This window comes from Herpailurus yagouaroundi, unplaced genomic scaffold (genome assembly GCF_014898765.1).
Source record: "Herpailurus yagouaroundi ecotype Mexico unplaced genomic scaffold, PumYag 216, whole genome shotgun sequence".
NCBI classification, from domain to species: domain Eukaryota; kingdom Metazoa; phylum Chordata; class Mammalia; order Carnivora; family Felidae; genus Herpailurus; species Herpailurus yagouaroundi.
The window spans coordinates 9,325,431-9,395,551 of record NW_024412447.1 but is presented as its reverse complement, the minus strand read 5'-3'; the positions used below and the strand labels follow the sequence as shown (position 1 = coordinate 9,395,551).

Sequence of the window (70,121 nt, the reverse complement as noted above, 5' to 3'; positions counted from 1 at the left end):
GGGTTCTCAAGCAAAGGCAAAGGGGGCGAGGGAGAAACCTCACAAACTTTCCAGGCAAATAAGTTATTCCAACTTCCCTGAACCAGAATTAAGTGAACAGACAGAGGAAAGTCAGGAGGGCCATGCTAAAAAGCTCCCACCGCTTGGAAAAAAACAAGAGCAGTGGGGAAAAAACCCTTGGGGAGTAGGCATCTTTCAGATGAGGAAACTGAGCCCAGGGAAGACCAGTCACTCGCCCAAGTCCCAAGTGGGCAGCCGAATGCTCCCCAAGTCCAGGGAAGTAGGGATAGATTTCACTTAAGAGACATTACGGGGTGCTTCGGGAAGAGGAATTTGTGATTTGGGCGAAAAGCTTAAGACCGGAGGAGTATTTTCTATGTGCCTCTATGTACTCACATTTGTAGCTGCTGACTTCATAAAAGTCTTCTCTTTGTTACTGCCATGGACCCTTGCCCCTATTCCCACTCCCCAGGGAGGCCATTTTCAGGAAACCACAGAATCTGTAAAAATGGGTTGACGGGCTTATTGGGCCTCTTTTACAGGCGAGGAAGAAGATGGCAGCCCAGGCCCATGAGATTGGAGGATCCCGGGCCAGTGCCAGAGGGGTCCACGCAGCCCCTTCCCCGCCCCTCCCCCCCCCGCTCCCCCCGCCCCCCCTTTGCCTTTCACAGGAATGTGATTCCTTCCTGGTAGCAAAGTCGAAAGACAGAAGAGGCCGGCGTCACCGACGTGCGATTCCAGGATTTTCGGCCAGCTGCGTAGCCTGGAGGCGGGTCTCCAGCACAAACCCTTCCCCCAGTTCTCCCCCCCGCACCCCCCTCCCCCGCAAATCCGTAGGGAAGCGGGAGAAAAGGGGCAGGCGCCCCAGTGTCGATCCCCTAGGACTCCGGTGGGTGGGGCGCGGCGGGGGCGGAGTCTGTTGCCAGGGCAACCCGGGGTGGCGGGCCCTGGGTCCCTCTTTTCTTTTTTTTCCGCTTCGCTCTGTGTGCTCGGCTTTCCTCACTCCAGTTGCCAGGAGAATGCACACACCACGTCATCGTTCTGCTTCCTCTTCTCTCCTTAGTTGGCTTGTTTCTCCAAGGTCTGAATCTCTCCCTACGCGATCAGATTGACCTCTGTCATTTCCCCGGCTTACTCACATCCCGGATGCCTCCAGCCAGTCTTGATGCCTTGGCCTGTGTGATAGGCAGTCTCTCGGATTTCTCCTTTAGGTCCACACTTCCCAAGCGAGGAGTTTGTACTTCCCTTTCCTGCCGATGAGCGGCCACAGCTGGATTCTGAGCCCAACCCGTTTTTTGGAGAGATTGATCTGGCACCAGTGGGGTGGGTGGGGTGGGGTCAGTAATAATAGCTATAATTTATTGCTCGCTTGTCTTGCCAGGTGCCTTACACACATTGCTTGTAATGTTTTGAGGGGAGCCTTACTGTGCACATTCTACAGCTGAGAACATTAAAGCTAAAAGGATTAAGCCAAATCCCCAGCTGTGGATTCAAGCCATCACGGACTTGGCTCCAATGTCTGTGTCCTTCCTGTTCCCTTCCAGGGAACAGCCAAAGGCAGGGAGGCCACTTGGGGAGCCCCTAGAGATAACGGTGGCCCAAATGAAGACAACGCAGTGGGAATTGCTGGGGCGGGGATGCCAGGAAGAGGCAGAGAGAAGCCTAGGGAATGCAGAGTCTGGGATGGCTCGTGGTCCTGAGGAGGGACACACAGAGGTAGGAAGTAATTATAGTCAATTATTTTTGTATACTACTTTACACAACTTCCACAAATATTAACTTGTTTGTTCCTCTTCACAGATTTGGGAGTTAAATCTCATTATCCCCTTGAATTCAGGTATTCTGACTCAAAAGCTGATGCACTCCACCCCCCCTCCCCCACTGTTCCATCACAAACTCTAGGAATAAACTCCTATGAAGGACGTCTGACTGTTAGCCGTGGTGTAATTTAGCTATAACAGAGTAGGTGGGATCTTTTCCATCCTCCAGACACACCCTCCACCCTTCTCCATCATTCTCTGTGGAGTAGGCTGACCTTTATGCACTGAATCAGGAGTCTCTCTGGTCAGGGCGCCTGGGTGGCTGAGTAGGTTAGGTGTCGGACTTGGGCTCAGGTCATGATCTCACCCTTCATGGGTTTGACCCCACATTGGGCTCCGTGCTGACAGCTCGGAGCCTGGAGCCTGCTCCGGATTCTGTGTCTCCCTCTTTCTGCCCTTTCCCTGCTCACGCTCTGTCTCTCTCCCTCAAAAAATAAATGAACATTAAGAAAAAATGAAAAAAAAGAAAGGAGTCTCCCTGGTCCTTTCTACCCGGGACTCCTCTACCAGACAGCTGCTGTCATCTGGCCTTTCTTTCTTTCTTTCTTTTTTTAATATTTATTCATTTTTTTGAGAGACAGAGCGCGAGTGTGGGAGGGCCAGAGAGAGAGAGAGGGAGACACAGAATCTGAAGCAGGCTCCAGGTTTTGAGCTGTCAGCAAAGAGCCCGATGTGGGGCTCGAATTCATGAACCATGAGATCATAACCTGAGCCAAAGTCGGACCTGAGGCAACAGAGCCATGCAGGCGCCCCTAGAATATTTTTACCATCCCCCCAAAAGACACCATACCCATCAGCACTCCTTCCCCATTCCCCTTTCCCCCCACAACTTGGTGGCCACTAATGTATTTTCTATCTCTATGGATTTGCTTACACTGGGCGTTTCATACAAATAGAACCATGTGATCTGTGGTCCTGTTGGACTGGTTTCTTTCAGTGCACATGTTTTCGAGGTTCGTCTGTGTTGTAGCATGTGTCAGTACATCATTCTTTTTTTTTCTTAATGTCTACCTGTTTTCGAGAGAGAGAGCGCGAGCAGGGGAGGGGCAGAGAGAGAGCGAGACATAGAATCTGAAGCAGGCTCTGAGCTGTCAGCACAGAGCCCAATGCCGGAAGTCAGTCACTTAACCAACTGAGTCACCCAAGTGGCCCAGCACATCATTCTTTTTTACAGCCAAATATTTCTCTGTATGTACATACCACATTTTATCTGTCCATTCATCAGTTGATGGATATTTGGGTTGTTTCCCCTTGGGGGCTAATTATGAGGCGGTCCTCATATTCCTGCGTACGCATATTCCTGCGTACGCATATTCCTGCGTACATTTTTGTTTGAACCGCTACCTTCTCTTCCCTTGGGCATATTCATAGGATTCGAATTGCTGAACCATCTGATAACTCTATGAATAACTTTTTGAAAAACTGCCATTGTTTTATAGTAATGTCACCATTTTACATTCTCCACAGCAGTGTATGAGGGTTCTAGCTTCTTCACACCCTCACTAACTGTCATTTTTTCCTTGCTTCCTTCCTCCCTTCTTCCCTTCCTCTCCCCCTCCCTGCCTCCTTTCAATTTAGAAATCCTACTGAGTCTGAAGAGGTATCTCAATACAGTTTTTTTTTAATTTTTTTCAACGTTTTTATTTATTTTTGGGACAGAGAGAGACAGAGCATGAACGGGGGAGGGGCAGAGAGAGAGGGAGACACAGAATCGGAAACAGGCTCCAGGCTCCGAGCCATCAGCCCAGAGCCTGACGCGGGGCTCGAACTCACGGACCGCGAGATCGTGACCTGGCTGAAGTCGGACGCTTAACCGACTGCGCCACCCAGGCGCCCCTCAATACAGTTTTGATTTGTATTTCCTAAATGATTAATAATGTTGAGCCTGCGTTTATTCTGGAGAAGTGTTCAGTCAAATCCCTTGCCCAGTTTTTCAGTTGGGTTGCCCTTTTGTTGTTGAATGATGACAGTTCTTTATATATTCTGGATCCTAGACCCTTACCAGATTTGTGATTTACAAACATTTCTACCATTGTATCATTTCACTTTCTGGATGATGTCCTCTGACACACAAATGTTCTTAATTTCAGTGATGTTCGCCTTGTCTATATTTTTCTTTGGTTGTTTGTACTTTTGGTGTCAAAACTAAGAAACCCATATCTAATCAAAAGTCACAAAGATTTACACGTGTATTTTCTTCAAAGAGTTTTCTCCCGTTCCATCCTCTTCGTAGGGTCCTTTGATGCACAAGTTTTTCATCTTGATGAAGTTCAGTGTATCTCTTTTTTATTTTATTGCCTGTGCTTTTGGTGTCACATCCAAGAAATCATTGCCAAATTCAAAGTCATAAAGATTCCCCCCCTGCCATGTTTTTCTCTAAGAGTTTTATAGTTTTAGGGTTTTGATCCATTTTGAGTTCATTTTTGTATATCTTTTTTTTTTTTTTTTTTTTTTTGTACAAGATGAGGATCTGACGTCACTCTTCTGCGTGTGGATATCCAGTTTTCCCAGCACTGTTTGTCAAAAAGATTATCCTTCCATCAGGGAAAGTTGCCCATGGGTCTTGGCACCCTTGTTGAAAATCCACTGGCCACGTATGTGAGGGTTTATTTCTGGGCTCTCTATTCTATTCCATCATCCATATGCCTGTCCTTGGGCCAGTACCACACCGTTTCGATTACTATAACTTTGTCCAGACTCGTTCTTCACCCATCCTGCCCCCTTACCCCCAACGCCTTCCCTGCCCTTTCAGGGTCTCCTGATCCCTCCTCTCCTCCAGAATGATTTCTACCACTCCCCTCATGTTGCTTTTCCCTTCCTTGTCCCCAGATCTTCAAGGGGCACCTTGAAGGATTCTCCCCCTTGATCTCTCCCTTTCTCTCACTCTGCAAACCCACTCTGTCAATCATCTCATGGGCTCTGCCTCCACACTATACTCCAAACCCATCCTCCTCTCTCTGTCTCCACTGCTACCACATGTGTCTGACCATTGTCATCTTTCTCTAGAACACTGCGCTACCTACTGATGGGACCCCCTATTTTTACCCTTGTCCCTGCCACACAGTAACCAAAGTCATCTCCTTTTTTCCCGTTTTTATTGTTTTAAGTTTCTTTACTTTGGGGGAGAGAGAGAATTCCAAGCAGGCTCCACACTGTCAGCGCAGAGACTGATGTGGGGCTCAAACTCACTAACCACGAGATCATGACCTGAGTCAAGATGACAAGTCGGACACTCAACCCACTGAGCCACCCAGGAGTCCCTCCCCCCTCCCATTTTAAATATTTTATGTGTATTCAAGCATTCCACAGAATGGCCAACAAGCTCTTGAGAAGATGCTCACTGCCCCCAGTCATCGTGGAGAGATAAATTAACACTAAAATGAATGCACACCCACGTTGACAAAGACGGGAAGCAGTTGGAACTCTTAGTTACTGCTGGCAGGAGTATCAAATAAGAGAGCCACGGTGGAAAACTGGTGACCTCCAGTAAAATTCAATTGGTGCTGTTACAGGTTTGGGCTCTCCAGGAAGCACATTCTGAGCTAAAGATTAATACTTATCGGCAGAGTGCTCTTGGGATCAGCGCTTAGGAAAAGGAAGGAAGCACGATTGTGGAGGAAAACTAGGGTGTCATGCTGTCTCAGTGGGGGCCTCAGCCAACCCTGGGGGGTTTGAAACCGCCGTGATGATTTAGCATTGAAAAAAATGAATTTTTATACCCCAGCATCTTTATGGTAGCACACTATCTCCAATCATTAACCTTGCTCCTCCCACACTGCAAAATATTTTAGATATCATTCCATATTGATATATAGCTTCCTCGGTTTTTTGTTACATTTTGTTTTTAGGACTGTATGGAGTATTCCTTTGAAGGGCCAGACCATAATTTATTTATTTTTTTAATGTTTATTTATTTTTGAGACAGAGAGAGACAGAGCATGAACAGGGGAGGGGCAGAGAGAGAGGGAGACACAGAATCCAAAGCGGGCTCCAGGCTCTGAGCTGTCAGCACAGGGCTCGACGCAGGGCTCGAACCCACAGAGTGTGAGATCATGACCTGAGCTGAAGTCCGACGCTCAACCGACTGAGCCACCCAGGCGCCCCCCCCCCCAAAATTTTTTTAATTAAAATCTCTGATAACTTAAAATTTAAAAAAAATTAAATGTTTTGTTTTTATTTATTTTTGAGAGAGAGAAACAGAGCGCAAGTGGGGGAGGGGCAGAGAGAGAGGGAGACACAGAATCTGACATCTAGTCTCCAGGCTCCGAGCTGTCAGCACAGAGCCCGATGCGGGGCTCCAACTCACAGACCATGAGATCATGACCTGAGCCAAAGTCGTTGGAAGCTCAACCGACTGAGCCACCCAGGAGCCCCCAGACCGTAATTTATTAATAATTCCTATGGCAACGTACATCAGGATGTCTCCAGTCATTTTGTCATTGCAGCCAACACCACAACGCATAAGACATTTTCCACTTTCCATCTGTGGCTCAAAATACTAGAGGTGGAATTGCTGCTTCAAAGATGTGCCCGTTCGTCATTTTGCAAAATATTGTGAAATTTCCTTCCCCAGAAATTGTACCAATTTTCAATCCTCTCAGCAATGTGAACAGTGCTCATTTCCCAACCTTTCTAAAGCATGAATGGGTCATGACTGCCCCAGTTTAATAACCCTGTAAACTGCAGGGGTCACAAGATAACATCTCACCACCACCCCCCCCCCCCACCCCCCGCAGCCTGGGAGGGCTTCCACAATTTGGCTCCTGCCGACCTCACATTCCATGACGCACTGAAGCCCAGTGCTGGGGGAGATCCTGAAGATCACTGTAGAAACCCGGATGCCATCCAGAAGGGGGTGGGAGGGAACTGGGTTTCCGTCCTCAGTGGGGGGGGGGGGGGGGGGGCGGGTGGAGGGGAGATGGCGTGTTCAGGCACCAGGCTTGCTGCTGGGCGCCCCCAACCTGTGAATGTGGAACAAGAGAACTGGAGAGAGATGGTGTGGCAAATGAGTGCCACGGAAGGCTGCAGTTACCTTACCTTGGGGTGTTGCCATCCAAGATTTGGGTCCTAAATAGGACTACTCAACTGTTACGGGATTAGTCTGGATGAGGACCGCTTCCCGGGACAGCCAGCAGGTGGCAGCATTCTGCTTTGGGACCGGGCCTTTTCTCCATCATAGAGGAGCCCTGCACGGAGCTGTCCACCAGAGGGCAGTAAGGACGTGGCTCGGAGGCCCCAGGGCGGCGAAAAGAAGCTCAAGTCTGGAACTGGCCGCCCACGTCGTTCTGCCCTTCGGCCATCCTCCAGCAACCGACGACGCAAGAGAGGCAAGTGCGGGGCAACAAGGAGCTGCGCTACTCAGTGCGCTCGAGCTGAGAGGCTGGGACCCCTTGGGAGGTCCCCCCAGGGACCTGATGTCCCGCGCCCCTGGTGCAGCTCCCCAGCCTCCCGCCCCACCCCCAGCCCTAGGGAGCCCTGCAAATCATTCTGTGCCTTTTGCAGACGTGCCCAGAGCTGTCTCAGCTGTGCAAAGTGAGGCATCTGGTCCTTGTTTCTCAGCTCCTCAAACAACCTTTTCTTCCCCACCCAAGGACACCAGCTGTGCAGAGGAGGGACTAACAAGTGTGTATGAGCACCCACTATGTCCCAGGATCTACTCCAGGTACCAGGCCATAGAGCAGGTCTCTGCCTTCAGGGACCTCACAGTCTAGTGACAGTCAGAGGAGGAAAGATGAGAATAGGCAAGATAGTTTGGGACAGCAGCAAGCACACCAAACAAAGAAGTAACCGGGAGAATCTGGGACCTGGGGAAGGCCCTTCCGAAGGAGCATCCGAGCTGGAGACTTGACGGCTAGCAAGGAAACCACCATACCAGGAGCCAGGAGAAGAACGTTTCAGCAGTGGAAGAGCAGGTGCAAAGGCCCTGAGGTGAGAAAGGCCTTGGCCTCTTTGAAAAACAGAAGGAAAACCAGTGTAGTGAGTGAGGGAATGCATTCATTTCCTGTTGCCGCTATAAGAGGAAATTGCTACATTACTGAATTACTACAAACTCAGGGTCTTAAAAGCAACACAAATGACCACATCACACCCCTTAGGATGGCTACTCTCAAAACAAAACAAAACAGACAAAGCAAAACAAAACAAAACACCAAAAAAAAAAAAAACCCCCAGAAAATAGCAAGCATTGACGAGGATGCAGAGAAAGTGGAACCAGCCCCTGCTCTTCGTTAGTCGGCATGTAAACTGGCGCTTTTGCTGCGGAAAACAATATGGCAGTTCCTCAAAAAATTAAGAAGAGAACTGGTATGTGATCTAGCAGTTTTACTTCCAGGTATCTATGCGAAAGAATTAAAAGCTAAGTCTCAAAGAGGGATGTGTACGCCCCGGTTCTTAGCTGCATTACTCACGATAGCCACAAGGTGGAAGCAAACCCAAGTGTCCGTCCTCTTGGACCCGGAGAAAACGTAGTATATACAGAGAATGGAATTATCATGTACCCTTAAAAAAGGAAGGACATTCTAACACCTGCTACAACATGGATGGGCCTCGAGGACATGAGGCTCAGTGAAATAAGCAAATCACAAAACACACGCACACTGTATGATTCCACTTCTATGAGGTCCCTAGAGTAGTCAAAATCAAGGAGACAGAAGGTAGAGGGTGGTTATCAGGGGCTGCATGGAGCCGGGGAACGGGGGCTTAGTGCTCCATTGAATACAGACTTTCAGGTCTGGAGACGGAGGGTGGTGAGGGCTGCACAACAGTGTGAATGTTTTTAACACCCTCCAAACTGTCCACTTAAAAATGGCCGAGATGGTAAGGGTTAAGCGTATTTTACCACAATTTTAAGACTGGAGTGAAACCCCACAGATTTATAGTCTTGACAGTTCTGGGGTTCAGAGTTCGAAATGGACTTTACAGGACTGAAAGCAGGGTGTGGGCGGACCTGTGTTCCTTCTGGAGACTCTCGGGGAGAATCCGTTTCCTTGCTTTTTCCAGCTTCCAGAGATTGACTCATTCCTTGGCCCGCAGCCCCTGCCTCAACCTTCAAAGCCCATAGCTTTGACCCCTGCTTCTGTCTCCTTACCCTCTCTTCCTCTTGCCCTCCTGCCTCCTGAAAAGGACCCTCCTGATTCCATGGGCTCAGGATAACCTCGACTCCTAACTTCATCACATCTGCAAACTGGCTTTTGCTGCATGAGATAGCGTATCGATAGGATATGGATATCCGGAGGTTAGGACACAGACACCCTTGGGGGCCATTATTCTGGCTCCCCCAGGGTATATAAACTGGCAGAAAGATAAGCTGAGAAAGATTCGCAGGGAACAGGACACAGATGCACCTAGGCTCTTATGAGTTGTAGCATAGCAGCAACACCTTCTGATTTACTTTTGTAAAAAACCACCCAGTAGCACTTGCTCATGGATTTGATCTAGAAACTCCGTGTGTGTGTGTGTGTGTGTGTGTGTGTGTGTGTGTGTGTGTGTGTTTTCTGTCTCCCAGCCTCAAAGTCTGGCACCTGGAGAACCAGACACTCTCCAGGCAGGAAGAGAATGCCTGGGAGGACCGCAAACAGAGGCATCCCTGGGGAGCACACTTGAGCCCCGGAAGTCTCTCTGTAGACCAAGGGCAAAGTGGGTAGAACAAAAATGATTCATAGTCCCTCGGGGCCCCCATCCTCAAGGCTGGCAAAAGCTCTTCTTGGCTCATGCCGGTTCTCTACCCCCTGAGCTTAAGAGAAGGTCTTGGGGTCTTCTGGAGGCATAATTGGGAGAAAAGGAGGAGGAGGCAGAGTCAGAGAGACAGGAGGCTGTTGGAGGCTCCCTTGACTGTAAGATATGTGACATCACTACAGCTCTCGTTCTGCCAGGAGACCAAATGCACTTATCGTGGACCCCCCGCTAAGTGGTAAATGCATCAACCCTCCATATGTGTTTGCGTTTGTGGAGACTCAGAACCGGAGTATCCAAAGGGATTTTAAAAGCCATCGACTTCTACTTCCAAGTGGATGCTTGAATGTCTTCAATATTCTCATCAAGTCACCACATGGCCTCTGCTTGCACACTACTAGTGACGGGGAGCTCACTACCGATCAAGGCAGTTCATTTCATGGGTGGACAACCCAAACCGTCAGAAAGGGCTTCCTTGTGTCCCGTGGTCTCGCTGCCATTTCCACCTTTCTATCTCAATCCTTCTCTCTGGAGTGATACAGGATAAACCTACTCCCTCACCTTCAGGAAAAGCCTCCAGATAGTTAAGCCAGTGGTCAGGACCCCTGACGCTTTTCCAGAGAAATCTCTCTGGTTCCTTTAATTGTTCCTTGTCAGATATGATTTGAAGTCCGCCCGCCCCTCCTGCTTCCTTCCCAATCCTGGTCCCTCTGGTTAGACAAGGTCTCATTTCCTACATTCTCTTTCAGGGTGGGTGCCTAGAAGTAAACTCAGAACTCCTCGGGCTGCCTGACTGGCACAGAGGAGCTGGGACCACCACCCCCTTCCTCTTCTCAGGGCCTGGACCTGGTTCTAGCAGCCCAAGTTCCCACACTCCTGATTCATATTTCGCTTCCTGTCAAGTAAACCTTAATTAATTTTTATGCCCACTGCTGCACCATGAGAAGCATGAGTTAAATATACCCAGTGTTCATTTAAATGTGTCCCATTGATGGGGTGCCTGGGTGAGTCGGTCAGTTAAGCGTCTGACTTCGGCTCAGGTCATGATCTCATAGCTTGTGAGTTCGAGCCCCGCGTCGGGCTCTGTACTGACAGCTCAGAGTCTGGAGCCTGCTTCGGATTCTGTGTCTCCCTCTCTCTCTCCGCCTCTCCCCCGCTCATGCTTTATCTCACTCTCTCTCTCTCAAAAATAAACATTTAAAAAAATTTAAATGTGTCCCATTGCTACATGTGTGTATGTGTGTATATACACACACGCAAACGCACATCTGTACATATATATGTATCTATAGAAAATCTCTGGAAAATTGTACGGTTATATTTTAGTACTGAACACAAAGGACAAAAACAATCTCAGGTTCTCTTCCTGAGGCCCATGGGAACACAGACAGGGCCAGAACTATAGAGAGGGCAGAGTAGGGCCAGAGAATGGACATGAATGTTCAGCACAAAGAGCGAAGCATTGTTTCTTTTTCAGTAGCCCGGGTGGCTTCGAGTCAAATTTACATACAGGTAGCAGTAGGCGGGACAGGAGGGGGTAATAATGAAAAGCGCAGAAGATTGGAGCTTGGTAAACCAGAGTCAAATCCTAATCCTACCACTTCCTGCTTGTGACCTCGGGCAGGTTGCCTCACCTTCTTGGGCATCTGGAATCAGGGAAACACATTCTAGTTGTCTACCTAAAATAGCTGTACTCTGGAGAAGCCGCTTGTCAGATCTGAAGAGTTGAAATAGACCTGAAGGTTAAGGTGTTTACATTACATTCTAACGCTTCCAACGTCATCTCCTGCCCCTTCCTCTCCAATCCAGCTACTGAAAGCCGCCCCGGCTGTACTCCCAGCCAATTATGGGCCTAGTAGTGGGAGGATCTGAGTTCGAATTCTGTCGGCTGCTCAACTGAATTGCTCAGGACCCTCCTTAGACCTCAGTTTCCTCATCGGTATAATGAGGATAAGCACAGATAAGGCAGGTGCATGTGTGTGCGTGTGTGCGTGTGAGTGAAAGAGCTCTGTAAACCGCAAGACACTGTAATCATTAAGTCTCTGGAGACGAGGCGATGGAATTCAAACCCGCGTCCCCCAATTGGTCCCGGCAGTGCACCTGCGCGGGGCCCCAGGGTTGCAAGCCAGAGGGCGCTGCTCCGACTCTCGGCGGCCAGCGCGCGCGGGAGGCTGGCGGCGCGAGCGGATTGGACAGCTGGACGCGGGGCGGGGCCGTGAGGAGGCGGGGCTTCCGGCCACCGCCGCCGCTGTTGCCAGGGGAGACAGCCGCAGGGAGGCGGAAGGAGCCCAGGACCAGCCGGCGCCGAGGCGTGGCGCAGGCACGATGGCGGCCATGGTGGTCTCGGAGCCCGGGTCTCGGAGCTGGTCCTTGTGTCCCGAGGTGCCATCCGCCACCTTCTTCACCGCGCTGCTCTCGCTGCTGGTGTCCGGGCCCCGCCTGTTCCTGCTGCAACCGCCCCTGGCGCCCTCGGGCCTCTCGCTGCGGTCCGAGGCCCTGCGCAACTGGCAAGGTGAGCAAGCAGGGGCGGGGCCGGGCCGCGGGGCCAGCCCTCTTCCTCCCACCGCACCCGGCGCTCCCAGTGCCCGAGCCGCGGGCTACACCTCCGGCCACTCCATCCGCAGCGTCATTCTCCCCATCCTGAGAACCAGTCCCGTATCCCGCGTCGTTGTCCCTCCAGAGTCCCATCTTCCCATTACTCCATCTGTAGTCCTAACCTACCCGAATTTGTTCCCTACCCTGGCGCCACCGGCCTGGTGAAGGCCCCACACCCATTCGCTAGCAAACCGGCTTCGTTCACCCATTGCTCGCTCTCCGAGGAGAAGGATTGTTTCCTCTCCCTGTCCCGTCGCATACACACCTCCTAACCTCCCCACTGGCAAAAAATGTCTCTGTCGCCTTCATCAGGACACTTAAGCATCCGCTGTGGCCACCCTCTATAAGCGTCCTGGCCTCTTTGGGGTTTAGAATGTCTTCTGCTTACTTGCGTGTATCTTAATCCTGACTCCCTACTCCCAGCTCATGGGAGGGGGGGAGGCATCTTATGCCTTGGGAAAGGTGTTTGTTTTCTCTAGGTGATTGAATATAAACATCCGCTCATGAGAGACATTGGTAGTCTTTGTCTCTTCCCCGTTCTTTTCTGGGGAGGAAAATGGGAAATTTGTATAGCTTTTGTTGTTTTGCAAAGCACACACTCATGAGCTTTAATCTCCATCCTGTGACGTAGGCTTTATTATTCCCCATTATTTAGGTGAAACAGGCGTCAGTAGGGAACCGCAGAGCTATTAAGTCTTGCAATTGAGACAGGAACACGGGTTTTTTATTGTATGATGTTTGGGAACTGGAGCCTTGGGCGTGTATTATGATACCCAAATCATATAGAGTAACTTCTAGAATCTTCACATTTATACTTGGAATTTCAGTTTATACTTGGAATGGTTTCAACAAATCATAAAGTACTCATCAGATCATGAGATTTTATAGAGATGGCCTGAGGTATATGGTTGCCTCCCTGTTCAAATCAAAAACTGTTCCCCACCACCACCCTGGATACACAGAGCGCATCCTCAGAGATATTTAAGAGGTCAGTGTAAACCGAGCTCCCCCTTTTTCCCTTTAGCTCACAGCTTCTCTGAGTGTGGGGTTCATGGGCATGTGAGTATCTGACAGATAAGAGACCTTTGAAGTCCTCAGATGTAATGCTATCATTTTATTTTTTATTTAAAAAAAAAATTTTTTTTTTTTAACATTTTGTTTATTTTTGAGACAGAGAGAGACAGAGCATGAAGGGGGGAGGGGCAGAGAGAGAGGGAGACACAGAATCGGAAGCAGGCTCCAGGCCCTGGGCCATCAGCCCAGAGCCCGACATGGGGCTGGAACTTACGGACCGCGAGATCGTGACCCGAGCTGAAGTTGGACGCTTAACCGACTGAGCCACCCAGGCGCCCCTGTAATGCTATCATTTTAAATGAAGAAACCGAAGCTCGCAGGGCCCATGACTTGACTGAGTTTCAGCCAGCCTGGACATGACCGAGCCAAGATTCCACTTCAAGCCTTTAGGCCTCCAAGGTTCAGTATTACTACTACCTCACCAGTTCCCTCCTTCACTTTAGTGTGGGGGGACTGGGGGGACATAAAAGTACATAAGAAGTGACTGCTTTTAGAAAAATAGGAGTAGTATTCTTTGCTGTCTTACTGCCATAAAGCATTGCTCTACCTGTAAGGTTGGGTACGCACTTTGAAGAAAGATGTCTGAGTTCTATATTTTATTAGTGATAGTTTTATAATCGTTGCAGGTGCAAAATAATTCATGGTCCCTTTTTTCTTCTCTGAACAGCCACTATGGAAGGAGAGGTCAGGATTACAGCCGAGGAGACTGGCACACAGAGTGTTAAGTGATACCCACTCAATCCACCCTGAAGCTGTTACAATTAATTAACCCTCAAACTGCCCGGTGAGATAGGTCAGTATTAAAGCCTAAAATAAAAAATTAAAAAGGATTATGAAGCACGTTAACAAATTCCAAGACCATCCCATGCTAAAAAGTGTCATTTTTTTCCCCCCACTTGGAAGCCAGTCACAGACTTGCTCCAGGTCTGGGGAAGAGCAAGGGCTGGATGTCACACTTCTGCTTTGAGTCTTGGGTCCTTCAGTGCTGTCTCCCACTGCCTTTCATGGCTCCTGGCTGATTTGCTCTGGTGCTGACAGCCTGCCACTCCCCCTTCCCGAGGTGGGTTGTAGCCTGGCTTTCCCTCCGGTAGAGCCCCTCGCGGTCAAGCCTCTAACCCTGTCTGTCCCCTCTGCAGTTTACAGGCTGGTGACGTACATCTTTGTCTACGAGAATCCAATCTCCCTGCTCTGCGGTGCTATCATCATCTGGCGCTTTGCTGGCAATTTCGAGAGAACCGTGGGCACCGTCCGCCATTGCTTCTTCACCGTGATCTTCGCCATCTTCTCTGCTATCATCTTCCTGTCGTTTGAAGCCGTGTCATCGCTTTCGAAGCTGGGGGAGGTGGAGGATGCCAGAGGCTTCACCCCAGTGGCTTTTGCCATGCTGGGCGTCAACTCTGTCCGCTCTCGGATGAGGAGGGCCCTGGTCTTCGGCATGGTTGTGCCCTCGATGCTGGTGCCGTGGCTCCTGCTCTGTGCCTCCTGGCTCATTCCCCAGACCTCCTTCCTCAGTAATGTCTGCGGACTTGGGATTGGGCTGACCTGTATCCTTCGTGGAAGGGAACTGTAGGGTGGTGACGTGGCAAGCGGTGAACCACGGTGGAGGGTCTGGGCGGAGGGCGGAGGTAGAGCCGTGGGCTCAGGTGTAGGTAATCCAGGTTTGAACTTCAGCTTTGAAACCCATGTGGTCTTGGGGCGGTCACTTCCCTTCTCTGGGTCAGAATTTTGCCGCCTGGGAAGTGTCAACATAGCTAGCTTTCTTTTCATGCCAGCATAGCATTGCCAGTTAGTGAAATATTCTGACTTGAGGTTTTTTCTTCCTTGTAAATGGAGGCATAAACCCTACGTTTGGCTAGTTATGACATGAGTTTTCATGGGAAGAATCTGAGATACCCATGAGCTGGAGATGTTCCATGAAAGGAATAGGAAATAGGTTTGTTTGGGTTGGGTTGGGTTGGGTTTAGTCTTTTTGTCAGAAGAAACAGTGTTTAAAATTTATTTTTAATGTTCATTTTTGAGAGGGAGAGAGCTCTTTCTCTCTGCATGCATGTCAGGGAGGGGCAGAGAGAAAGACACACACACACACACACACACACACACACACACACACACACAGAATCCAAAGCAGGCTCCAGGCTCCAAGCTGTCAGCACAGAGTTTGACACGGGGCTCGAACTTGTGAACCATGAGATCATGACCTGAGCCGAAGTCGGACGCTTAACTGACTGAGCCATCCAGGCGCCCCCAGTAGAAAATTTTTTTTAAAGACAGCCAGGGTCCTATGGGTGGTTAAAAACTTAGGATAAGCCTTACAACCCTTGTATAAATATTCTGGCCGTTGCAGGGGTGGGGGGGGGGGCATTCTAAAATACAATGTGGGTTACCTTTCTTTATTATTTAAAAAAACATTTTTTGGGGTGCCTGGGTGGCTCGGTCAGTTAAGCGTCCGACGTCGGCTCAGGTCACGATCTCACAGTTCGTGAGTTTGAGCCCCGCGTCGGGCTCTGTGCTGACAGCTCAGAGCCTGGAGCCTGTTTCCGATTCTGTGTCTCCCTCTCTCTGACCCTCCCCTGTTCATGCTCTGTCTCTCTCTGTCTCAAAAATAAACAAACATTAAAAAAAAAAAATTAAACAAAACAAAACATTTTTTTAAGTGATCTGTATGCCCAACCTGAGGCTTGAACTCACAGTCCCGAGATCAAGAGTCTCATGCTCTACCAGCTGAGGCGCCAGGTGCCTCCAGGGGGTTACTTTCTTCAACATTAGAAATGGTTAGTGTTGGAGGTTGAATAAGGTACATTCTTAAAATATTTTTCTTTTCTTTCAGTTTATTTTAAGAGCAAGAGAGTGCTTGAGCAGGGGAGGGACAGAGAGAGAGGGAGAGAGAATCCCAAGCAGCACAGAGCCTGACACGGGGCTCGAACTCATGAACTGTGAGATCATGACCTGAGCCAAAATCAAGGGTGGTTTGCTTAACCCCCTAAGCCACCCAGGCACCCTCTAAAATCTCTTTCAATGCGTGATTCTATAAGCTATTAAGGTAGGTAAATATACATTGATCACATAGTTCTTATTTATCTTATTTTAAAAATTTAATTCATTTATTTTGAACCTTTTTTTAATTAAAAAAATGTTTTTAATGTTTGTTTATTTTTGAGAGAGAGAGAGAACGCAAGCAGGGGAGGGGCAGGAGAGAGGGAGACACAGGATCCAAAGCAGGCTCCAGGCTCTAAGCTGTCAGCACAGAGCCTGACATGGGGCTCGAACCCATGAACCATGAGATATGACCCGAGCTGAAGTCGGAGGTTTAACCAACTGAGCTACCAGGCGCCCCAGACCTTTTTTTCTAATATGCAAATTTAAAGCTATAAACTCTTCTGTAAGCACTGCTTTAGCTGCATCCCACGAATTTTGATGTTGTCTTTTCATTTTTAATGGGTTAAAAGTATTTTCTAATTTTCCTTAGGATTTTTTCGTAGACCCAAGGGTTATCTACAAGTGAGTTGCTTAATTTCTACATTTTTGGTGCTTTTTCACATTTCTTTTTGTTGATGATTTCTAATTTCCTTTCAAAAGGTCAGAGCGCATTCTTTTGCAGATTGTAGTCCTTTTAAATTATTTTCTGGCTCAGCATTTGATATATCTTGGTGAACGTTCTGTGTGTGAGAAGAATGTGCATTCTGTGGTTGGTGTAGTGTTCCATTTATGTCCGTTAGGTCAAGGTGTTGGTCTTATTCTAGCCTTCTATACACTTGCACTTGTTCTGTCAGTTACTGAAAGGGGACTGTTGAAATCTCCAACTAAAGTTGTGGATTTATCTATTTTTTCCTTGGAATTCTTGTCAGTTTTTGCTTCAAGTGTATCGAAGGTCTTATTGGATGCATACATATCTAGGATTGTTATGTCATCTTCATGAATTCACCCTTTATCATTGTGAAATGGACGATTTTAGTCTCTGGTAATATTCTTTGTTCCAGAGTCTTTGTTAGCTGATATTACTATGTAATTCTACCTTTCTTTCTTAAAATTAGGACTTATAGGGTATATATATATTTCCATCTTTATAGACCTTTTTATTCTCATTATTTTTTTTTTAACGTTTTTATTTATTTTTGAGACAGAGAGAGACAGAGCATGAAGGGGGGAGGGGCAGAGAGAGAAGGAGACACAGAATCAGAAGCAGGCTCCAGGCCCTGAGCCATCAGCCCAGAGCCTGACGCGGGGCTTGAACTCACGGACCGTGAGATCGTGACCTGAGCTGAAGTCGGACGCTTAACCGACTGCGCCACCCAGGCGCCCCTTTATAGATCTTTTTTAATGTTTATGTATTTTCAAGAAAGAGAGCAAGAGCACGAGTGGGGGAGGGGCAAAGAGCGAGGGAGACCGGATCTGAAGTGAGCTCCACACTGTCAGTGCAGAGCCAATGTGGGACTCGAACTCACGACCTGAACCAAAACCAAAAGTTGGACATTTCACTGACTGAGCCACCCAGGCACCCCTCCATCTTTATAGTTTTAATATGTTTGTGTCTTTAATTTTTTTTTTAATGTTTATTTACCTATTTTAGGAAATAGAGATAATGAGCGGGAGGGGGGAGTAGAGAGAGAGGGAGGAGAGAGAGGGAGACAGAATTTCAAGCAGGTTCCACGCTGTCAGCACAGAGCCCAACGCGGGGCTCAAACCACACACCGTGAGATCATGACGTGAGCCAAAACCAAGAGTTGGGCGCTTAACCAACTGAGCCACCCAGGTGCCCCTGTGTCTTTAAATTTAACACATATTTCTTGGGGTGCCTGGGTGGCTCAGTTGGTTAAGCACCCAACTGTTTAAAAAAAACTCTTTTTTTTAAGTTTATTTATTTTGAGAGAGACAGTACAAGCAGGAGAGGAGCAAAGAAAGAGGAAGACAGAATCCCAAGCAGGCTCTGTATTGTCAGCACAGAGCCCATGCAGTGCTCAAACTCAACCAACTGTGAGATCATGACCTGAGCTGAAATCAAGAGTTGGATGCTTGACTGACTGAGCCATCCAGGTGCCCCATATACCCAACTCTTGATTTTGATTCAGGTTATGATCTCATGCTGCTCATGGTTCATGGGATCCAGCCCATGTTGGGCTCTGTGCTGATAGCACAGAGACTGCTCGGGATTCTCTCTTTCTCTCTCTCTCTCTCTCTCTCTCTCTCTCTCTCTCTCTCTCTCTCCCCACCCCTCATGCTCTCTTTCAAAATAAATAAACATTAAAAAAATAAAAATAAAACATGTTTCTTGTAGATAGCATGTAGTTGGTTCTCCAGTCTATCTCTGCCTTTTAAATGGTACATTTAGCTCATGTGCATTTAGTATAATTATTGATATGGTTGTGGTTAAGTCTGCCTGCTTGCTTTTTGTTTTTTCTTTGTCCCAAATGTTCTTCGTGCCTTTTTTTCCCTCTTTTCTTAACTTCAACAGAATATTTTTTTTGGTATCTCATATTTAAAGATAGACTCTTATGGGTTTGCTGTGTTTGCTATTAACTATACCTCTTCGTCTTATTTTTTAGTGGTTGCTGTAGAGTTTACAATATACATTTTTAATTTATCACAGACTACTTACAGATTATATACCACGTTGTATGTAACTGGAGAATCTCACGGAATTGTGTTTCTGTTTTCCTTCTTTTCATTCTTTGTGTTGTTATTGTCCTACATTTTATTTCTACTGTTGTCATATGTGTTATAAACTTCACAATACACTGCTATTACTTTAAAAAAATTTTTTTATTTTAAGATGTGCATTTTTTAATGTTTGTTTATTTTTGAGAGAGATAGAGTGCAAACGGGAGGGGCAGAGAGAGAGGGAGACACAAAATCTGAAGCAGCCTCCAGCTCTGAGCTGTCAACACAGAGCCCAACGCAGGTCTTGAACTCATGAACCATGAGATCATGACCTGAGCTAAAGTTGGACGCTTAACCAACTGAGCCACCCAGATACCCCTACATTGCTATTACTTTTGTTTCAAACAGTTATATATTTTTTAATTTAAAAAAGCAGCGTTTACCCACATACTTGCCATTTCTAATTCTCTTCATTCTTTTGTGTGGATCCAAGTTTCCATCTGGTATCATTTTTCTTTTGCCTGAAGAACCTCCCTTCATACCCGTACCCCCCAGTAGGTACACTGGTGACAAATTCTCTCAGCTTTCAGTGCTCTGAAAATGCCTTTATTTCACCACATACAGAATTCTGGCCTTCTCTGATCTTCTTTCACTTTTAAAGATGTCATTGCATTACTCCTGGCTTATATTCTTTTATCATGAGGAGGCAGTAATCATTTTTATTGTTTTCCCTATATAATTCATTGTTTTCCTCTGGCTTCTTTCACAGTTTTTTATCATTGGTTTTCAGCTGTTTAATTATCATGTACCTTTGGAGTGATTTTCTTTGTTTCCCTTGCTTGTAGTTGGTCATTGGATCTTGGATCTGTGAGTTTACAGTTTTCATACAAGTCTAAAAAAATTATCCTCATTATGTCTCCAAGTATTTTTTTCTCTTCTACTTTCCCCACTTCTTCCAGGGTGCCAATTAAACATATGTTAGACTACTTGGTATTGTTCAGTGGGTCCCTGAGGCTCTGTTTATTTTGTATTTTTTTTTTTTTAGCTTTCTTCCCCCTCTCCATTTCAGTTTGGATAATTTCTATTCCATTGCCTTCCAGCTGGGTGATCTCTTTTTCTTCAGTGTGTGCCCAGCTGTTAAACCCATCTGCTTGGGTTTTTTCCCCCTCATGTTGTATATTTCAGCTCAGGAGGTTCTTTTATATATATACATATATAGTTTTCATTTCCATATTGGGATTCTTCATCTGTTCCTTCATTGTGTTTTCCTTTAAACCCTTCATATACTTCCATATAGAAGCTGTTTGTAAAATAGCTATTTATAGTAGCTATTTTAAAACATTTTGTCTGGGGCGCCTGGGTGGCGCAGTCGGTTGGGCGTCCGACTTCAGCCAGGTCACGATCTCGTGGTCCGTGAGTTTGAGCCCCGCGTCGGGCTCTGGGCTGATGGCTCAGAGCCTGGAGCCTGTTTCCGATTCTGTGTCTCCCTCTCTCTCTGCCCCTCCCCCGTTCATGCTCTGTCTCTCTCTGTCCCAAAAATAAATAAACGTTGAAAAAAAAAAATTAAAAAAAAAAAAAACAAAAACATTTTGTCTGTTAACACCATCATGTCTGTCATTTCTGGATCTGTTTTTGACAGATTTTCCTGCTGATAATGGACCCACTTTCTTGCTTCTTCATGCGTCTCATAATCTTTTAGCTTATACTAGACACTGCGAATGCTGTGGTATCCGGGGCCGTTGTGGTTTTTTTTCTTTTTTTTAACAAGTGTTGATTTTTTTCCTGATAGGCAGTTCATTTATTTGGCAAGGCATTACCTTTTTGGAAGTCTCGTCTGAATGCCCTGGTGTCAGCGAGGTCTCTTTCCCCTGTGTGGTTAGAACTCCAGCATGTCCCTGCCCCCTGTGAGCTCCCTGTTGTTAAGCGAACAGCTCCCGGAGAGTTGTTCCCTCAGTAGCTCAGTAGCTGTTCTTTGCCTGGCTTGAGGCGTCTTGGCCTGTGGGTGTGCACATGGGCATTCAGCTAAAGACTCGGGGAACCCCATGCATGTTTCTGGAGCTCCTTCCCAGAGCACCTCCCTTCTCTCCATTACTCTGATCTGGAAATCCCAGGCCCTTTTTCCTCTCCGAATTCTTTATCTATCTCTTCAATTCAGAAAAAAAGAAAAAAAAAAGCTCTTCTCTGCTTGGATTCCCCTTCGGATGCTGTAGTTTGGAAAGTGCCTCCAGGCTGAAAGCCAGTTCCATCTTGAGGCTCACTTAATTGTTTCCCTTTTCGTAGGTATCACAGTCTGGCAGTGTTTGCCGCTCAAAGTCTGAAGGCAAGTGTGTAAAATGTTGTATCCTGGCTCACAGTTATCTATGGTGGGAGGACCAGTCTGGCATTGGGGCTTCAGCAGAGTCAGAGGCAGAACAGACCTTTGAGGTCGTTCTGAAGTCATCAGCCGCGACAGCTTTGAACTCCTTCACAGCATCGGTTAATGCTGGAACTCAGCATTTGGAGATGTACTCCTCCCTGAAAGAATTTAGTAACACGCAGGGGGCATTTTTGGTCGTCACAAACACTGGGTGCTACTGCCCCTTAGTCGCCGGTGGCCGGAGCTGCCGAGGGAAACAGTCGAGCCCCACAAAGAACTGTCTTGCTCACATTCCAGCGAGGAGCGCTGGCTTGAAGAACATTCTCGGTGCTTCCTTACAGCCTTCCCTCCATCCCCACCCTCTCCCAGCTACTGCTGCTCCCCACTCAGGGTTCAGCATGCATGTCCCTTCCTAGAGAAAGTCGTCTTGATCTCCCTAGACTAGCTTAGGGTCCCCAGCCTGGTCTTCCGGATAATCCCTTTCTTATCCCTACTGACCCTACCCTAGTGACTTACCCCTTGCCTGGCACTCCTCATTTCTTAGTTCCTGGAAGTAACAGATGTTCAGTAAACATTTGCCAAAAAGATGGATGGGTGGACAGACGGACAAAAGCTGAATCTTTATGACTGCCTAGGCGGTGGTGGGTTGACGCGGGCCAGACGGCCAGAGTGCCGTCACACCACTTGTTTGGGGCGGTGACAGTGTGGGGGAAATTGCTGCCGAAGAGGCCCACGTGAAGCTCACTTGGTCACGTTGAGGCAAGGTGCCTTCTGTTTGGGGACAAAGTACAAGATGTCAGTCCTCCCAGAGGGTGCTGGGACAGCCTCCTGCCTCATCCCACTGCAGGCACTGAGGCGTGTGCCAGCTTGACGGGTTGCAGGGATGACAGGGCTCAAGGGATGGGCTGGGTGAGGCGTCGGCACCGATCGGCCCCCCCCACCCCCACCCCCTGCCTCCCCCGACGGTTGGTTCATGTTCCCTCTGAGGTGCAGGGAATAGAAACTCAACTCTTGGTTTCCCCGGAGCTCAGGCTGGTGGCAGAATGAGCGCTAATCCCCCTGCAGAATAAACGTGGGAACCTGTACCCTGTGAGGAGTGTCCGGCCCGCCTCCCTCGAGCTGTCTCCCATTTCACTTAATATGTCGACCTCAGATGGCCTCACCTACTGCTACTCCATCGACCTCTCAGAGCGAGTAGCCCTGAAGCTCGACCAGAAGTTCCCCTTCAGCCTGATGAGGAGGATTTCGGTGTTCAAGTACATCTCGGGCTCTTCGGCCGAAAGAAGGGCAGCCCACAGCCGGAAGTAAGTTACAGAATTCTTGGAGCTTATTCTTCAAGCAATTCCAGGGCTTGTAGAGAGAGTGTGGCTGGCTCAGTATCATGGGAGAAAGGACCAGGGTGTGGGCAGGTCCGGGCCCAGAACACGCATGCACAAATGTCGTCCGAGCACTCGGGACTCTGGCCAGCCAGAATGGGAAAGCCTTCATACGTCATCCTGACTGACTTGTGACAGACTGTGGGAGGGAGTGGCCCCATCTAGCGTTGTCACCAGCCCTCCGCGCCGACGAGCACCCTGCACAGGTCCAGCCGGGCCCTGGCAGGGAGCCCTGGTAAGAAGCAGACAGTCCACACACAGCTGATGAGGTGGCTTGGACGTGAAACAGCACAGGGCCTGAGAGGCAGAGTTTTCTTGGCCACCCGGCAGGAGGTGAGGTTTCCAGTCTTCTGGTCCAGGCTCACTCCACGGAAGGTGCCAGGCAAGCCGCCCAGGCCCATGTAGTCTCACTCCTTCCTACCAGAGAAGAGGACCAAGGAGTTTGAGAGTCTTTCTCTAGGTGTCAGGGGGATAGGAGAGCCCAGTCTCAAACTAAGGTCGCTTCTTCCGGGCCCAATTCACCCTCTTTCCACTGTTCCCCACTTCTGGCTTGTGGCTGCCTCCATGCTTAGACTTTACCACGTAGGAAGTTTTCTTTTCTTCAGTGGCCTCCCCAAAGGAAACGACTCACTGTGAAGTTCAGATGCTTTGCCAACGGCCCTTTTCTACCTTCAACCAGCTGTGGAATAGATTCTGCGCTCTGGGCCGACCTAGATGCAGGGTTTCGGTTGACTTGGAAGCTGCTCTTTGTAGCTGATTTCAGGAGGTGGATGCCCCCTGGCCTTCACCAGCTCAGGGCCCTTTGACCATTTCCTAAAAAAAGGGGACATTGGCAGGGGAGGGCGCTGCTGGGGAGTACTGGGAAAACTAGAAATGCGCATGCACCCAGGCAGGTGCATGCTTCAGGCAGGTGATCCCTGGGGTCTAAATGTGGGGGAGAGTGTTGAAATTTAGGTGTATTGTGCCTTGTAGGCTTTTCATTGTTCTCATAAACTCGAGAGGGGACTTAAGGGGCCTTTGGGTGCAGACTTGCACCCTGTGAGGGAACCCTCCTTTCAGACAGCTGAGGGCGGTCACCTGGCATGAACTTATACCCCCCTCCCGGCTGGGAGCTCATCATGAATGAGAAAGTTCTCCCATGCTGAAGCGCAGCTGCCTCTCTGTAACTGGGACACTTGGGTGGTACATCTAATTCTGTTTCATCATGGCAGACAGATCCGGGTCAGGGAGGTGATGATCCCCCAGTTCTTTCCGCATTCCTCACATGGCATGGCATACGGTTCCTTGTTATCCTGGCCTGGCACAGGCACCCGGGACAGAAAGTGATGTTTCAGATGGCCTGACGGGGACACTGGCATGACAACATGTGTGTTTGTCTTGGCAGTTACGTGGTCTGGACAACTTTGCGTCCTTGGAGGCTCTTGCAGAACTTCTGGTGGCCCAAATCCTCTGTTCTTTTTTTTTTTTTTTTTTAACGTTTTATTTATTTTTGAGACAGTGAGAGAGCATGAACAGGGGAGGGTCAGAGAGAGGGAGACACAGAATCTGAAACAGGCTCCAGGCTCTGAGCTGTCAGCACAGGGCCCGACGCGGGGCTCGAACTCACAGACCGTGGGATCATGACCTGAGCTGAAGTCGGCCGCTTAACCGACTGAGCCACCCAGGCGCCCCCCAAATCCTCTATATTCTTAAGAATCCCAGAAGTGCCATTAAGTGCTTTGTTCCTGTACTTAAACAGCTGATTTGTAAAATCAGGTTCTTTTTAAAAATTTTTTTGATGTTTATTTTTGAGAGAGAGAGAGAGTGTGTGCAAGCAGTGCAGGAGCAGAGAGGGAGACAGACAGAATCGGAAGCAGGCTCTAGGCCCCGAGCCGTCAGCACAGAGTCTGATGCAAGGCTCGAACTTACAAACCATGAGATCATGACCTGAGCCAAAATCACATACTTAACTGACTGAGCCATCCAGGCACCCCATAAAATCAAGTTCTAACTGAAATATCTACAGATTCAGTGCAATCATCCACCACAAACATCAGTGGTATTGGCAGTCATTGTCCATATTTGGAACTGCGCCAAAGTTCAGGCTGTGTCTCCATTTGTGGTCCCAGCCACATGGTCTGTGGTGGGGTCTTTAATCTCTGCATGGGCAGCTCCAGACATCTGGCTCGATGGTTCCTGCCGGCCGGGACTTTGAGCTATGAGTCTTCATTCCTGAAGCCACAGGTAGAAAACCTCACAGCAGACAGGGCCTGGGCCCAAGCCCTGTGTTACCCATTAGAGCCCTCCTGCCCTTCCTCCCTTAGAGGTTGGTCTATTCTCTTTGGGTGCAATTGCTGAGCTGGCCACAGGCACACTGACGGCCGTGATCTGGTCCCACCTTCATCTCATCTGGGTGGCAAAGTCTGTGAGGCGATTCCACCTCAGGTGGCCTTAGGAGCTCAGCGTCCCTTCATCCTACAGGCTCACTGCAGGCCTGTGAATGGGCGCTTCCCTCTCAGGGCATTTCCTGACCGGCTGAGATTAACCTTCCTCCCCACTTGGTGCTCAGAGCTAGTTATAGAAAATGGCCAAAGCATGTTGTCCTATAAAGTGGTACGGCGATCCCAAGCTTTTCTCATGTACGATGACAGCTGGGGGGCTTTGGCATCACCATGGGAATGACCGTTTTCTCTCTTGTTCCTTTCCAGGCTGAACCCTGTGCCCGGCTCCTACCCCACGCAGAGTGGCCACCCTCACCTGTCCCCGAGCCACCCTGTCGCCCAGATGCAGCATGCCAGTGGCCAGAAACTAGCCCCCTGGCCAGCCTGCACTCCCGGGCACATGCCCAGCCTGCCTCCATACCAGCCGGCCTCCGGCCTGTGTTACGTACAGAACCATTTTGGCACAACCCCTAACTCCTCCGGTGTCTACCCGGCTACCGCGGGTGCCTCCCTGGGGGTCCAGCCCCCCACCCCTCTCAACTGCCCTGGCACTGTGTATTCTGGGGCCCTGGCTGCTCCAGCGGCTACGGGCTCCAAGGAGTGCTCAAGGGTCCTGATCCCCTGATAGGGAATCTCTAGGGAAGTTCTCTCCCATCTTGGCTTTCTGAAGAAGGTCCTCTCCGAGCTGAGCTAAGATTTTCTTGACAAAAAATTATTTATCAAACACCTCTATGTGCCAGGCTCTGTGTCGAGTATTTTGATATATATCCTATTTCAATCCTGTTCATCCTCACGACAACTTTGTGAAGTGCGATTTAGCGTCACCAGTTTACAGACCTGGAGGGCGAGACGCTCTGCAGTCACCTGAAGTCACGTAGTTTTGTAGTTTTCGTAGTGGCACATCCGGGCTTCTGGGCTCCGGGGCCCCTCCCACCTGCCGCCCTGCCTCCCAGAGAAGGCCTGGGAGGTGAGGGTCGGCAGCGACTGCCAGCAGCCAATCCTAACTCTGCGTTTCCTCCCCTTGTGTGTGGTGCTCTTGGTTCCAGTGCCCGCTTGTCTGTGTCTACTCTTCGGGAGCTCCCAGCTGCCCTGCCGGGCAGTCCCCGGGCCCGTGTAGTATTTCTCCCCTACAGTGGCCCAGCTCCCGCCCCGGCCTTGTTGCCCCAGGGGCGGTGAGGTGGGCCTGAGCCACAGCAGCATGCTGATGGATCCATAGTGTTGATTTTACCTTTGTATAAAGAAACAGCCTCCAACCTGCCTGTGGTGTGTGGTCTCTTCGTGGTCTGGCCGGGGCCGGAGAGAGCAGAGCTGGGCAGCGGAGGAGGGGGGTGTGACGGCGAAGAGGAGAGGTGGATCTGGGTTGAGCGGAGCAGACGACCTACACGCGGTGGGGACCCGACGTGGCCGGGGTGTGGGGAGCGGGGGAGGGGCAGCAAAGGTGGTGGGGTAGCCGGAGGCGGAATCGGGCAGCTCGGACAACCCGGAGCTTGGCAATGGCAGGAAGCAGCTGCAGGCTGGGACCAACAAGGAGGGCTGCCTGGCAGGACCTCCAGGGGTGAGGCGGGCACTGGCTGCACTGGCATCCGAAGCCAGAGGCCTGAGAAGAGGCCAGCTCCCCTGCCCATTGTCTCATGTACCGTCAGGGCTTCCCACGGACTAGATTACCCAGAACCCACCGGCGAGCAAGCCCAGGAAATGGAGTTTGCAGGGGTCAGTCCCTCTCATGGAAGGCAGGACAAGGACAGGGCTGTGCCTGAGCCCGGAGGCGCCTGCCCAACCTGAGGGCCGTGGCTTCTGATCCATCGGCTGGAGCTCCTCCCGGTGGTCAAGAAAGCACGCCAACTGGCAGGTGTGTTCATACATTTTACAACGCGTGACCTTCATTTATTCCAGGAGCTGAATGCCCTGCTCTGTGCTGGCTTTTTATTTTTTATTTTTTTAATTTTTTTTCAACGTTTATTTATTTTTGGGATAGAGAGAGACAGAGCATGAACGGGGGAGGGGCAGAGAGAGAGGGAGACACAGAATCAGAAACAGGCTCCAGGCTCTGAGCCATCAGCCCAGAGCCCGACGCGGGGCTCGAACTCACGGACCACGAGATCGTGACCTGGCTGAAGTCGGACGCTTAACCGACTGCTCCACCCAGGCGCCCCTGTGCTGGCTTTTTAATAGGTCCTGGGTATGAGAAGTGGATAAGGCACACCCACAAGTCCACCCAGCCCTGGGGGCCGGGCAGTGACAGGCACACGCTGGGTGGCCTGCCCTGGGTGAGGGGGTGGGGGACAGACTGTGAAGTAGGCTTCACTGGCTGAGCAGTTGGGTGTCTAGACCACAGCTGAGAGTTGTCTGCAAGCATAGAGCGAGTCTGGCAGGGCCCGGCCTGAGGCCTCTGTTCAAGCACCCGGGGCACCGGTCCCACGGTGTCACTCGGTGAGTGCAGTCTTCTTTGTGTCTCTGCAAATGTTTCCCCGACACTCCAGTTCCAGGCCTGTGTCCAGAAGCAGGTATGAGGACCACGTGTTCCCGGTGTGACAGGGCCACATCCCTTGTGTCCGGCTTACTACGTGGACTGGCTGGTCTTCGCTGTGGGGGCTGTGGGGATGATCAGGCTGACGGGCCCTGTCACAGGTCCCTGAGTAGCACGGCCGGAGGGGACTCAAAGGTCGTTCAGTCCCATCACCTCTTCCACTGCTACTTTTGCCAGGAGGCAGCGTGGGTCCAGGAGAACAGCCAGCAGCAGCCCCCAACCCGGGCCCCTGTAACAACCACTGCTCTGAGACGGATTCTGCCAAGTCTGTGTGATCCCTGGGCTTCCGCTGGTCTGGCTGCAGCTCATTTTCTAGGGCCTGGCGGGGATCCCAAGCCCCCTCCCCATTTACCCGTTGAATCTGCCACTAGTGTGTCCCCTGTCCATGAACACTGAGTGTGTGCTAAGTCTCTGGCTGGGAAGAGAGACTGAGATAAAGGCGAGTCCACAGGACGCATGGGGCTGGCGCTCAATAAATATTTGCTGAATATCCGGATAGATGAGCAGGTGATCCCTGCCCTTTGGAAGCTCAGGGGTGGGAGGGATGGCCAAATACGGAACTGAAATTCAGCAATGCTTTTCACGCACTCGTTGGGAGGCCCCCTGACCAGCCTGGAGAGCTGGAAACCGGTTGGATGCCAGGCACACACCGTTCCATAGAGAGAGAGGGAAGGAGAGAGGCGTTAACCACGGCTGTCGCGTTCAGCTTTAGAGAAAGCCATTATTCCGTGCTCGATAGAGACTGCTCTTGTCTCCCCAGGCAAGGCAGGACTCACTGCTGCCAGAGAAGCTTCTAGATGTTGTCTAGTTGCCCTGCTTTGTCAGCAGGGGGAGGAAGCCTCTATAAACATCCCCTGGGCTGGGCTCCCCAGGCTGGGGGTCCAGGAGGGAAAGACTGGCTCCTATCCTCTGAGGGAATCAGATTCACAGATACGCCCCACCTTGCGAGGCTTCCTTCTGTCACACACCTGTTCTTTCCTTAGTTCTTCCATGTAGTGAACGCTGAGAGCAACCGCTGAGTTCCAGGCCTGTGCTAGGCTCTGGGGACACGAAGATGGAAGAGGACCAGTCCTGCCTTTGATGCGCTCACAGTTGGTTAAAGGAGACCTGCCCAAGGGCAGGGGCCAGGTGGATAGAGGGCGGACAGCCTGAACAAAGACGGGAAGGGGAGAGTCCAGGAGCCGGGAGAGAGGAGGCATGTGAGTGTGGGGGCCGGCCGGGAGGGTGCATGGGAAAGAAGATGGTTGCAGCAGCCCAAGCTGGAAGTGGTGAGAGCGGCCCGAGGGAGAAACGTAGCCTAGCACACACAGCGTCTTTCTGGGGTTACACAGCTTTCCCACTTGAAGCCTGGTGCTCCTGCCCTGCCCGAAGGTACCTGTTCACTCCCAGTGAGCAGGGTGGGGAGCGGCCCATAGTGGGGTTGGAAGCAGGACAATCCTAGAGGATGAGGTTCCCCCAAGCATGGAATGTGGGGGGAGAGCGGGGGAGGGAGAGCTGGCCTCAGAGTTGGGTGCTGGACTTCGGACTCTTGAGACCCACAGGGGCACCACCCCAGAAGTCCATCCCAGGATGCTTCCCGAGTCTGACCTGCTGGTCCATGCCTGGACAACTGCCAGCTCTGAGAGCGATACCCCAGCCCCGACCTGAAGCCTAGACCCTCAGGGACGTCCGTGCCATCTCCAGAGCTTGGGCCACCTGAGACCTTGCTCCAGGGTCCTGTTTTGAGCCTAGAGCCCCTCCTCCAAGAAATATCTCCAAAGGCTTGCCTGTGCAACCCTGCCCTTGAACCACGGTCAGGTCACATCCTGAGGCTGCCTCCTTAATGGAACCACTTCTCCTGGGGGCCTAGCTACAGCCCCGCTGAGAGCCAGTGGCCAGGCGGGCTGCCCACAGAGGTGGCACTGGGACAGTTCAGGCCTCCGTGGTGCACAGGGCAGTTGGCCCGTGTGCGCGCGCACACACACCCGGCTCCTACACAGGAACACATAAACACAGATGTGACATTTTGAACTCACATATCTGGGCTCTCACCACACATCAAGTTCAAACCGGTAGGTACCCACCTGCAAAAACCCGTATGTGGTTAAGGCACACACCTACATGTATTCATACCTGTCCGTGCACAGATCATGTACAAGCTGACTTGTGCACGGGTACGTGCTGTATATACACGCACACATACGTGTTCCTTCGCAGGTGGGGGCCTCCTAATCCTCTCCCTCTCCCCTGCACCTTGCCCAATCTGACCCCAGCCTACCACTCCAGTCTTCTCTCCCACCACACACCGTGCTGCTGGCACTGTGTGAATTGATCAGACAGCTGACAGGAAGCATCTTAAAATTGAGCAAAATCTTCAGAAACAGGCATGGCCATTTGTGGCTTGTGATGAGCAGGGTAACAGGAAAGCCCTCTGGGCCCAAACCTCCCCTGCCATGTGCCTGTCACACACTGCCTAACAATTCTACCATCAGAGGCCCATTCCTGTGAATTAGGCTCATCAAGGTTCATCACTGAGGGAACACTGGAGAAGACCGTGAGTCCAGCCCTCATGCTGCACGCAGGAATGTGAGGCCCAGAGAGGGCAATTTATCTGGCTAAGGACACACAGGGACTCCGGTGATGGGGCCAGCACAGAACCCGGGGCTTCTGACTCTTGTCTTTGCTCCACTGTTCTGGTCGCTGGGTAGAGTGGGCTAGGGGACAGCCGGGAGAACAGGTGAGGACTCTCATGTGGCCCAGCTGAGCCCCCTTGAATGCGCCGACTCCAGGAGCCCAGGCACAGAGTCTGGGGCACTGGTGCTCACAGGGCGCCCCGAGATTCTCTTCCATCAGACTCTCCTGTGGAGGGCGGTGGCATTGGTGTGTGGGAGCACTCCACACCCTTCCAGGATGGCTGGGGGTTCTGGGGAGAGACCCCTTCTTCCATCAGGCAGAGCCGGGCCCTGGAGCCAGGACATGCCTAGATGTACCCATTCCAAAGTGCAGTCGGGGATCTCCCTGGGGAGCAGCGAGCAGAGAAGGGCCCCTCCTGAGACTGGATGGGACTGACCTCCGCCCCACCCGTAATCCCATCGCCCTCCCCTTGCGGGGACCAACCCCACCCCCACTCCTGGAGAGAGATTTCAGCAGAGGCTATAAGGGCACAAGAGAAGTGTTCTCTCCCCCAAGCCCTGGCCTTGCCCCTTGCCCCGTGCAAGGCCACACCCCCTGTACCCTTGGCAGAGTCCAGGCGTCACCCAGCAAGAAGCAGACCAGGGTGATGAGAGACACCAGTGGCAGCCGCAGGGTGGCCTCACGCAGCACCTGCACACAGGCCCTCAGCAGCCCACCCACTGCCAGGGCGACTGTCCCCCTCTCCCCAGGGACCCAAGTTTCAGCCCCCACCCGTCAGTGCAACAGCCTCCGGGCCCAGCTTCAATCATGCCCAATACCCGGCACCCTTTGGTCAGTGCAATGGGTTGTTGAACTGTGTTCCCCAAAAAGATATGTCAAAATCCTAACCCCAGTCCCTGTGAACGTGACCTTATTTGGAAATAATGTCCTTGCAGATGTCATCCAGTTAAGATGAGGTCCTACTGGAATAAGGTGGGTCCTAAATCCAACACCTGGTGTCCTTTTAAGAGAAGCCCCGTGAATGGGAATGCAAGCTGGTGCAGCCACTCTGGAAAACAGTAGGGAGCTTCCTCAGAAAACTAAAAATAGAACTACCCTACGACCCAGCAATTGCACTACTAGGCATTTATCCACGGGATTCAGGTGTGCTGTTTTGAAGGGACACATGCACCCCCATGTTTACAGCAGCACTATCGACAATAGCCAAAGTATGGAAAGAACCCAAATGCCCATCGATGGATGAATGGATAAAGAAGATGTGGTCTATATATACAATGGAGTATTACTCGGGGATCAAAAAGAATGAAATCTTGCCATTTGCAACTATGTGGATGGAACTAGAGGGTATTATGCTAAGTGAAATCAGTCAGAGAAAGACAAATATCATATGACTTCACTCATATGAGGACTTTAAGAGACAAAACAGATGAACATAAGGGAAGGGAAACAAAAATAATATAAAAACAGGGAGGGGGACAAAACAGAAGAGACTCAAATATGGAGAACAAACTGAGGGTTACGGGAGGGGTTGTGGGAGGAGGGATGGACTAAATGGGTAAGGAGCACTAAGGAATCTACTCCTGAAATTATTGTTGCACTATATGCTAACTAATTTGGATGTAAATTTAAAAAAAAAAATAAAAAATAAAACAAGTTAAAAATTTTTAAAAAAAGAGAAGCCCCGTGAAAACACAGGGCCAGGGAGAGGGCAGCCGTATGAAGACAAGGCAGACACTGGAGGATGAGTCTATAAGCCAAGGAACACCAACAATCTCTAGAATCTACCAGAAGCTAGGAAGAAGCAAGGGAAAGATTCCTTCGTAGAGCTTTCTGAGGAAGCACGGCCCTGTCGATGCCTCGATTTTGGACTTCTGGACTTCAGGACTCAGAAAAAATTTGTTGTCTGAAGCCACCCAGTTGTGGTGATTTGTTCCACCAGCTCCAGGAGGCAGATACAGGCAGGTTCCTCTCCCCAAAAGCCTCCATTTGGCACATCACCGTCCTGCTCGGAGCCCCCAGGGGCCCCCCCACCAGCTGCAGGTAGAGCAGGGCACGCGTCTGCCCAAGGCCCCCACCCTGCCCCTCGCCAGCTCCCCACTTGCTACCTGTTGACTCCAGAGCATTCTGCTCTCATGCGATGGGAGGGAGAGGAGGGTGGGAAGGGGGAAAGGAGTGAAATTTTGAACATGGGTGACTGGTGTCCTGCTGCAAATAGGAGGGCCAGAAGAGGAAAGTGGTCTGCAGGCAGGGGCAGGGGGGGGGGGGGGGGGGGGGGGGGTTGCTATTTAGGGCAGTTTGACTATGAGGTCACCAGGGTGTGCAGGCAGAGATGGCCAGAGGCACTGGGAAGGAACTGGAGCTAGGACCCAGCCCCAGGTGAATATAAACAAGGACCTTCAGCTCCCTACCCTGCCCCCAGGTCTCTGCGCAGGACTGAGGTTGGGGCGGTGCAGGGGGGTGTTGCGCAGCACAGAATTGGTTGAGGGCCCAAGGAGGCTCTCTGGTCAGAAGGCAGAGGGGAGCTTCTGAGTCTCCAGCTCCTCTCCCTGGCCATGAGGGCAAGTCACCTGGCTTCCCGGAGCCTCAGGTCCTGGTCTGGAAAGAGAGACAATTGCACCTGTCCCATAGAGGGAGATTATAGACACAACAGAGAGGGAGAGGGTAAAAAATGCTTCTTTCTAGAGTTTGACTTGTGTGCAAAGTGCCGCTCCTTGCAGACCTTCCACCCCTCCCTTGCAGAATACGAAGAGGAACCTGGCCTTTAGGGAGGCTGCCAGCAAGAGGGGCCTGCACAGAGGGGCCTGAGTGCTGTGCATCCAACAAGTGCGGCTCCCTCGGGGGCTGGAAAGACTGTTACCTTATCAGTGACAAACTGTGCAAGGTGGCCTTCTTCGGCAGGTGTCTGTCCACTGGAGGACAGGAACCACCTGGCAAAGCTTGTGTTCATTCACTGTACATCTATGGAGTACCTACTGTGTGCCAGGCACTTATTCTAGGTTCAGGGGGCACAGCGGTGAGCAAGGTGGCCAATGTCTGCCTTCCAAGAGCTTAGTGATCTGTGCGTGCATGTGTGTGTGTGTGTGTGTGTGTGTGTGTGTGTCTGGGGCGGGGGGGAGGGAGGGAAAGACAATTAGCCAACAGACAAACAAAGCCATGAATTAACGAGAGCACAACGCAGGGCAGGAAAGCCGCTTGATGAGACACAGAGAGCGGCAACTTTAGATCAGGGAAGGCCACCTGGAGGAGGCAACATTGCCACTGGGACCTGAAGGAATCCAAGGAGCAGCCATGAGAGGATCAGGGTGAAGACTTTTCCAGGTAGACAGAGGAACAAGAGCAGAGGGCCAGGCATGTTCTCAGAACAGAACAGAGGGGCTGGGGGGTGATGCACACAGTAAGTGCTTAATAAGCCCTGGGAATCTGCACATGGCTTGGGAGGCCACACTTGTGCTCTGAGCCCACCTGGTCCAGGATGATGGATCCTGGGAGCCTGAGCCCTGGCAACGGCCACCCTGACCCTTTTGCTCATTCACTCATTCACTCTTCACTCATTCATTCTCTCATCAAATAGTTACTGAGTACCTGCTACCTCCTGGGCCTCATCATGGGCTGGGCACGCAAAGGCTGCAAGGCTTGGTCCCCAGTATGTTCTGGCAAGGGAGACAGAACCCACACTAGTCCCGGGAGGCTCCAGGAGAGGCATCTGCTCACTTCCTGCAGAGCACAGAGAAGCGATCAGCCAGCACTTCGGGACCCACGGGAGCCGTTCCAGAGGAGGTGATCCCCAAACCCGGCCTGGAGGGCTGAGCAGGCCTCTTCAGGATGGAATGAGAAGGGTGCTCTGGGAAGAGAGTATGTGCCAAGACGGATGTGTTTAGCCTGCTAGACCAGAAAGTGGGGTGAGGAAGCATCGACGGGGAAACATGGATGTGGAGAGGCCATGGGGGCCAGGTGGGAGGGGCTCTGAGGCTCAGCCTAAGAGGTTTGGACTTAATCCTGCCGGTAGTGGAGACCACTGGGAGCCTTCTCTGCTTGTTTGTGCCCAAGTCTGAGGGGAGCCGCACAAATCACCCAACGATGAAGCAGGCTGAAACAGGCCTGCTTCTGGGGCCACTGTGCGCCCAGGGCTCAGGGGGCTTGAGGAGGGAGGGCGTTTGGGGACCGGCAGACCAGATCCTTCTACAGGCCTGAAATCTCTGCCAAAGGGCGAGCCAGCTCTCTCTGGATCTCCCGTATGTTGGGCCGCCCAGGGGCGTTCCTGTGGTTGGCAGAGAAGGAATCTAAAACCCTTGAGCCTCATGTTTGTTCTTTGTTGGTCTCCACTCCCAGGTGTGGTCCCTCTTTGACTCTCGGGGCTCCAGGTGTGCAGGAAGATCACCTGGCCTTAGAGGTGAGGTTGGGCATAACCAGATGCCCCGGATGGAAAGGTGGCGTGCGAGTGTCCCACTCCCCAGCTCCCACCTGCCCTGACCTCTTCCCCTCCCTGCCATCCCAGAGAGATCCCCAGGGCCCTGCCATCTGGAGGGAAGCTGTCACCTTGGCCGTGAATGCTGGAGAGCAGGGAGCCCGAATCCCTCCCTGTCCTGTAAAGGAAGACAGCTGGCCTGAACCACAGGTGTCAAATTCCACTAATCTGGTTTCTCTTCTTCTTACCTGGGATGCAAGGAGGGAGCCTCTCCTGGGGTCTGGGGTGGGTAGTGGCTCCCAATACCAGCATCCCATCAGTCTTTCTTCCCTCAGGGAACCCCATAATGGACTGGGGAGGAGTGAGCATGTGAGTGAGGCACAGGGTGGTTGCATCTGTGTGTGTGTGTGTGTGTGTGTGTGTGTGTGTTCAACATGGGAGCTAGTGGAAACGTTTGAAGGTGGAGGGGACACGGTGTAGTGATTCACCCATTCTCCAGTGGGAAAGGTCCTTGTGCCAGCTGGTTCGTCTCAGGGACAGTGCTGACTGTGCGGGAAAGGCCCTTTGATCGCCTCTGGTCCTGAGAGGAAAGAATCCTGTCCTGAAGCTGCATGGAGTGTGGAGGCCAATCCCACATACCAGCCTCCCATCGCTTCTAGAGACTGCCTTCTCTGGATGAGGACAGCCCTGTCCCATGCTGGCCCTGTGTCAGCTTCCGCCCGGGCCTCTTGAGCCAATGTGGCTCAGTACCCCTTAGTGTTAGCAAGCTCTCTGGAGTGTTTGGGGTGGACGTGTCGGCCCCAACCCCTCACGCTGCAATCCCAGTCCTAATGCAAGAAGCCTGGGCCTCCCTGCAGGCCCTGGGCCCCTCCCGCCCCTGAGCTTCTGGTGGTTTCTGCACCTGGGAGAGGTTAAGCTTTCCTGAGAACCAGCTCCGGCTGGGAGTCCTGTTACATTGGGCCACAGGGAGAAGGGAGCTGGAGCTTAGGTTGCTGCTGGCCCTGGGAGGCTCTGGGTGGTGTTAGGTAACAATTCCAGCCCTCTCCAGCTTTAGGGAGCCTGGCCCCAACCCCCATCACCGGTCCTGAAAGGCAAAATCCTGAGCTAAGTCCTGAGATCTGGCTTCATTCTCTCCAGTGGGCTTTCGGGGGTCCTGAGCCTGTCACCCAACCCTGGGAGGCACGACTCTTACTACCATTTTATGGATGAGCATATTGAGGCTCAGGGAAGGAAGTGACGTGTTCGGTAAAGGCAGAGTCTTGATGGACACTTAGGTCTTCAGCTCGCTGGTCCTGCCCTGCTCTTCCTACTGTTCAGGCTGCCCCGCAACCAGGGAGGGGGGCTTGCCGGGCCGAGAGCCAAAACATCTCTGCTGAATGTGGCTTAACCAACACGGGTCTTCTCCGAGCTCTGTGCATGTGTGAATATGTGTGCATGCACGTTTCCTGTGTGTATGCATGTGCGCCTATGTGGATACGTGTATTGTGTGTGCACGCACATGTTTCTATGTGTATGTACGTGCATACCTGTTGACATATCTATGTGCCTGTGTGTGCATGTGTGGGGGCGGGGGGACTGAGTGCCTTCGTCTTTGTCACTCCTTGCCCCCATGGCACCCTGTCTCCCCTCCCTTCCTTCTGACCCCTCAGGACCCCCTCCTCTCACCCAGCCCCCTCCCCACCATAAGCAAAGCTGCCATTTAACTTTTTTTTTTTTACATTTATTTATTTTTGAGAGACAGAGCACAAGTGGGGTGGGGGTGCAGAGAGAGACACACAGGCTCGGAAGCAGGCTCCAGGCTCCAAGCTGTCAGCACAGAGCCTTATGTGGGGCTCAAACTCACAAACCATGAGATCAGGACCTGAGCCGAAGTTGGACGCCCAATCAACTGAGCCACCCAGGTGCCCCTCTGTCATTTAACTCTTGAGGGTCACTTGGAAATCCCTGCCCTTGGCCTTCACTTCTCACTCCTACCCTGGTGGTCCAGGAGGCTGGGAGCAGGATAGGGGGACTAGTGGTTCTGTCTCTAGAGAACAGCTCTTCAGTGCTCTTGGCCTCTGGCCTGGGAGAAAGACACCAAGTAGCTGCCCTGATGGGGTTTGGGGGGGGCACTCAAATCTTGTAGCTGCTAATGGGACCTAGTCCCTCCCCAGTACCCCTCCGGTTTCTTTGTTTTCCAGCTCGGTCTTCCGAGAAAACTCGGTACTGTCTACTGAGTGCCAGAAGCCAGACATCTGGGGACATCTGGCCAATCTCTACAGTCACTGGGCCCCTGCACCTGATCTAGGGGTGCAGATGGAAGAAGAGCCCTGTCCAAGGTCGTACAGCTGGGACACGCGGCCAGGTGAAGTCTGGGTCTTTCCTCTGTGCTTCAGCTGACGCTCCCTCCAGCCCAGGCTCATTGGTTAGGGGAGACAGTGGGCCCCTGGCTTTCAAAGCAGCCCGTTTTGTGCTGAGCACTTGAGTCCAGGGCTGAGTGTGGAGCATGCTCTCCCCACCTCCCAGGGCCTTTGCACCTGCTGCTCTGGTTGCCTGGAGGCCTCTCCCCCAGATGTCTGCATGGCTCACTCCCTGACTTCTTTCAGGTCTCACCCTACTTGTGCACTTATCAGAGATGCCCCATGTCTAAAACAGCACTCCGAGCTTCCTCACCCTCCTCCCTGCTTTATTCCTTATAGCACCTGCCTACCCTCAGCTGACTTCTTACATAGGAAGCCCCCCACAGAGCCAGCCCCAGCACCCCCTGTCCTGCTCAGCAGGCTGCCGTCTGCTGGTGTCCATTTGGCATAGGTTCCTGCCTGTGACTGTGCTCGCCAGCCTTTGCAACGAGCCAGTCAGGCCCCAGGCTGTGCCAAGGGCCCACCGTGTGCTCATCCTGGTTTTGGACCAGGCCCTGCTACTGACAAGTATGATCTTGAGCAAGTCAAGCCCAGCTCTCTGAGCCTCAGTTTCCCCCTCAGAGACAGGGATTATAATCACCTCCTGCAGCTCGTTGCAACAATGAAAAGTTGGCTTATGTGAAAATGCTCTGTAAGCTCTAAAGGGAGGCGGGTAAAGCCATGGGCCACGTGACTGGGGGACACCCAGCCCCAACACCACACAGTGGTAATAATAATCTTCCCTTCCTCTAGGAAGGACGGCAGGAGAGTAAGATCACGGTGCTCTAGGTCCCTGTATTAGTTGGCTATTGCTGCATAACAAATGATTCCCAGATCCAGCAGCTTGGAATAGCAAACATTTATTATCTCACAGTTGTTGTGGGTCAGAAAATTTGGAGCAGCTTAGCTGGATGGTTTGGCTCAAGGCCTGCCTTGAGGTTACACGTGGGGCTGCCAGCATCTGAAGCCGACTGGGGCCGGAGGGTCTGTTGCCCGCTCACTCGCACAGCCATTGGTGGGAGAGCCCAGCATCTCGCTGGGTTTTGGCAGAAGGCCCCAGTCTTATGCCGTGAGGGCCTCTTCTTGAGGCTATGTATTCCCACAGTGTAGCAGCTGGCTTTTCCCCAGAGCTGATCAGAGAAAAGGAAGTAAGGCAGAAAAGTTGCAATGTCTTTGATGGCCTAGCTTTGGGTCATATGTCACCCTCCTTCCTGTGTGGCTCGTGGTCACATAGGCCAGTCCTGATATAGTGTGGGATATCAGGAGGTGAGATCACTGAGGGCCACTCTGAAGAATGGTGGCCAATGTCCCCTGCTCCAGGACTTACACAGTCACTTCATATGCCAGAACCTTCCCTTCCTCCTTCACCCTCACTCTCTCATCTGTCACTAAAGGCCCATCGTAGGGCCTCTACAATGCCTCTTTGGCCAGGTCCTCAGTTCCTCCCTACTGGCCCTGCCCAGTGAAGATCCTCGTGGCTTCTCTCCTGAGCACCCAGGCTCTTCTGATCCAAAGTGCACATGCTGCATGCAACCTTTGTTGGCTCCCCAGCATATACAGACTCCCAGGTGAGCCCCTCAGCCCCTGTGACGGGCCTCCTCCTCCTCTCCAGCCTGAGCTGGTAGGTAATGGGAGAGGCCTTAGGCATCTGTCCCAGACAGGGTGACCTATTGAGAAAATAGGGTTGTTAAGATATATTTGGACTAGTTTCCAGATCCCTCACTGTCCTAATCATCTTTCTGGTCATTCATTCATTCATTCATTCATTCAAATAGTGACTGAGTACCTACCTGCTAGGTCCTGTGTCAATCCTACGAAGTGAGTGTTATAATTATTTCCATCTTAGAGATGAAGAAACTGAGGCTTGGAGGTGGCATAACCTGTTCAAGTTCCCAGAGTAGGTGGGAATAGTCATATCTGGCTCCTGATGCCAGGGTCTGAAGCTTCCAAGCATGGACTATGGGGTGCTAAGGATGTCATATGTCCCAAAGAGGCCTCCCTCCCCTGGGCCCTACTCATAAACACACAAGAAGCCTGGGCTTGGCTGAATGGGGCATCTTGGCTGTTTTGTGAGGGGTGAAGGCCTTGGCCAGGGCAGAGGCTGTTCTGGAACCAGCTCCAGCCTCACCTCGCTCTTTTCGGTGCCTGGCAGGGCCACTCAGGGTGGAGGCGTTTCTCAGATACAGATACCCTAAACTAAGCCATCACACCATGCCCCTCTGCCCCGTAAAAGGCCACTATGGGGCTCCAGTCCTGGGAAGGCAGGACGGTGCCCAGCACAGGAACTGCCCCTGCTGATTGGCCCTGCCTAGGGCATCTACACCCCCGGCTGCCCAGGTGGGTGCATCCTCAACATGGGGACAGGGCAGGTGCAGGGGTTAGGAGGCTGGAGACTGAGCACTAGGAGGTGGCAGGACTGCCCCCACCTTGTCCCTCTGAGGGAAGCCTGGTCCAAGGCAAAGAGGGCAGAGAGCAGGCTGTCCGTACCTGGCAGGACGGTGGGATTGAGACCTGAGAGGAGCTGGGGATGGGCAGAATGGCTTGGAGAAGCCTCGGCGAGGAGGCAGGTAGCTGGTGGGGCTCTGGCATGCCCTCTGTCCACCCCAGCCTGCGGGGGGTTGAGGGGAGGAAGGAGCTGGTGTGGTGCCTGTCCCCGACCTGCACCAGGCCTGGTGGTGTCATGGGACAAGTCCTGGATAGGGATGCTGAACCGAGGGCTCTAGTCCCAGTCCTGCCACCCCATTTACTGTGTGACCTTGGGCAGCAGCTTCAGCCTCTCTGGGCTGAGTTGTCACATCTCTAGATGAGGAGGTTGCATGTGATGATCTGGAAGTTTTGTCTGTGCTGACTAGTTTTAAGTTTGTGGAAGGACCAAGTGACGTGCTACCCTTTTCCATTCTCTTCCACCTCACCGGCTCCCACCCTGTCCCAATCCTCCGGCCATTTCCAATTTCCGGCCCTGAGCCCCCAAGCCGAAGACCAGTGACTTCGGGGGAATTTTCCAGAGGCTTGCAGTGCACAGATCTTCACGGTCAACCTCTCTCTTTCCTGGAGGCTGGCTGGGCAGGCATTTTTGGCTTAGAGAAGCAGAGCGGAGTGCCCAAGGCCACACGGCCTGGGAGGCCCAGGGCTGGCCTGTCAAGGGCAGTGCTCACTACACGCGTCTAGCGGGCCTGGGTGGGCAGTGGGGGACGCAGGGGAGTGCTGGCCCAGCTGCGGGGTGTCAGGCTGAGTCCCTAGAGAAAGACCCCTTATTTCTCTAGCTCTGCGCTTTCTGGACCACCCACGGGATGAAAATGTATACAGATTCCTGGCCCCTGGCCTCCTGAATGGGGTCCCTGGAATGGTGCATGGGGATTCTTCCACCTCCTGAGGTTTGCAGCCGCTGGTCTGGATGACCTGGGAAGGGTGGGATGGGGTGAAGCCTCTCTGCAAGCAGGCCTCAGCCCTGCATGGGGGTGCCGCCTGCAGCCTGCCTGGGAGGCCGGACTCGTAGTGGCTGCTGTCTCGAATTGGGCACCCGAAGACACCTGGCTTGGACCAGGAGCTAAGAGGGAGTTTATAAGGCATTCTCGCAAAACACATTCAGGGCAACAAGGCCGTAGCTGTTTTCTCTTTCCTGAACAACAGCGTCATCTTTTCTTCTTGGCCAGCTTGGCAGAGCCAATGTTGCCAAAAGGATTAAACTAATCCTGTTATCGTCCCTGCGGATCTCCGTGAGGCGCCTGATCGGGTTTCCTTCCTTGTGGGGCATGACCCACCCGCCCTCCGCCCCAAAGCCAAAGGGTTTCTCCAAGGCCCTGGGAAGCTGCCTCTGGGGTGAACAGGGTCTCTGAGACCACATGCGTGCAAAGCCGTTCCTCAGAAATGCACTGAGGGCCGCTTGGGAAAGAATTTTGTGAAAAGTAATCCTGAAAACCAAAAGTGATTGGTAATGAGGGGTTGATCAGTGTCTTTTACTAGAGGGCTAGTCCTCTGAGGTCACTGGTTTTCCCAGGGAGATTTCGCCTGGGCTTCCCACATGCGAAGCACTGAACCCAGGCGCCCGTCTATCCCTCTCCTTGCCTTAGGAGCCATTTACTGGTTTCCCCAGCCATGCGGGCTCCCAGCAGTCATCTTTAGAAATCGGAGAACATGGGGCGCCTGGGTGGCGCAGTCGGTTAAGCGTCTGACTTCAGCCAGGTCACGATCTCGCGGTCCGTGAGTTCGAGCCCCGCGTCGGGCTCTGGGCTGATGGCTTGGAGCCTGGAGCTTGTTTCCGATTCTGTGTCTCCCTCTCTCTCTGCCCCTCCCCTGTTCATGCTCTCTCTCTCAAAAATAAATAAACATTCAAAAAATTTTTAAAAATTTAAAAAAAAGGAAAGTGGGTAGGATCTCCCCTGTTTCGCAGACAAGAAACTGAGGCCGGGAAATCGGGACAACACACCCAGGGTCAGAGGCACATTTCCCTGAAGCTGCAAGACCCCTGTTTGCTGTAAAAAAAAAAAAAGAAGGAGAAGAAACCTGAAAATTAAGGCTAAAAACACCGTGAGTGAGCTTTAACTTCTCTGTCAGTATAAAACATCCATCTGTGACTTTATTTCTCAAAATGGAACAAAATCTGGGTCACGGTATTTGTAATATTCTATCCTTTTTTCTTATTTAAAAAAAATTTTTTTTAATGTTTATTTATTTTTGAGAGAGAGGGAAAGAGCACGAGCAAAGGAGGCGCAGAGAGAGACTGAGACAGAATCCGAAGCAGGCTCCAGGCTCTGAGCTGTCGGCACAGTGCCCAACGTGGGGCTTCAACGAGCCATGAGATCATGACCTGAGCCGAAGTCAGACGCTTAATCGACTGAGCCACCCAGGTGCCCCTTACAGCCTTTTTTCTTAAAGGGGGCCCCAGTGTGCGTCAGCCCTTGGGAAACCTGCTCCAGTCCTGCCAGGGTCCCTCAGGGCCAAGTGGCAGGATGGTGGCTCCAAGGCAGCTTGGAGCTTTCCTTCTACCTCCTCCTTTCCTTCCTCCTGCCCCTCCCTACCCCCACCCTGATCTCATTCCCACTGTCCTCAAGATGATGGGTTGGTATGTTTCGCCTGCTCCGTTTCTCTGCAGAGGTGGGTGGTGGGTTCATGAGAACTGATTGGCATAGATATTCTTACTTCATATGGTACTTGGAAAATAAGTCTATAATCTCTGTTAAAAGGGATTGGATTAACTCATATTGTAAAGGTGGAAACGGCACGGGGATGTATGTCAGCTCATTCAAAGGGAACTTGAGCCAGCCAGAGATTTCACAGATGGATGGGTTGCCTGAAAAGGCAGCGAGTGCCTCGTCAGAGGGTGTATGCAAAAAGTGGCTGGAAGCCATGAGTTACTGAAAAAGTAGATTCCAAATTTGGGGAGGGGTGGCATGTAAGGTTTTCAACACCTCCAGGACCCTGCGAGTCTGTGAGGGCGGGTGCATGGAAAGAGACCAATGCAGGATAGAGGTGAGTGAGCACACAACAAAAGGTCTCAGGGCTGGGTTTGGGCAGGAAGAGGCTTGGAAGTGAGGGTGGCCTTGGCTGGATGAACACTCTGTCAGCTCAGCGTTGCCACATTTGGGGCAAGCGGTTGTCACCAGGGTGGCTCTCCTGACATTCCTCCCAGCTGTTCTCTGCCCTGTTGTGAGGCTCTTGTTTTTTTGTTTTAATTTATTTCTTTAAGTTTATTTATTTATTTTGAGAGAGACACAGAGAGACAGAGAGAGAGAGAGAGAGAGAGAGAGAGAGAGGTGGGGAAGGGCAGAGAGAAGGAGAGAGAGAGAATCCCAAACAGGTTCTGCATTGTCGGCACGGAACCCGATGCGGGGCTCGATCTCATGAACCACAAGATCACGCCCTGAGCTGAAAACCAAGAGTCAGACACTTAACCAACTGAGCCACCCAGGCGCCCTGAGGTTCTTGCTTTCTGAGAGCCTGTGTCTGTGCCAGGATGCTCGGGCCAGCTCAGCCCCTGCCCCTGCTGGATGCAGTGTAAGATACCTCCACGGGGGTAGGCTTCTCCAGGTGGGACCCCGGAAGAAGATCGGCTCGTTACCTTCACACAGGTGCTACAGAGGTAGAACCTGACAACCCCGAGGGACCCGAGAGCCTACAACACGTCACACACCAGACCAGGTCAGAGCCTCAGTGTCCTAATCTGTATTATGGGAACATTAGTACACACCTTTTGAGATCGTGTGAGGTTTTAGTGAGATCTGTGGTTCTCAAACCTCAGCCTCCAACAGCATCCCTTGAGAGGGGGGCTTTCATTGACACACAGATTTGGGGATCCCCTCTCCCCCAGAGTTGCTGATTCAGTGGACTTGGGAAGAGGTCTGAAAGGTGGCATTTCTAGCCAAGTCCCAGGTGTGATGCTGGTTTGGGGACCACACTTTGAGAATCACTGAACTACACCGGTGTCCAGGAGACCACCAGCCCCTCCGGGCCGGGGATCAGCTCTACCCTACTTCTGTTTCTGCGAGGTGGCCACTCAGGGCGGGCGCACGGCAGGTGCTGTCAGTACCTGTGGGCGAGCCGAGCCGTTTGAACTGTGCGTGAATGGAAGCCAAGCAGTCTCCTCCTCAGAGGCCCTTCAAGATGGTTGTCAGCGGGTTCTGGTCGCCATAGCAACAGCTGGCCGCAGCTCAGCGATTTGGGGAAGTAACCACTTACGGGGCTCTTTGCGATATTGGGGAAAGAGTGCAGAGGTCCTGTCCTAGAGCACGTGGACAAGAACGTGGGCAATGTGGTTTTCGAAACCTCCCTTTGCCAGGCCACTGTTTTGCTGTTTGCTGGCAGTGAACCTACGAAGGATTTAAACTTTGGTTGCATAACAGAGAAAGGAACAAAGGGAAGGGTGGGTGTGTGGCTGGGTAGGGAGTGGGAAAGAGGAAGGAATCCTTATTCCTGAGAACCACAATGCGCTTGGCCTTGACACACATAGACCTGTGTTATCCTCACCCAGGCCCTAAGGGACCACATCACAAGAGCCCTCCTGGGACCCTTCCAAGGCCACACAGCTCACAGGGCCTTGGCAGTCCAGATTGGAAACCCAACCTGCTGTTGCCAAAGGCCATGTTTGTTCCTTCACTTCAGGGCTGCCTCTTTGAAACTGTTGAACTTTGGACATGGTTTGAGGGACCCGGGGGTGTGGGAGTAGCAGGGAGGCGGTGAGGAAGCCTTGGGGGGAAGTGTTTTCAACACCTCCGGGAGCCAGGCCAGTAGGTTGGTCGTATTCTGGACTTCGCCCTTTGTAGCAACCGCCCCCTCCTCTTTATTCGCTTTCGTGTTTGGATCCACCTGAGCCAGACTTCGGATGACGCACCCCCACCCCCAGTTCTGGCCAAGTTAACCCAGTAAGGCAGTGGTTCTTGTATTCCCATGTGCTGATTGATTTAAAGTTTCAATTTCTGTCTTGCCTGCAGAGATCCTGACCCAGTGGCTGGGGGTAGGGGTGCCCTAGGAGTTGGCATTTAACAGGCCCCGTGATGACTCGGTTGGAGGCAGCCCATTACCTGCCCTTTGAGACATCCAGAGCCTCTGCCTTCCCCCGTATGTTCCAGGTGCCTTCTGGAAGCCCCCAGGTTTCAGGGCCTTCTTATTCTAGTGCCCCAGCCGCTTCTGCCCTCTCCTCTCTGCTGTTCCCTGGGAACAATTTATCCAGCCCCCACAGCACTGTGTACACACAGTAGAGCCACAGCTGTCCCAGCTGGCCAGCACACCCTGCAGCCAGCTCGGCCACATACACCTGGCTCATTAAGCCCAGCAGTCCGCCCCTCTGCTCTGTTTCATAAGGACCTGGCTCACGACCAGAGGCCTGAACTGGGAGGCTCTGCGCAGGCCAAGCCAGCTGTCCCTGACATCAGAAAGGAACTGTGATGTCTTGAGCCCTTTGGAAAAGGGATTTGGGCAGAGAAGCATCCCATCTGTGGAGAAAAAACTGACTTTGGGGTGCCCCAGCCAGAAGGGGCTGCTGCTCTAGTTCCCTGCCTCAGTTTCCTCCCCTGTAAGAGTGGGGACAAGACCAAGGGCTCATCGAAGAGCTTCAGGAAGTCCAGGGTCCTAGGCATGAGGTTTGGCCGTGGGCTTAGAGGTCAGGGAGGTGCGTCTTCGGGCTCTACCCTCCTCTCCTCTTTGACAGTGAGGCTCACCTGTGTACTGGCCTTCTACCCCGCTGTCACACAACCATCCTTTCGCTCATGATCACAAGCCTCAGGATGCCTGTGAGAAGTGGCAAAGGCAGGCACAGGATACCTGCCCCCGCCCCCACCCCCCATTTTGCGGATAAGGAAACTGATTTCTTATCCAGGAAGGGAAATAAAGAGACTAACCACGCATCTGGTTAGCAGTCAAAGCAGAATTTGGCCGTTGACCTCCTGATGGAGGTTCTGTGCATCTGTGCGTGGGTGACTGCCTCATCCCTGGCCCTGCAGGTATCAGGAAATCTGCCTGTGGCATCGGGAAATCTGCAAACTCGTTTCCCCTGCATGCTTACGGAAACCTCCCGAGGGAAGAGGGCCAGGGCGATGCTTACTTTGACAGACTTGGAGGGCCCTGGTGGCATTTCAGACACCACGTCAGAGAGCTGGTGTGACACTTAGCTAGCATTTTTGAGCAGTGAGGAGGCTGCCTTCAGTTTACCAGCCGCACCCCTCTGCATCTGTGGGCAGTGTCAACCCAACTTCTCTGAGCGCCCAGCTGACCTACGACCCACTTTGCTGTCAGCACAGAGCCCAACGGTGGGGGCCCGAACCCACAAACCGTGAGATCATGACCTGAGCCGAAGCTCCACGCTCAACCGACTTAACCACCCAGGCGCCCTGGGCATGAAGACTCTTAAAGAAACTCCAAGGTCATGGGGCACCTGGGTGGCTCGGTGGGTTAAGTTCAAACTTCAGCTCAAGTCATGATCTCACAGCTCGTGAGTTCAAGCCCGGTGTCAGGCTCTGTGCTGACAGCTCAGAGCCTGGAGCCTGCTTCGGATTCTGTGTCTCCCTCTCTCTCTGCCCCTCCCCATTTGTGCTCTCTCTCTTTCTCTCTCTCTCAAAAATAAATAAACATTAAAAAAAAAAAAAAAGAATCTGCATGCCCATGAAAGAGGAAGCCTGAGTCAGAAGGAGTAGAGAAGAGTCAGGCCCCTGGAACAGGGGCCCCGAGAGGCTAAGGCTAGAGCCCTCAGCAGAGGGGGCTGCCTGGGCACAAGTGTGGGGAGTCCATACCAACCTGGGGAATGGCACCACTCCAAAGTAAGAGCTGAACAGAGACCTCAGGAGCTGAGTGGGTGTCCCAGGGTAGGGGTTGGGGGGAAGTGGGGTTGGGGAGGACCCAGCCTGACACTCCCAGGGATGGGGTGAGGTGGGAAGGGTTTGAACAAACTTGACAAGCTCACATGGGCACCAGGTTTGTCATAGTTCACACTTACTAGTTGTAGGATCTTGGGGAACTTGGGACAAATCCCTTCACTCTCTGAGCCTTTGTTTACTCATCTGTCAAGTGGGGATAAAAGTGTATACTTTTTTAAAAATGTTTATTTCTTTTTAAGAGAGAGCGAGAGAGAGCACGCAAGCAGGGGAGGGGCAGAGAGAGAGGGAGACACAGAATCCGAAGCAGGCTCCAGGCTCTGAGCTGTTAGCATGGAGCCCAATGCAGTGAGATCATGATCTCCCCTGAAGTCGGACTCCTAACTGCCTAACTGACTGAGCCACCCAGGCGTCCCATGTATATTTCTGAGAGAAGATTTGCAGTAACATGTAGAGAGTGATGAGCCCAGAGCTTGGAATCTATTTGGTACTCAATAAATGGTAGATAGTCCCCTCTATCCCATAGCAAGTGGGAGCCCATTACAAGTGTTCAATAAGCATTTGGTTCTATAGAACAAGAGAAGGTTCCAAGGGATCATGGTGATCAAAAGGTAGTGATACAAGGTAAGATTAGCTTTGGAGGATGCTACAGTTTAAAGGCTGCTCCCAGGGAAAGACACTTTGTCTGTTGCAGGTGCAATGAGTTTTCACATTGTTCATGTTCTGGAGAACCTTATGGGGGAAATGTGTGGGACTGGACTGCCTGCAGCAGATAATAGCCCTGGTGCCCCCCCCCCCCCATCACTCCCTTAAAAGATCACACATTCACAATGAACTGTTAATGCGGTCACACCTGCACCTGTTCAGTGGCGATAGCTCCCCTGCTCCAAAACCCAATAAACCAGGGCCCTGGGCAGGCCACCAAGTCCTTGTCCTGCAATGACCACAGTCCAGTCCCTAGCTCCCACCGACCCCAGTCTAGTCTCTGTAACTCCAGCCCACCTTTCCCGAATCCTCTGTGGCTCATCTAACACATGCCTCCTGTTGCCTGTATTTGGCAAGACTTGGGGGCAGAGAGACAGACAGAGGAGACCCCAGACACAGACATGACCTGGACGGACTCCAGATCAAAAGGAGACCAATATTCTGGAGATGTGACTTAAAGTAGGAAATAGTTGGGGCCTTGGAGGGCTGGACAGTAGTAAGAAGCCATCACTCCAGGAGGGCTAAGGGCAGCTTTTCGGAGGTGGGCACATTGGTGGGACACAGACATATAAACATGAAACAAGAATGACATTCCTGATGGCTCAGAGGAGTAAAAATACACAGCGCATACCAGGATTTGTTCAATTTTGCTGGAGTATAGAGTTTGTGGAGGAAAGTCATAAAGACCAAACTGGAAAGATAAGGCTGGCTTTTGAACACCCTTGCATTCCAGACTAAGGAGATCTATCCTTTCCACACACTTTGATTGTGCACCTGCTATGAGGACTGAAACAGATAGGAACTCACACTCCGTCCTTGACAGTGACTTGTCTGGATGGGGGCAGGGGGTTGTTCAAGAACGCTGGAGGGGGTCTCTGCAAAAAGCTTGATAAACCAGATCCAGGGAGAGACAGAAGACCTGTTTCTTTTACATCATGCCTGGGTGGGGCGGGGTGGGGGGGGGGGGAATGAACCTTTGGAAAGAGGGCAGCTGCACAGGAAGAGCCCTGAAGTCACAGGGCTGATTGGCTCATCTGTGCACACTCTGCCCAATGTTACAGCAGTGTCAATGCCGCTTGTTGCCTGGACTTCCCACGTGAGACAAAGCCAAAAACACGTATAGAATGTAAACATTATCAAGCTCATTCGTGAAAATGTCGAGGGGCAGACGGCTGAACGTGGGAAGCAGAGGTGGGGGCACAGAGCAACAAGGACAAGGATACATCATGATAACATCATGGAGTATGAAGAGATATGCCTGCAGTGGATGGACGGAGAAAGGTCCAAGGCTGCTGCTTCAATTATAAAGATGACTAGTAGAGGAAGTAAAGTAAGTTATAAGTAATTATGTTGAAATGCGTGGGCAAGGGAGACAGGTTGTGGTTTTAATGACCATTAGCAGGACTGAAGAGGTAACACCTCAAATATGGGACAACAGTCAGCCACAAAGACATTTATTTACCAGCATGGAAATAAGGACCAGAATAAAGTGCTAAACAAGTTAAGAGGTGATTCTTTCTGGGCAGTGAAGATAAAGGGGAAAAGGAGGAGAATTGGCAGGAAACTCTTGTCCGAAACCCACATGTGTCTGATTTTGATTTCAGAAAAATCAAGTGTGTAGTTACTAATCTTTAGGGACTGGGAGCCAGTAAAAGAATTGGTTCTTTGGCCAGAGACAAGGTTGTTTGGGTATTTTTAAAAAGTGTGTATGCATTCAACTTAGGGTAACTAAATAGTGTTTTCTTTTTCTTCTTTTTTAAATGTTTTAAATGATTATTTTTGAGAGAGAGTGAGACACAGAGTAGGAGTGGGGGAGGGGCAGAGAGAGCCGGAGACACAGAATCGGAAGCAGGCTCCTGGCTCTGAGCTGTCAGCACAGACCGGGACGATGCGGGGCTCCAACTCACGAACCCGCGAGATGGTGACCTGAGCTGAAGTCGGACGCTCAACCGACTGAGCCACCCAGGCACCGCAGCAACTTTCTCTAAAAACACAAACAGTAGGTCTCTACAACTGCTATCACTTTCATTTTTTAAAATCAATTTATTCGAGATTGTTCTATGTCAGCAGTGAACTTCCTCATTTGTCCTTTTTATAGCTGGGTGATATTCATGTACTGATGTAGCAACAATAAATGACAGTGTCTATTTCCCCATGGCTCCGCCCACAGTGTCTCATCAAGTTTTTGGGGTTTGTCATCATCATAGATTAAAAAGGTTATCCCAACTGAGTTTTGATTTGCATTTTTTTTTAATTTTTTTTTTTAACATTTATTTATTTTTGAGACAGAGAGAGACAGAGCATGAACGGGGTAGGGGCAGAGAGAGAGGGAGACACAGAATCGGAAGCAGGCTCCAGGCTCTGAGCCATCAGCCCAGAGCCGAACGCGGGGCTCGAACTCACGGACCGCGAGATCGTGACCTGAGCTGAAGTCGGACGCTTAACCGACTGAGCCACCCAGGCGCCCCCGATTTGCATTTCTTTTACGTGTGGGGTTGAAAAACTCTTCCTATGGTGAAAGGCCATTTGTATTTCTTTTTTTCTGTGAACTGATGATTGATATCTTTTGTCCACTTATATTAATTTGTTTTTTCTCATTAATTAGTGCAGCTCTTTATGAGGGAAACTAGTCCTTTGATTCTTAATAGCAAATATTTTCCATTTGTCTTTTGACTTTGCCTGTAGGTCTTTTTTTTCTTTTTATGTTTATTTTTGAGAGACAGAGTACGAAAGCAGGCGAGTGGCAGAGGGAGAGGGGGGTGGGGACAAAGTATCAGGAGCAGAGAGCCCGATAGGGGGCTTGAACTCATGAATTCAGAGATCATAACCTGAACCAAAATTGGATGCTTAACCAACGGAGCCACCCAGGTGCCTCCCGTCTGCAGGTCTTTGGCACACAAGTTTTTATTTTTATGTAGGCAGATTTCCCAACCTTTCATTTATGTCTTTTGGAGTTTGTCATAATTCAGAACTCCCTTTTGGAGATTAACAGGAAATTCTCCAATGTTTCCTTGTAGGACTTTGCCTTTTTCTCCCTTTTTACATCCTTTAAATTTTTTATCCATCAGGAATGTATATGGGTGTGGAGTGTGAAGTGTGTACCCAACCTACTTTTTTTTTCCAGCGGGCCAGCGAGAGTGTGTTCTGGGGAGGACGAGACAGGGACAGGAAGGCAGGGCAGTGAGCAGAGAGGTACTTGAAGAAGCTTCCCTGGAAGTGGGTGTAGAAGAAACCGGAGTGACATGCACAGTCTTCAGGAACCGCTGACACCATCCAGGTGAGAGTTGAACCCAGGGAAGCCTGAACTAGGGCAGAGGCAGCAGATAAGGTGAGAAGGGGGAGGGAGGGTCCTGGATATAGAATCTATAGGACTCGGTTACTGGTTCATTGGGGAAAAGCACCAAGGTGTCTGTTCCTGCCTCAGTGATCTATGATTAGCGATTAGTGTCGTAATTTGTGGCTTCACGGAAGCAGGGTACAAAGATTCAGAGTCAAAGGCTGAAGCCTCCCAGGGACACCCAGGGAAGATGTTCAACAAGATACTGGGAAGGTGGGAGGGAGTAGCAGAGATCTGGAAGAGGAATTTCCCCACCCCTCTCTTGAGGGCCAAGTGAAAGAGTTACACCTTTCCTTGCTCGGTTGGACAGGGTGCACCTCACCCTGAGGGCTATTACATTTATCACATCTGTTGGAGGGACTGGTTCAATGGGATGGATCAGACTGGTTCTTGACAGACTGGCTCCAGAAGCCTAGAACTGGGGCCGCAGGAATAATCTCTCTCAAAGTATTGTTGTTGGTTGGCTGGTCCCGTCTTTAAAGATGGAGAATGGGCTCTGAAAGAAGTGAGTTGCCCACCGTTCCAAAAGGAATTTGCAACACAGCCTCTACTACTACCGCTATGACGACTACTACTACTGGCAACGGCTTCCATTTCTAGACCACTTACTACTGCACGGAGTTAAATCTTTTAGAAACACAAGTTATATCGCCTAGTCCTCCAAAATCAGTAACAGGCTCCCAGAGGTCAGCGCACAGAGCTTGATGCGGGGCTCAAACTCACAAAACCGTGAAATTATGACCTGAGCCGAAATCAGGAGTAGGACGCTTAACCGACAGAGCCACCCAGGCGCCCCCAGAGGTGGGGTTCTTAACCACGACCAAAGCAGCCGGACCTTTCCAGCCAGAGGCGCCCTCTGCCCTGCCCCCTCTCCGCCTCCGCGGTCCAGTGCTCGCCCCCGGCCTGATCACTTCCCGTCCCCTACCCCAAGCGGGCCCGCATTCCCGTCCCGGCCCTCCGCGAACTGGGTTAGGGAACTGGGCCGCGGAGGAGAGGAAGCGCGAACACACGCAAGCGGCAGCCGGCAGCAACAAGCCAGACAATCTCGGCGCACAGCCACGGCCCCGCGGTGACCCACGAAGCGGGGCAGCCCGCCCGGGTACCGGCAGCGTAACGAGCACTAAGACGCCCGCCGCCAGGAGAGCCCCGCGCCAGGCTCTCTGGCCCGGCGGCGGGGCGGGACCGCTAAGGGGGCGCGGCCGGGCCGGACCGTACCAACAGCTCGGATTTGCGGGGGGGGGCGTGGGCGGAGGAGCCCGGCTCTGACAGCGCGCGCGCGGCTCGGTGGGGCGGGGCGGAGTCCCGAAGGCCACGCCTCCACCCCCGCGGCCAGCGCGTGCTGTGGTAGCGCCTCAGTGGTGCGGGCCTGCGTCCTGCTCAGGTGGCCACAGTGTTGCCGGGCCGCCCGCGGTGAGTGCGTGCTTTCGTGGGTGTGGGGTTGAGAGGTCAGGGCGCCGGGGCTCTGGGTGTCGGCGCTCCTGGGCCCGACCGCTTTCGGCCGCTTCAGCTGCCCGAGCCCTCGGCGCTGGGGCGGGCTCTCGGGCCGGGTCGCTGCGTGTCTCAACTGGCGCTCTCACGGAAAGCGCGGCTCCCACCCTGGCTCTTCCAGGGGCGGCCTTTCCCCTCGCGCTGACCTCTCGCGGAGGCTTGAGGGTCGTGGTTTTCACGGCCGAGGGCGCCCGACGGGCCCTTCCGCCGAGGGCCGAGCCTCGGTGTCAGAGGGCTTGAGCTGCATCTCCGCTCCGCCACCCTCGGCCAAGCCGCTTTTCCCCTCTGAGGCTCAGTTTCCCCATCTGTACAATGGGCCTCAGGAGAAGGCCAAGTTATTGCGGTAACTCACGTAGGAGATGCTCTGTGAATGCGACTGGAACCCGAATCCGACCCTGCAGCATCAGGTGGACTCAGTCGAGGGCTCAGGGGAGCCTGCCAGCCCTTCCTTTACTGAGAATCGCCCGGGGTGCGGGCAAGGGCATCCCTGGGGGGCAATGCCCCCTCCAGGGCAGGTGCCTTGGCGGCCGCTGCGACACATCGTTGCCGGGGTCTGCTAGTTAGTCGTGACCCCCTTAGCTCGTGGGAGGAATTGGGTAAGAGGTCAAGGTCTCCTGGGAGATGAGGGGGCTGCAGGGAACTTGACCTCGACATTTTGCTTACATTTCTCAAGCCCATTGTGTAAGCTGATGACCAGTAGGGAAGAGTTTGGGTCCCTTTCAGTGAAGGTGGCTGCCCCTTCTCTCAGACCCACAAAACACAGCCTTTCCTCCGAATTTGGCTGGGCTGGGATTCTAGAGCTCTAGCATCCAGGGAGATGGGGCTGGAGTGGGCAGTTCTGGATTTGAATCTTGGCACCTTGGCAGGACCCTTAACTTCTTGGAGCCTTTGTTGCCTCCTCGGGAGTGCAGCTACTGATACAGCCCCGTCTGCCACCCACACAGGTGTTGAGGTTCTGAGCATCAAAAAAGGCTTGGAGGGTGCCACTGAGAACGGTGACCTTCCGTGTGAGCAGATCAGTTAACTAACCCTCTGGGATCCAGTGTCCTTACTGCGCTGTTACTCCTCGGGCCCTCTCGTTTGGGGAGGAGACATTGGTTCCAACTCCTCGCAAGTTCTGCCTATGCCGATGGCTCCCCTTTGGGTGGTTGTGAGTCCTAGTTGGTAGAGCAGTGAACCCAGAAGGGAACGCGTTCTTTTCTCGGTGGCCCTCTGCGGAGGTCTTCTTTTCTTTTGTGAGAGAATGGACAGTCCTTGCGTTTCTCCTGGTTTGTGTACCAGCTGAGATGAGAAACTGTTTCATCGGGCAGATAGCTTCATCATTGTCTCGAGTGTCCAAAAAACAGGGCTGCGTTTCAGAGAATGGGATATTAGCCTTCAGTTGTGTTGGGGTGTTGAAAACTGCAGAGGGGTCTTAACTGTCCCAGATTCTTTGTGGCTAGCACTTGGGGGAAAACAGCAAGTAGGTTTGAGACAGAGAGAACCCCAAGGATGTGCCTCAGCACCTGGGAAGAGCATTGACTGAAGCCGACGTAAGTAAGGCAGGTGAATACTTCTGGGTGGTATGAGTTTGTGAAAGGCCATGGGTTTGGTTGGTTGCCTGACAAACCTACCATTTTGGGACCTGCCAGTGTCTCTGAGTTGGTTCTTCCTTAACCCCTTGAAAGTCAGGGTCTGAGTTACAGAAGTCCACCTGTGCTCAGGAGAGTATTTGGAATCGGGACTGCTTGGCAAATCTAGAACATTTATTTGCTAAACCTATGGAGCGTTTCAGGTTAAGAAGAGTTTAGCTTTTAAACAAAAAATTTTCCCCCTGATGGAAGCTTCTGTAGCTGTATGACCTTCCGTGGTTCCAGAGATCCCAGCTGCCCCTGCAACATCTCTGCTTCCTTGTGCCTTAGGAAGGAGCAAAGCACAGGGCTGGGGGTCACGGAACGTGCCTTCCAGCTATGGCACTAGCATCGTGTGCCTTTTGGCAAACCACATCGGGCCTGTGGGCCCTCAATTTAATGCTTTGGGATTTAACTTCTATGTCGGATTCATTTGAAAATTAAAATCAGAGGGTTTCCTGGGTGGCTCAGTTGGTTATGCATCTGACTGGATTTTGGCTCAGGTCATGATCTTGCGGTTTGTGGGTTTGAGCCCAAGCGCAGAGACTGCTTAGGATTCTCTCTCTCCCACCCCGTCCCCCTCTGCCCCTTCCCTGCTCATGCTTGCACTCTCTTTCTCTCAAAATAAATAAATAAACTTAAAAAAAAAATTAAAATCAGAAAAAAATGAGATGGAGAAATGACTGTTTTTATAAAAATGTATTTTTTTCTGTTTACAAAACTATTAAGTGCTCATTATTAAAATTATAGAAATACACAGTGTATCCAGTGAACATCCCTCATAGCCTTACACTGAGACAAAAAAATCACCACTGGTGGTATAATACGTGTTCCCAGATATTTTCCTTCACGTATAAAGACACTTATTATCTAACTTTGTTTTACTTAAAACGACAGAAATCTTTTACTATTTATTTTTACTATTAAAAATTTTTTTTAATGATTGTTTATTTTTGAGAGAGAGAGAGAAAGAGAGAACACAAGTGGGGGAGGGGCAGAGAGAGGGAAGGACACAGAATCCGAAGCAGGCTCCAGGCTCTGAGCTGTCAGCACAGAGCCTGACACGGGGCTCGAACTCACAAGCTGTGAGATCATGACCTGAGCCCAAGTCACACACTTAACCGACTGAGCCACTCAGGAACCCCTTATTATTTTAAATTTTAAATACAGAGTCATACTGTTAAACAGTCATACTGTTTTGAGGCTTGCTTTTTATTCCTTACCATGATGTCTCTATCACTTTGTAAAGATCTACCTCAGTCTTTTTTAAAATGACAGAATATTCCAGTAACCAGAATTATTGGGAAAAAATGTATTTTTTGCAGCTTTTTGCTATTGTGAATTCTGCGGCAGCCTTTGTTCTTTATCTTTGTGCCATTGGGCAAATATTTTTGTAGTATGAATTCTTAGAAGAGCTGGAACAATGTTTATGAGCTTTTAAATGTATTATTTAACAGATACTGAATACCATATACTGGGCACTACTTAGGTATCGAAAGTTTGGTTATGACAAAACAGACAAACCCCCCATGAGTCTGACCTCTTATGGGGGGCAAACAACATAATGGTTTATTAAATGATACCTAATTTGGGATTTAACTTTTTATTACATAGCAGATTCCCTTAAAAATGAAAATCAAAAAAAGTGAAATGGAGAAATGACTTTTTATAAAAAATGTATTTTTTCTGCTTACCAAAAAAGGAAGTGCTTTTTTTATTTAAAAAAGACTATTACAGGGGCGCCTGGGTGGCGCAGTCGGTTAAGCGTCCGACTTCAGCCAGGTCACGATCTCGCGGTCCGGGAGTTCGAGCCCCGCGTTGGGCTCTGGGCTGATGGCTCGGAGCCTGGAGCCTGTTTCCGATTCTGTGTCTCCCTCTCTCTCTGCCCCTCCCCCGTTCATGCTCTGTCGCTCTCTGTCCCAAAAAATAAAATAAAAAACGTTGAAAAAAAAATTAAAAAAAAAAAAGACTATTACAGAAATATGCAATATAGACTGTGAATGTCCTTCATAGCCTTCCACTGCGACATTTTCTTTATCGAGAAAAATAATACAAAGGAGTGTGTGTGTGTGTGTGTGTGTGTGTTTATAGAAATGGTGTGACTTTAAATGTCAATTGGTATTAAACTCCCCTCCAAAAACAGTACCTTATTATGCTCCAGAGACTCAGCATTTTTAAATTCAGAATTCTCAGGTCAGTCATGACAATGCAATGCTAATGGCAAAGAGTGTTTTTATTTCAGGAGAATTTGTGCCAGACTCTGTGTTAAGTTTGTATTATGTATGCACACGTGTGTGCATGCACACACCCAATATTGTGTGCATGTGTGTGTATTTTTAAGTTCTTCCGATGACCCCAAAAGGCTAGTGTTTTCATGACCACCTCACAGCGGGGGAGGCCATCTCAGAGATGCAGTCATTTGCTCAAGGCTGAGGGTGAAGCTGAGGCCTCACCACGGCCCCTCTGCCTCCAGAACCTTCGCTCTCCTTTTGTGCTGTGTTATCTCATTTTCTGACTGTACAGGATTTTTTTTTTTTTTTTTTTTGGGTGGAAGGGAAATCACATAATCCATGTAGTTGTTCAATAATATGATTGTTCCTCCCCACTTCCAATACCAAAACACCAGTAAGTATGTCTGTCTTTTCTTTTTTAATTAAAATATATATATATATATATTTTAAGTAAATTCTACCCCTGAAGTGGCTGAAACTTACACCTGTTGAGATCAAGAGTTACATGTCCTTTCTACTGAGCCAGCCAGGTGCCCCTCAGTATGTTTTAATACGTCTCACTGTATGTTATAGTGTAAGAAACATAAATGAAATGAGTATCTTATATATAGAGAGACAATGCCTGTCCATTATCATCATCATCATCATCATCATCATCATCATCATCATCATATAGGCTACAGAACAAAGCTTCTTTTTCTGTGTAGTTCTGTTGTCTGGCATTCGATAGAGATTTAGACTCCCCTGGCAGGTGGGAGAAGCTCCTGGGTCAGAGGTAGCATACCAGCTTATACAGGTGTTGGCTTGCTCCAAGCCTTATTTGGTTCAGCCATGAAGTGGGAGAAAGAATCCACACTCCACCTGCCTCCTGGAACAGTTCAAAAGGTGTTTATTTTCCAGCGGTTAATTCTCCCCATTCTTGGCAGTGTTTCCATCCCTGTGAAATGATGCTTAAAAAACACGTATTTGGTCCTCAGGTTCTAAGAGTCTGTTTAGAGCCTGGTGCAGGCGCTTGAGAATTCTGTCAGGGAGGAGAGCAAACATAAAGCGAGCAATTACGGCAGAATGTGTTGAGTTCGTTCTGGAGATAGAGCGTGTGAGATGCTTATCCTTGATGCTGAGCCCAGCATGTGCTGGGGAACACTCAGGGTGAGCTACTTTTATATAGGGGTCATGCAAGGCTCCACAGAAGAAGTGACATTTAATTTGGGTCTTGGAGGGTAGGTGGGATTTCACTGAACCCATGAAGGCCCACTTCCCCCAGGGGGTGTAGGGTAGAGGTTACCTGAGGCTTGGAAGCAATCTGGGGCTTATCTGAAGGGGTCTTGTGATCCATGCTAAGTGATGGGAAGGCTTTGAACTAGGTGGATGATGTGACTAGGACAGAGCAGCGTATTCTTGTAGTGGGTTTTCAGACCCTCTCACTGCCAATATCCTCCCTTCTGGGTGAATTGCTCATTTGGGAATCTTACTCCTCTTAAATCTGTACCCTACTGTTTTAGTCTTTTACATCCTGAAAGCGTTATTCCTTTCCCAACCCCCTCCCCAGGTGAGGTGTTCACATTAGTCGTGTACCTGTCAGGGTGTGTGTGTGTGTGTGTGAAGGTGGTGGAGGAGTCCCATGAGGCAGACTGTGGCTCTTAGAAGGCTGGTGGCTCCTGTGGGTCAGGTCCACTGGCACCAAATTCATCAGCCTGTTATGCCTGATGCTGGTTGGTGTGGCCACTCGGTTGACACTGGAGTATATTGTGAACAAAGCATCTCGGGGACCTGGTCCTTGTGGGTGTCTTGTGGAGAAAACTGCTGATGTGGGGGCTTTCTTTCACTTGTAAAAAGGTGACTGTGGAGGGGGGAAATCTCCTTTGATTGGGGTGCTGGAGGGGGAGGGATTCTGATCTTTGCACAGCACCTGCACATGGCTCAGAGGACTGGACACGCACCTCCCAGAAACTAATCAGTTTCTTTATTTTTTATTTTTTATTTATTTTTTTTAACGTTTATTTTTGAGACAGAGAGAGACAGAGCACGAACGGGGGAGGGTCAGAGACAGAGGGAGACACAGAATCTGAAACAGGCTTCAGGCTCTGAGCTGTCAGCACAGAGCCCGACGCGGGGCTCGAACTCACGGACCGCGAGATCATGACCTGAGCTGAAGTCGGCCGCTTAACCGACTGAGCCACCCAGGCGCCCCGAAATGGGCCAAATGGTGGTATCATCAGCCATGGACTGTTTCTCAGGGAATTGGATTCTTTCATCTTTATGTGTTTTTGAGAGAGAGAGAGAGAGAGGGAGAGAGAGAATGATCAGGGGAGGGTCAGAGAGAGAGGGAGACACAGAATCCAAAGCAGGCTCCAGGCTCTGAGGTGCCCTCTGATGTGGGATTTACATAATTTGCTTCTAGGTGAAATTTATGAACTATGTTTAGTCATTTTTTTTTTAATCTCCCCTCATTTAATCTTCAGTGCCTTTTCCGGTGCCCTCCCACCCCCTGCCTCCCTTCTGTATGATCTGTTCCTTTGGTGCTCACGTAACAGCACTGTGACCTTGTGATACTTTGATCCTCACTGGCATACCACCTCACTGCATTGGGTAGGCTGGGTCTGTACAAAGGTTTGAGGGCGGTGTTGGAACACATGAACTTACGCTCACCTCTGAATCCAGAGGCGTTGACTGTATCTGTAGGTCACTTGGGGTCGGTTTTCAGCACTGCAAACAGGGATGGAATGTGTTAGCCAATTGGGCTCAGCTGCTTCTGTGGGTGGGGTTTGGGTTGGGACTCATTCCAAACATCAGCAGGTTTCCTGGCTGGGATTTGTAGTCTTGTGAAGAGCATCGTTGGTTTCAGTTAAGGGTTTCAGAACCTTTGTGATTGTTTAAGAAACCACACAGTGTCATGTGGATAGGTTGAGCGCCGTCCTTTATGTAATGTGATTTGCAAACTCTAAAAGGTCGTGTAGCATGGCAACAGAGATGGAAAAGCTCGCTCCACCTGCCTGAAACCCCACCAGCAAGGTCTCTCTCCCTGTTAGTGACCTCACCCAGTTCCTGGTCCCTGAAGCTCTAAAGGCAAAAGACAGGTTGACCTCTGCCTTCCTCTTCATTCTCGGTTTCCACCACCATGCAGTCCTGTCTGTTTTTAGTCTTTGACTCTCTCTCCCCTGCTGTGGTCTTATCGCAACTCCTTCATTTCCTGCTGCAGTCGCCCCTAATTGGCCCCCCTGAATCCATAATTCCTTCCCACTCCTCCCTAGCACTTCTCAAGATCTATCCATGCTGGTTGATCTCCAAGCCCTGCTTTTTTTTTTTTTTTTTGAAATTGTTTGTTTATTTATTTGTTTGTTTATTTTGAGAGAGAGACTAAGTGCATGTGTGCAAGCTGGGCAGAGAGAAAGGGAGAGCCCCCCAAGCAGGCCCCGCACTGTCACTACAGAGCCCGACACAGGGCTCGATCTCGAGAACCGTGAGATCACGACGGGAGCCGAAATCAAGAGTCGGATGCTTAACTGACTGAGCCACCCAGGCACTCCCTCCAGGCCCCCCTTTTATCACCCCCCCTTTGCTCAAAAACTCATAGTCGCTCTCACTGATATAATTGTTTGGTGTTTTTTCCTTTTTCCTCTTTTTTTTTTTCCTTTTACCCCTGTAAAGGATATGGAAGTGGCTTGTAATAAAAGGAGAGCCTACTTCTCTCTCTCTCCCTAATGGCAGTGTGGTTGGACTAGAACGTGAATTCAGTAAGAACAGGGAACCTCCCCATCATTGGCATGAGAGTCAGCCAGTGCATGGTACAGTGCCATGTAAGGCAGGCACTCTTGCTGAATACCAACTGAAGAGGAATGAATGGGTGAATGAATGATTATGGCCCCTTTCTCCCTATTTTCCTGCTAAGCTTCCTCCTACATTTTGATTGAGCCCAGATGCCAATGTTGGGTCTGATCTGTATTTTTTGAGATTATTCTAAGATGCAATATGAACCTTTTGGAGGATTTTAGTTTCCCATCTAGGTATGAAGATTTAAATGTTTCAAGTTCCTCCTGCAATTAGTCATTTATTCAGTAATTCAATGATTAATCATTTTAGGGGCGCCTGGGTGGCTCAGTCGGTTGAGTGACCGACTTCAGCTCAGGTCGTGATCTTGCGGTTTGGGAGTTCAGGCCCTGTGTTGGGCTTTGTGCTGACAGCTCAGAGCCTGGAGCCTGCTTCGGATTCTGTGTCTCCCTCTCTCTCTGCCCCTACCCCACTCATGCTCTGTCTCTCTCTGTCTCAGAAATAAACATTAAAAAAAATTTTTTTTTAATAATTAATCATTTTATAATTGAAAAAGAGAAGGAACTTGGGTACCTTCCCTGTAATATTCTAGGTCTTCCTAGATATTTCTGGATTTGATCTGCATGTCCAAAACATGAATAAATGTGTTTATTTAAAAAATTCTGAAGTGAAAAGAGGGTTCTAGTGTAACCTTTGATTGCTTCTCGGCCTTTTGGCTAAGATCAAGTATGGTGTAACCTTTGAGTGTCTGTTGCATGTCAGGTCCTGTGCTGGGTATTTTATATCTCATGTAATCATCCTAACACCGTGAGGATGGTCAGTGAGGGGACTGAGGCTGAGTGACAAGAGTGCCTAGGGTCCCACCGTGTGTGGGTGGCGTATCTGAACCACGGTCTGTCTGCCTACAAGGCCCATGTTCTTTCATGTCTCAGCTGGGTTTTAAGTTAGTTGAGTTCCAAGGCCAATCCTCTCCTCAGCCAAACCCCAAACCAAGGAGACAACTAAAAGCCGAGAGTCTAGTCATTGAGAGAAGTACACTGGGAGGCAGGTAATTGCACCAAAAGGTGGTCAGGGGAAGCTATTGGGTTAAGCACAAAAACACTCAGCTCAGCACTTCCTAGAAGGCAAGCCAGAGAAGGATGGGAACGAACAGCAAGCATTACTGAAAAAAGGAAGTGGGCCAGTTTAATACAAGAAGCCCTTTCCCTGGGCCTTCATCTGAGGCTCACTGAATAAGGCAGCGGAGCGGGTTCTGTATCCAGCAGGTGTTGGTAGAGCTCTTGTGAGTACCAGGCCCTGTTAGAGGTGCTGGGACTGCGCCCATGTGTGGACACCACCGACGGGATGAAGGCGGCTCAGGCCTGGGCAGAGGGAGCGTTCCATAGAACAGAGGAGCATGGCCCACAGGGAGCCCTTCCTGGGACCCGCTTGGGTAAAGGCAGAGAACTTCAGTCTCTGTTATACTCCTGCAAGGGCAGATCTTTGGGGGGTGGGAGCAAGAGAGGGCTCGGCGTCACGGGGAGAGCAGTAGAATCCAGGACAGTGAGTGTGGAGCGTCCCTTTGCCAGAAGCAGGAGGCAGGCAGGCCAAAGTGGAGGCCCTGAGGGTCTTGGCACCTCCCACGTGCAGTGTCCTGCCACGCTGCTGTGGAAGTTGAAAGGCCTGGCTTGGCTTCGTGCCCCCTGAGTGGCCATGGGCAGAGCTGAGATTTGTCAGAAAGCAGTCCCGATTCCGTTCCAGTGCTCCTGGCTGAAGGGCCAGCAGGCCGGGCCATCGGGGGTGGAGTGGCGAGCCTGGCCCAGGAGATTTTGTTGCTTCAGTCGTGTAGCAGCGTATTCTGAGCCTCACGTTATGCCAGGCCTCCTGAGCGCTGGGGGTACAGAGATGCGAGGTAGCTCCAGCCAGACACCAGCCTCTGTGTGTCTCCAGGGATGGTTGAGTTTTGAGCGATGCTGTCACCTGTCAGTACAGCCAGGATGTTAACTGCACAATGAACTCTCATTCAGTGAAGCATTGATGGAAGCATCAAAAACTCTGCCCTGCTCTGAGAAGGTTTTGAAAGGCAAATAAATGGAGAGGGTGGCTGTGATGCCAGCTGGTCTGGGTTTGAATCCTGGTCCTACCCCTTATCCTTTCCCTGCCTTTGGACGAGGTACTTTAGCCTGTGTGGTAACTACTGCTCCTGTGCCTCAGAGGGTTATTGTAAGGATGAAATGAAATAATAGAATGTCATCTTACAGGTGCTTAATACATGTTAATTTTTGCAATCAGTATTTTAGGAAAAAAAATAAATAGACAAGAAAAACAAAATGATGGCAGTGGGGGGACCCAGGATTAAGGATGGTGTGTGTGACTGCTAGAGGCTCTTTAAGTTTGTCCAGAGTTCCCTGATGTCCAGAGAAAGGGGGGGAAGACAAATCGGGAATGGGGAGTGACTACTGATGGGTAGAAGATTTCTTTTGGGGGTGATGGAAATGCTTGTGAATTAAGCAGCAGTGGTGACCGCACAGTGGGTGAATATTCTGAAAACCACTGAGTTGCATACTTTGAAACAATGCATTTTATGATATGTGAATTAGATCTCCATTTTTTAAAGTATATTTATTTATTTTGAGAGAGGGAGAGAGGGAGAGACAGAAGCCCAAGCAGGCTCTGTGATGTAAGTGCAGAGCCCAGCGCTGGGCTCGAACCCACGAACTGCAAGATCATGACCTGAGCTGAAATCAAGAGTCGGATGCTTAACCAGCCGAGCCACCCGGGCGCCCTGAGAGCTCCATTTTAAAATTAAGAGGCCATGAGTCCTTGAGCAGCTGGACTCCCTCTGGCTCTGCCACTGGCCGCCCGTGCCCTCTAGCAGGTTCCATACACCTGCGGCACACACATTCACTGCTCGCTGTGTATTTCTGTGCTTCCCCACGTTTCTTAGCCCCCTTGAGAGCCGGTGATGTGTGTCACTTCCAGCCGGAAGCATTTAAGAGCTGGGGCTGACCCCTCGCACAGTCTTCTCCCCACCACAGCAACATGGAATTTATATGGCGAGGTCGTGGAGTCACAAGGAAAAAGCTGCTTGAACTACTGAGGCCCCTTATGGAGACCAAGAACCTAGTGGTCACCTAGCTTGCTTCCACTAGACATTGCATAACGTTAGGCGTTAAGCCGCCTGGGGGTATGTCGGTGTCAGGGGAGGACACCTTTTCCTAGTAGGGTGGCCTGGAGAAATGTCCTCATTGCCCTCGTCCAGGTGTGCTGTGTGATGTGGTGCACATCTTCTCTAGCAGGAAGCCACTGCAGATGCAGTGAAGCAGCAGCATTCATAACCCAGGTGTGTCCCCGCAGCTTGCTGTGGCCAAGTACGCGGCAGCTCTCCTGGAAGCATCTGTCAGAGGGAGCATGAAACCGTCAGCCTCAGGAGCCTCTCGTGCAACCTGGTACCCCAAGTGACAGCACGGCCCCAAAGGACTTTGTTTTCCTAGTCTCTAGGAGAACGTGGTTCACATCTGTTCTTGTCTGTGGGTAGCATAGTGAGGGTTGTAACAAGCAGTGACAGAGAAGGTCTCAGGCCCTTCACTGTCCCTCTGGATTGCTGGCTGTGGGACCGCCAGTAATTTGCTCGGCCCTTGGGTCTTTGAATCTGTGTCTGTAAAATGGGTGAAACAGGTTTATCATAAGAATTTAAAGGAAGAGCTCTTATGAAGTGCCCGACCTTGTGTTTGGCACATAGTAGGTGTTGAGTCAGTGCGAGTTCCCATTGCCTGCCTCCTGCTTAGTGCGCGGGCCCTGCACTTGGCACTCAGTAGGACTCCACGGGCCTTTCTCTCTCCTGCAATTCTGACGATTTGTTTTTTGAGACCCAAGGGCACCAACCCTTGTCTCTTGGGGTTCATGAGGAATCCAGGTCATCAGACATTGATTCAGCACTTGGCTGGAGGACTACAGAGATGAATAAGCCATAATTCTTGACCCTAAGTTGTTCATGACCAGGTAGGAGACGTAGATGTGGAAGTAAGGAACTCTCTTACAAGGTGCGGCTTCATGGCGTCACTGAGCATGGGTAGGAAGGAGGGCATTTTATGGAGGAAGTGGCGCTTGAGTTCATCCTTGAAGACACAGCTTTGATAGCTGCAGACAGAGAGGGAAGAACATTCTTAGTAGGGAGAACAGTGAAGCAAAAAGAGGCAGCAAACAGTGTGTAAGATGTTGGGAAGCTGATGGGAAGACCTTGGAATAAGGATGCCACTGGATTATTTCTTTTACACTTTTTATTTCCCACCAATTTTGGACTTATCGAAAAGTTACAAAAACAGTACAAAACAAGATTCCTTTTTATTTCTCACCCACCTTCCCCTGACGCTAACATCTTATGAAATTATAATACAGTTACCGAGAATAAGAAATTAACATTGGTACAGTATCATTAACTATTAACGGAAGGCTGGCAAACTTTTCCTGAAAGTTTGGGGCCAGAAAGGAAATACTTTAGGCTTTGTGGGTTGTAAGGTCTCCATCACAACTCCCCGACTCTGGTGTTTTAGCAAGCTGTAGTAGGTCATCTGTGTATGAATGAGCATGACTGTGTTCGAATGACACTTGATTTTCTTTCTTTCTTTTTTTTAATTAATTTATTTTTATGTCTTTTATTTTTTTTTTTAATTTACATCCAAATTAGCATACAGTGCAACAGTGATTTCAGGAGTAGATTCCTTAGTGTCCCTTCCCCATTTAGCCCATCCCCCCTCCCACAACCCCTCTGGTAACCCTCAGTTTGTTCTCCATATTTATGAGTCTCTTCTGTTTTGTCCCCCTCCCTGTTTTTATATTATTTTTGTTTCCCTTCCCTTATGTTCATCCGTTTTGCCTCTTAAAGTCCTCATATGAGTGAAGTCCTATGATTTTTGTCTTTCTGACTAATTTCACTTAGCATAATACCCTCCAGTTCCATCCATGTAGTTGCAGATGGCAAGATTTCATTCTTTTTGATTGCCGAGTAATACTCCATTGTATATATAGACCACATCTTCTTTATCCATTAATCCATCGATGGACATTTGGACTCTTTCCATACTTTGGCTATTGTTGATAGTGCTGCTATAAACATGGGGGTGCCTGTGTCCCAAAACAGCACACCTGTATCCTGTGGATAAATGCCTAGTAGTGCAATTGTTAGGTCATAGGGTAGTTCTATTTTTAGTTTTTTGAGGAACCTCCATGCTGTTTTCCAGCGTGGCTGCACCAGCTTGCATTCCCACCAACAATGCAAAAGAGACCCTCTTTCTCCGCATCCTCGCCAACATCTGTTGTTGCCTGAGTTGTTCATGTTAGCCATTCCGACAAGTGTGAGGTGGTATCTCGTTGTGGTTTTGATTTGTATTTCCCTGATGATGAGTGATGTGGAGCATTTTTTCATGTGTCGGTTGGGCATCTGGATGTCTTCTTTGGAGAAGTGTCTACTCATGTCTTTTGCCCATTTCTTCACTGAATTATGTGTTTTTTGGGTGTTGAGTTTGAGAAGTTCTTTATAGATTTTGGATACTAACCCTTTATCTGATATGTTATTTGCAAATATCTTCTCCCATTCTGTCGGTTGCCTTTTAGTTTTGCTGATTGTTTCCTTCGCTGTGCAGAAGATGTTTATTTTGATAAGGTCTCAGTAGTTCATTTTTGCTTTTGTTTCCCTTGCCTCCGGAGACGTGTTGAGTAAGAAGTTTCTGTGGCCAAGATCAAAGAGGGTTTTGCCTGCTTTCTCCTTAAGGATTTTGATGGCTTCCTGTCTTACATTGAGGTCTTTCATCCATTTTGAGTTTATTTTTGTGTCTGGTGTAAGAAAGTGGTTCAGGTTCATTCTTCTGCATGTCGCTGTCCAGTTTTCCCAGCACCACTTGCTGAAGAGACTGTCTTTCTTCCATTGGATATTCTTTCCTGCTTTGTCAAAGATTAGTTGGCCATATGTTTGTGGGTCCATTTCTGGGTTCTTTATTCTGTTCCATTGATCTGAGTGTCTGTTCTTGTGCCATGAAACCTGATTTTCAAAAGGAGTCAGCCAGCGGGGCCAGTGCTTGACTGTGATTTGCCAGCCCCGGACTACACAACATCCCTTATTTGGAATCGATCAGTTTTTCCACCAAAGTCCTCCCTCTGTTCTAGGATCCTGTCTGACATCCTGCCTGGCACTTAGTTGTCATGTCTCCTTCACCCCTTCCGATCTGGGACAGTCCCTTCACCTGTCCTAACCTCACTATTTTGAGAGAGTACCAGTCCATTATCTTCTAGAACACACCCCACTTTAGGTTTGACCAGTGGTTTCTCACATTTGGAGGGAGGGAGGCAAGAATACCACAAAGGTGGTGTGTGCCCTTCTGAGTACACTGTTGAAGGGGGTTCATTACCAGTGACATGTGCCTTGATCTCCTGGTTGGGTTCGTGTCTGCAGGGCTTCTCCTCCGTAAAGTTTCTGCTTTACCCTTTGTAGTTAATGAGTATCTGGGGAGTGGTAACTTTGAGACTGTGCAAATCCTGCTTCTCCAGGGACTTTTGCCCACTAATTTTAGCACATCCAGTGGTAGGTCTTATCTGCAGTAGTACTTACTGTGGATCTGATGCTGATTTTCTGTTTCCCTCTTCCCTCCTACATTTATTAGTTGGAATTCTGTGAGGAGGAGCTGTGTCCGTTTATTTATTTTGTTTATTTGACTATTCGATTATTTATATCAGGATAGACTCATGGATATTTATTTATTCTACTGTTAAAAACCCAGTACTCCTCTAGCTGTTAACAATCCAAAGAAGAAATTGAGAAAACAACTCCATTTACAACAACATCAAAAAGAATAAAATACTTAAGAGATGAATTTAAACAAGGAGGTGGAAGGGTTTTCCACTGGAAACTACAGAATGTTGCTGGAAGAAATGAAGACAGTGGGAAGACATTTTGTGTTCATGGACTGGAAGTCTTCATATTGTTAACGTAGCATCACCCCCAAAACAGCACACAGGTTCAGTGCGGTCTATCAAAATCCCAGTGGCTTTTTACGCAGAAATGGAAAAGCTGATCCTAAAATTCCTGTGGCATTGCAGAGAACTTCAAATAGCCAAACCGTCTTGAAAATGAAGAACAAAGTGGGAGGATTCCTACCTCCTCATTTTAAAACTCACCACAAAGCTATAGTCATTAAGGCAGTGTGGTGCCATTAGAAGGACAGACCTATAGGTCAATGGAATAGAATTGAAATCTAGAACTTAATTCATGTGTATGTGGTCAGTCGATTTTTGACAAGGGTACCAAGGCCATTCAATAGGGGGAAAGTCTTTCCAACAAATGGTGCTGGGACAACTGGATATTCACATGCAGAAGGAATAAAGCTGGACCCCTTACCTTACTTTACATCATATACAAAAACCAACTCATGGTGGATCAAAGACCTACACACATGTCCAAGATAAAACTGTAAAACGCCCAGGAAAAAACATAGAGGTAAATCTTTTTTTTTTTTTTTAATTTTTAATGTTTGTTTATTTTTGGGAGAGAGAGAGAGAGAGAGAGAGAGATGGAACATGAGTGGGGGAGGGGCAGAGAGAGAGGGAGACACAGAACTCGAAGCAGGCCCCAGGCTCTGAGCTGCCAGCGCAGAGCCTGATATGGGGCTCGAACCCATGAACCGTGAGATCATGACCTGAGCCGAAGTCCGATGCTTAACCGACTGAGCCACCCAGGCGCCCCATAGAGGTAAATCTTAACAACCTTGGACTTGGCAGTAGTTTCTTAGGATGTCAGAATCATAAGCAACAAAAGAAAAAGCACATAAATTGGGCTGTTACGAATTGAGTGTTTCTGTGCCCCTAATCGGCATATGTTGAAATCGTCATCCCTAATGTGATGGAATTAGGTGGGGCTTTGGGGAGGGAATTAGTTCATTAGGGTGGAACCCTAGTGAATGGGATTAGTGCCCTTATAAGAAGTGACAGGAGGGCTTGTTTCCTCTTCGCCTTATGAGGCTGCAAGAAAGCAGCTGTCAGCCAACCGGACAGCAGGCTCTCACCAGACACTGGATCTGCTGATGCCTTGATCTGGACTTCCCAGTCTCCGGAACTGTGAAAAATAAAGGTTTCTTGTTTAACTGCCTCCTCTAGGATATTTGTTACAGCGGCTTGAGCTAAGACATGGACTTCATAAAAAGTAAAAACTTTGGCGCGTCAATGCTATCAAGAAAGTGAAAAGACAACTCACATAATGGGGAGAAGTATTTGCAGATTCTGTATCTGATAAAGGTCAAGTATCTAGCATATGTAAAGAACACTCATAACTCAACAACAACGTGAAAACAACGCAATTGAAAAATGAGCGAAGGACCTGAATATTCTTCCCAAGAAGATACACAGATGACCACAAGCACACGAAAAGATTCTCAACATCATTCATCGTTAGGGAAATGCAGATCTAAAGCGCCAGGAGCTACCACTTCACACTCCACCAGCATGGCTGTTAACAACAAAAACAGAACCAGCAAATCACTGATGTTGGTGGGAACATGGAGAAATCGGACCCCTCGTATGCTGCTGATGGGAACGTAAAGTGGTGCGTTCGTTGTGGAAAACAGTCTGGCCGTTCCTCAGGGCGTGAAGCATAGCATTACCACATGACCCAGCAATTCCGCTTGTACTTATATACCCTGAGAATTGAGAACAGGCACTCAAACTGTACTTGGACATGAATATAGCAGCATTATTTACGATAGCCAAAAAGCGAAAACAGCTCAGATTCTATCACCTAGTGAAAGTATAAGTAAAGTGTAGTAGGTGCATATGATAGAATATTATGCGGCCATAAACAGGAATGAGTGGCTGACACCTGCTCCAACATGAATGAACCTTGAACACATTCAGCCAAGTGAAAGAAGCCAGTCACAAAGGACTGCTGAATGTGTGGTTCCCTTTATGCGAGATGTTCGAGATGTTCATAATAAGCAAATTGACAGAGACGGAATGTAGAGGAGAGGTTGCCAGGGGCTGAGCAATGGGGATTGATTGCTTCCTGGACACAGTGTTTCCTTTGGGGTGATGAAAACCTTCCATAACTAGATAAAGGTGATGGTTGCACAGTATTTTGCAGGTACTTAATTCCACTGTACTGCAAATTTAAGATGGCAAATTTTACATGTATTTTGCCACAATAAAAAAAAAAATAACCTTAGAGATGAATTACACCTCCCTGATCCAATAATATTATTTATTTGGGTGCTTAAATTGTTCTAGCTTTAGCCGTTTGGGACCTCCTTTGGGAGGTCTTCTGGTTCTTTCGATAGCCTCATGTTTTCTTGAGCTTTTCCTTAATTTCTGGCACTATGCTGATGTTCCATGCTTGTTTTTTTGTTTTCCATGCTCCAGCCCTGGAACCAGCTTTTTCTTTAAAAAAAAAAAAAAAAAAATTTTTTTTTTTTAACATTTATTCATTTTTTGAGAGGCAGAAAGAGACAGTATGAGTGGGGAAAGGACAGAGAGAGAGGGAGACACAGAATCCGAAGCAGGCTCCAGGCTCTGAGCTGCCAGCACAGAGCCTGACGCAGGGCTCAAACTCATGAACAGTGATATCATGACCTGAGCTGAAGTTGGACGTTTAACTGACTGAGCCACCCAGGCGCCCCAGAACCAGCTCTTTCTTTAAGGAGCCCTGGTTCTTTTTATTGGAGAATGGTCTTTAGAAACCAAGATGTGGGTGCTTGATGACACTGCTGATTTTCACTCTGTTTTGCCCCAAAGAATAGGAATAGGAGGGCCAGTAACCCAACGTTCTTTGAGCGTCTGCCATGTGCCCTGTGCAGTTTCCCCCCTGTGACTCGCCCATAGCCCTGGTAGAGTTCTCCACGGTGATGACTCTCCATTTTAGAAAAAGTGGCCAAGGGAGTTGAGATTTGTCCAGCGTCCTGGAACTATTTGGTGGCAGAAGTAATTTTGAACTGGCTTTTATTTTTTTCTAAAGCTGCGACCCCCCCGCTCCCCCCACTTGCCCTTCAGACCCTTCTGGATACTCCTCCCCCGACCTTTCTCATTTTGTGCCTCCTTCGTCAGGAAGCCCTCCCTAGCCACTTCGGCTCACACCAGCCTCACCCAACTGTGAACTGGCACTGGCCTCCTGTGCCATTCATTTTGGCAAGGAAGTCACTGCCACTTGTCTCTTTTCAGCAGAAGGGCAGAGAACATTCCCTGACTTAGTTTGTCTTCCCTTGTCCAGCTGGCATGGTGTTGAGCACTTGACGGATGTGAAAGAGCCACTGTCTAGTATGAGTGTAGTGTTTCACCTCAAGGCAGCCTTACCTTTGACCGTCGCCCTCAGTGTTTCTGTGACACTTCACAGAATGCTTTCACATGCATCATTTGTACCAAAGCCAGACAAGGATTGATAGTCCATCTCATTGGCTAAGCCTCGACGAGGAGAAGTGATTTGCTAAGACTATGGTAAAGCCAATACCCAAATGTGATTTTTTTGAACTCGACCCTTTTCACTATGACCCTCTGTCTGCTTTGCTACTAATGCTATTTTATAATCCAGTGGACTAGAGAGAAATCAAAGAAAAAAACTGGGGCTGTTTGCCCCCATCATATTTTAGTTGAAGCTCAAATACTACTTTTGAAAAAAAATTTTTTAGTGTTTTTATTTATTTTTGAAGGAGAGAGAGACAGAGCATGAGCAGGGGAGGAGCAGAGAGAGGGAGACACAGAATCTGAAGCAGGCTCCAGGCTCTAAGCTGTCAGCACAGAGCCGGATGCAGGGCTCAAACTCACGACCTGTGAGATCGTGACCTGAGCCGAAGTCGGACGCTTAACCGACTGAGCCACCCAGGTGCTCCTCAAATACTACT

General features: G+C 50.2%; 2 protein-coding genes and 2 long non-coding RNA genes across 4 annotated transcripts in view; 3 read left to right on the top strand and 1 right to left on the bottom strand.

Annotated features, from left to right (window-relative positions):
- Positions 1–915: 915 nt before the first annotated feature.
- On the top strand, positions 916–1,710 carry LOC121017842 (uncharacterized). Its single transcript, XR_005784916.1, has 3 exons — positions 916–1,081; positions 1,212–1,323; positions 1,545–1,710. It is a non-coding gene; the product is annotated as an uncharacterized LOC121017842 (long non-coding RNA).
- A 10,044-nt stretch (positions 1,711–11,754) lies between these two features.
- RHBDD2 (rhomboid domain containing 2) lies at positions 11,755–26,164 on the top strand. The gene is made up of 4 exons (XM_040456100.1): positions 11,755–12,003; positions 14,297–14,704; positions 22,265–22,415; positions 25,175–26,164. Exons 1-4 carry the CDS (start codon positions 11,817–11,819, stop codon positions 25,530–25,532), a joined length of 1,104 nt encoding a protein of 367 aa, XP_040312034.1. The 5' UTR covers positions 11,755–11,816; the 3' UTR covers positions 25,533–26,164.
- Positions 26,165–37,674: 11,510 nt separating this feature from the next.
- LOC121017709 (uncharacterized) lies at positions 37,675–44,154 on the bottom strand. The gene is made up of 2 exons (XR_005784869.1): positions 43,357–44,154; positions 37,675–37,960 (listed from the first exon to the last, which is right to left on the bottom strand). It is a non-coding gene; the product is annotated as an uncharacterized LOC121017709 (long non-coding RNA).
- A 7,320-nt stretch (positions 44,155–51,474) lies between these two features.
- The window catches only part of POR (cytochrome p450 oxidoreductase), a 62,993-nt gene continuing 44,346 nt past the window's right edge, over positions 51,475–70,121 (top strand). Inside the window, exon 1 of the mRNA XM_040456091.1 lies at positions 51,475–51,584. The gene's annotated coding sequence lies outside the window, so the exon portion shown is untranslated. The remainder of the gene's footprint in view (positions 51,585–70,121) is intronic.

Coding starts and splice junctions, on each gene's coding strand:
- RHBDD2 (XM_040456100.1), top strand. CDS start 11,817: ATGGCGGCCATGGTGGTCTCGGAGCCCGGGTCTCGGAGCTGGTCCTTG. Junction 14,705..22,264: donor ACTTGGGATTGGGCTGACCT/GTATCCTTCGTG, acceptor TGTCGACCTCAG/ATGGCCTCACCTACTGCTAC. Junction 22,416..25,174: donor AGGGCAGCCCACAGCCGGAA/GTAAGTTACAGA, acceptor GTTCCTTTCCAG/GCTGAACCCTGTGCCCGGCT.